Raw genomic sequence first — 72,089 nt, 5'->3', positions numbered from 1 at the left:
TCCTGTTGATGAAAACCTTTAGCCACAAGGCGGGCTTTGTACCTTTTAATGGTACCATTAGGTTTGTGCTTGACTTTGAAGACCCACTTGCAGCCTACAAGGTTGTAGATGGAATTATGAGGAACTAACTCCCAAGTGCCAGTGGACTGTAAAGCTTGAAACTCAGATTGCATAGCATCCATCCAATGAGAAGACTTAGAAGCTTGGAGAAAGGTGGAGGGAGTAGGAGGTAAAGTTGTAAGAGAATCAACCGTGGAAGGAAGAATGTGTTTGGTGGCAGTGAACACTTTGGGTTTATGGATACCTGCCTTTGCTCTTGTAAGCATAGAATGAGTGTTGACAGGAACTGGTGGTGGTTGTTGAGGTAGAGAACTAGGAGACTCTGCAGGACTGAAAGATTCTGGATGGGGAGGTATAGACTCGAGAACAGGAGAAGATAAAGTGTTTTGCTCAAGAGTTGGAAATATGGGTGAAGAAGGTGCATTGCTGCAGTGTGAGGCATCTGCAGGTGAGGGATGTTTCACAAGATGGGACATTGGCAAAGGCAGATTGAGTGATATAGGAGTGGGAGAATAAGGAGGCACACACGGGCTTGGAGATGAGGCTTGAGAAGACAAAAATTTGTAAGGAAAGCAAGATTCATCAAACACCACATGTCTGGAGATGTAGAGTCTATTAGAGATAGGATCCCAACACCTATAGCCACTGTGATTCAGACTATAGCCCAGAAACACGCACTGCTTGCTTTTGAAATCCAACTTGTCTCTTGAATATGGTTGCAACCATGGATAACAAGCACAACCAAACGTCTTCAGTGTATGATATTTAGGAGAAGCATGGAATAAGAGTTCCCAAGGACTGACTGTAGATGACTGTAAAGGTAACCGATTAATGAGATAGATAGCAGTCTGAAAAGCTTCAACCCAAAACTGTGCAGGTAGATCACTCTGAGATAACAAGGTTCTGCCCATTTCAACAACATGACGATGTTTTCTCTCTGCACACCCATTTTGCTCAAGAGTGTGGGGACAACTCAACTGATGAGTAATGCCTTGATCATTAAAAAAACTTTGGAGGGACTTATTCAGGAATTCACCCCTTGAATCAGACCGTAGACTTTGAACTTTGAGATCAAGCAGAGTCTGAATTTTTAAAATAAAAGTCTTGAGAGTAGAGAAGACATCAGACTTGAAATGTAAAGGATAGAGCCAACCATATTTGGTAAAATCATCCACTTTTATTATATAGAATCTGTAACCAGTACATGAAGGTGTGGGAGAGGGACCCCATACATCTGTGTGAAGCAATTGAAGTGGCCGAGAGGAAGTACAGGGTAAAGTGGAGAATGATAGTCGAGAAGCCTTCCCTAGTTGACAGGCAGTACATACTGAAAGACTATTAACAGAACCAATTACAGGGAGATGATTCTTATTCACAACAGAATGTAAAATCCCACCAGAAGGGTGTCCAAGCCTACAATGCCAAATGTGAATGTCAGCCTTAGCAATCATCAGTGCAGTTGGGGAGATTGCAATTCCAGAGACACCATTTGAAGCATTCCAGTAGAAGGGGTACAAGCCTCCTTCACTGGGGCCCTGGAAAAACATCTTCCCGGTGCTTAGATCCTTGACATAGAACCCAAACGGATCAAAGGTCAGAGAGCACCAGTTATCATGGACAAACTTGTAAACAGATAACAAGTTATGGGAAGCCTGAGGAACTAAAAGAACATCATTCAAACGAAAAGTAGCATGTTTGGTTCGAATGAGAGCAGAACCAGTATGAGAAATGCACAGACCTTTACCGTCACCAACAAAGAGCTGATCATTGCCAGAGTAGGGAATGGCAGAGTTGAGGGCAGAAGGATCAGGTGTGACATGATGAGATGCTCCGCTATCAGTGAGCCAATAGCTAGGGGATGCAGAAGAAGTCATGGCAGACATTGCAATAGGAGCTTGAGGTGGAGCAAACTGAGAGAGACGAGGACATGTAGAAGCCCAGTGACCAAACTGGAGACAAAGCTGACATGGAACTGAGCAACCAGAGGAAGATGAGGGACCAGAATGCTGGCGAGCAGGACTAGAACCAAGAATGCCACCTGAGGGATTGGTGTTCCAGTTGTTAGGATTGTTGCCACTAGAGGGATTGGTGTTCCAGTTGTTAGGATTGTGGCCCCCAAAATTTCGATTCTGAGTATACCGATTTCGGTTGTGAAAACGACCATGAGATTTGCCTCTGTTGAAATTACCAAAAGAAGTAGAAGGTTGAGCAGCATAGGCATGAAATGGTGCAGTGGAGGAAGAAGCAGCTCTGGTTTTGCGTTTTTGGAGTGAGATTTCTTTGCTCAGTAAAAGGCCATGGAGCTCATCATCAGTCACAGATTCATTTCGAGTCTCAATAGAGTCAACAAAGGACTCATACTCATCAGGAAGTCCAGATAAAATGTATGCAACAAGATCAGACTCAGACAATGGTTCACCAGCAGCAGCAAGCTTATCAGAGATATCTTTAATCAAATTAAGAAAATCGGTCATTGAAGAGTCACCTTTCTGAATTGTTTGAATCTTCGATCGAAGACTATGAACATGAGTACGGGAAGCGCCTGAGAAACGCCGCTCAAGAGATTGCCACAAAGAGCGAGAGTCAGCCATGGCAATCGTTAAAGGAAGAAGATCTTCAGAGAGCGTAGAGTTGATCCAGATCATCAAGATCTGATCTCGCTCACACCAGGTCTCAAAAGAAGCATTGAGAACACAAGTGCCAAAGGAATCACGAATAAATTGAGGAGGACACAGATCCTCACCATTGACGAGGCCAAGAAGCTTGAAGCGCTTCAGCACGGGAATGAAGAGACTACGCCAAGTGATGAAGTTCTGACGATTGAGTTTCGTCGGAACCATCCCAGCGACATTGGCAATAGAAATCATACCAATCGACATGATCGGAGAATTGGAGATGTCACTCTGAGGAGGAGTCGCTAGGGAATTAGGGTTTGGAGGAGGTGGAGGGATAGAAGTCGAGGAATCTGCTGCCGCCGACATATCAAGATTTGCTGAATTGATAGAGAAAAAGAAGAGATTAGGGAGGGAGCGATCTGTTTGGAAGATTAGAAAATGCAAGAACTGCAAGAAAATTGCTAGAAGAGGGAAGCGCCGGATCGGAGTCGGTTAGAAGATGGTGATGATACCATGTTGAACTTAAGAGCTCAGAGAGGAAAATTTAGTAAAGAGAGAGAAAGAGAATTGTAAAGAGAGAGTGAAAAATATATCAATGATTCTCATTAATTCAACAGAACAATACAATGGTATTTATACATAAATATCCTATCCCAACCTATGTGCCAGCTCAGCATAATGTATCTAACTAATCACAAACATTCCAAGCTTAACAACCAAGTAAATGAAACTAATCTGGTGATGGTTGTGATGTATTGCTGTTACTCTTAACAATCCTAACCCATTTTGCCACTTGCTTTCAAGTTATGAAATGCAGTGATACGCAAACTCTTTTTATGGTTCTAATCCATGAGCATAGTTGCACTCATGAGAACCACTTGAGTTAACCCGAAGAAGTCCAAAAACTCTGACTGTATGTAGGCTTCAAACTTATTAAGTTCAGGTCATCAGGGAGAGAGTCCATGCAAACATTCCTAATGATGTAAAAGCATTAAAGATTGATGGAAAACTATAAGACATCAATGACCGATCCGTCGAACAATATTGATGCAGTCCAAAAAGTTTGATAAATGACTCAGGATGTCTAACAAACTTAGAAACACATCTCTTATAGGTAAGTTTCTTTACCAATCACAGATGTAATTCAGTATTCATACATCTGCCTAATAAACTCCTTAACCCACTCAATAAGTTGTCAAAGAACTAGAAAAGAGATATTGTAGTAAACACTGAGAGAAGTGTTAAAGTATATTTTATATCTGATGGTACGAGAAGGTATACCTGTTCCAGCAATAAAAACATGAGTAAGTCCCAGACATACCTGATACACAAAAACCCCGTGAGCCTCAGTGCTTCCAGCTAAGAAGCTTCCCATCGTGACAATAGAAGCCCCAAGGACCAAAGCCTTGACAATGTGTCCAGAATTGGAAATTCCACCATCAGCAATCACAGGCACACCACTTTGTGAAGCAATAGATGCAACCTTGTAAACAGCAGTTGCCTGAAACATATAACCAAAACCAAAACAATTGTTTGTCGCGCAAATATTTAAAAATTCATTTTTTATTTAAAAACTGGACGCACGACAAAAAATAGAACACTGTCGTTGCGCAAACATATAAAAAATTGATTTTTTGGTGGAAATTGGGCGCTTTTTTTAAATTTATTTTAAAAACACTCTATCTCTCTCTCATTCTCTGTGTCACTCACTCTTCTCTCACTCTCTGGATTCTCTTCGAAGCTCACTCTCCTCTCTCTCTTCGATTCTCAGTCAATCTATCTCTCGCTTTCATCACTAACTATCTCAGTCTCTCCCTCTCTCCCTCTCTTGCTCTCTTTGTGTTTCTTTGCCTCTCTGTCACTCTCTCCTCCGTACCTGACATCTGCCACCGCACTCCAGCGCCACACCAGCTCACCGCCGCCGCACCATTACTAGGTAAGCACCCAATATCCCTTAATTCACTCTCCCTTAATTCAATTATTTATTAGTGCAATTTTTCATTTTTTCTAGTTGAATTGTTTTAATTAGAACTTAGGGATTTACGGTTCGAATTGGGAATCTTGGGTTAGGGTTTTCAAATTGGGATTCTTGGGTTAGGGTAATTAAGAATATTGGGTTATGGTTTTCGAATTGAGAATATTGGGTTATGGTTATAAACAAAACTGGGTATCAAATTGGGAATCAAATAGGGGTTTCAAATTGGGATTAGCTACTAGGAAGGAGAGGAAGTCCCAACAAATTCCATTAACAAAACTGGGTATTATGCATTAAGAAATTTGAAAATTTTACTTTGCATACTACTATCATAGGTCAAACTCATTAAGAAAATTGGGTATTTTTTACATTAACAAAATTGGGTATTTTTCACTATCATACATCAAATTCAGCAAAGATTCGTGGAATAGGTAGTAAAGAATAAGAAATAGGGTCTGCTTGATAATTGTTTTGTTTTTAATTAGAAAAATAAAGGGGAAAAGAAAGAGCCAAAGGAAACTGAGTAGCCAGATGATAGTGGTGACTAGTGAAACAATCAGAGAAGCTTGAATGCTATTTTTCGTTTGGGAATCTATACTATATATGTTGGTGTGTGTGTGTGTGTGTGTAGGTGGGTAGATACTATTGCTTTGAATTAATTTATATGCTATTTCTCATTCCCATTCCCCACCAATATATGGCTATAAATCATGCCACCAACACTCTAGATTATGCGGTGAAACCATGCTGCCTATAGCTAATACCCTTATTTTTGCTATTTTGCTATTTGTTTCCCTACACCAACCATATATGCTATTGTCTCAAATACTTTGCCCTAGCTGTATATTCAAATAATTTCACTAGATTTGGTGTTTTAGTTTGGTTTTGGATGTTTTTCCCAAAAAAAAACATAATAAACTTAGTTTATCTCTCTCTCTGCGTAGGATTCGTTGGTTATGTTTTTTTTTATAAATATTTGATAGCTTTTATATGCAAAACATAAACAAAAACATATTGGTGTTGGTGGATTATGTATATTATGCTCTATGTAATATACTCTAATAAATTGACTAAAAGTAGTGGAATGTAACTTTATTATTTATTATTTTTGTAGATGTCGAACTTAATTTCAAACGTCTGGGTAGCTAGTAGGGTCAGTCAGACACCTTTTCTAGCAGGTAATGCTGCTACCACCTCCTCACCTGATTTGGGCAAGAGGGGTGTGTCTCCAGTCCTGCCTTTCGGTCCAATGCCTTCTGACTCCTACTTCATTGACTTCTTCAGTGACGCATCCTCCACCAAGCGCCAGCAAACTCATCGCTGGCTCCGGAGTTCTGGGGAGGCTGAGCAGTCTGGTGAGGCTTCCTCTATCCATGGAGAGGGGTCCAGACAAGTAATGCATCTTTCTCATAGTATTTTCAATTTAACAATTTGGAATTTAGATTAAAGTCCGCAATTGGTATAAAGTGTTTGAATTGTTGGGTGGATGTGTTGTTTTTGTTGTTATATTGTTTGCAGGTTCTAGGAAATGTTATAGTTTTAGGGGAGGTTCTGCAAAATTTTCGGTAAAAAATAGAATTTATTTGATGTTTACTTTGTTTATTGTGTAGTTAAAAAAAAAAAAAAAAAAACTAGGGGCCCATGCAAACTTCAGAACACATCACAGACCACTCGCACCACAAACTAGAAGGTCACCATTACGTGGGATCCTTGACATCATGCGGCTGCAACAAAGGAGTAGTATAGTGCGTTGGCCAATGACATTGTCTCGGCTATCAAAAATCATTGCCTGCTCTTTTGCGGGTCTTGGAAAGCTGTCCCACATGAAGTCAAGCGTGACGTTCTTCATGAATTATTGGTAAGTATTGTCAACCTCAAATACTAAATTTTTATTAAAGTATACAAATATTATAAATTTTAACTACTATTTATTTTTGGAGTTTTGCAGCATCACTATGAGCTCACAAACCTCGATGACAATCAAGACCAGTACATCAACGAGCATTGCACCAACAGGTTCACTCAGTGGAAGAACGATCTCCATAAGCATTATGAGAAATATGACGGTCTGGAGGTCGTTCTAGCAGTTGTGTGCCCTATGGAGTTGGTGGACCACCAGGATGAAAGAGAGTGGCTCTGCGGCCATTTTCAGGACAAGAAATACCTCATAAGTATAATATATATTTCAATAGTATTTAATCAAAATTTTTATATTTATAAATATCTTAACTAACACATTTTTTTATTCAACAGAAAAAAGTGTAGGCAAACTCGATCAATCGGTTGAAGAAGAAACTTCTTCATTGCTCCAGCTCATGATGACACACCCCGAGCTGGAATGTCCACCTGGACTCCGAATCAAGCTATGCTAGCCGACACCTGAAGGGTGACGAAGCCATAAGTGTAGTGATGTGGAAAATGTGAATAAATTTAAACCTAAGATTGCCTAATTACAAGAGTGCGCATGTGAGTGTGAATGAACCCATTTCACACGTAATGTTAGAGCATAAGTAAAGTACAGTAAAGTAGGATAAGAGTTATACCATCGAAGGTAATCTCTAATACCAAAATTTACCAAGAATCCTGGAGGGACAAAAAACAAGGTGAGTGGGCCTGAAAATAAAGTTTTATAAAAATATTTCCGAAAAACATAATAGCCTCTCGCCGTAAAACAAGTATAGTTTCCAAAATATACATACTACGTATGGTAAGAAAATACTTACTGTAGCCTGCAAAATCTCAAGAACTCAATACGTCACAATATTTCGTAAGTAAGCACATGTCGTTCATAAACATATAGTCTCGCATAAGCAAACATATCATATCGAGTGCTCATCGACACATGCTGACACACGAGTTCATGCAGAGTTATTCTGACATGAACATGACTGGGTGTAACGATGATATACGTTCTAATACTACAATCACGTGAAGACTGACGTTATGTGTAGCACATATGAGTCCTAATCGCCTTTAGTAATCTAAGATAGGACTAGTACGTACAATGGATCCAAAGTGAGTGTATGGTGCGTTGTGCACATACACGTGAAAGACTGGCCTTGGCCGAATGAGTACTAACACCGATGTAGCAACCAATGAGCAAATAATATAAGTATAGTCATGCCACAATGATTCGATAATTCGCATCGACATAATAGTAATACTTAAGATATTAATCATGGTCGTAATTAAAATCCCATAAAGGTACGCATACATGTGCATCCCATAGGATTTATGATAATTTCGAAATTTTCCGTTATTTTGCTAATTCTTATAAGCATTATTCTAATCTAGGCATACGTAGGAAATTCTTTTTCAAATGTATAAGTGGAAACTAAATAAATATATAATATTTAAAAGCAAAGACCCACTCACAATTCATGTCTTCGAGTCGAACCCACCTTGTAACATCGAGAGTCCTTGCGATGCGTTTTTCCTAGAAACAAAACCATTTACATAAATATGTAACGTATTAATTATAAACGCGTTTTCGTACAAGGTACGACTAATAAATGAACTATTTTAGAATGGTCAAATTTCGGAAAACGGAGGGCGAATTCGGGTTCGCCACGTCGAGAAACCTAAGGAAGGACCTTGGGTTCCTCCACACGCCGCCACAAGTGGCTACATAGGAAGCCACGCGTCCCACGTGCTGAACACCCTCACGCGTCCACACGCGCCTACGCAAGGTAAGAAAAATTTGAATTTTCTTCTTCTTGAATTTTTGGGGAGCCTTGGGGTTTGAAAGATTGCCTCGGCGTGGGCCGAGGTGGTGTGAGTGACACATGGCATAGAAGTCGTGGGCTGCAGTGCATGGGGTTGGCTGGGGCAGGCCCTAGGGTGCAAAAAGGCCAGCTCAAGCCGGTCTTTTGGAGCTGCTTGGCACGGACCTGGGCTGGCTCACGGTAAGGGAGAGAGAGAGACTGGCTAGGGCCGGGTCTCTGCTGAAAGTTAAGTGGGCCGGTTTTGCTGGGTAGCTTGGTGCGTGAAGAAGGAGAAAGGGTGGAGGCATGAGTCTTCCTTTTCGCTGGGTAATGCGGCTTGGGTCGCATATGTAAGGTCCTAAGGCCTTGGAGTCGTGCTGCCATATATATATATTCATATATCCCTTTCTTTTTTTTTTAGCTGCCCTCTAAATATTTTTTCTTCATGCTTTTTGCAGAGACTCTGAGATGTCTTATTCTGATAGCAAAGCTGTCGAATATCCTCATCCTTTGTACTGCCAAGGTGGTTCTTCCAGCAAGGTAAGGTACTTCAAAGCTGCACATGTCAAGATTAATTTCGATAAGCTGTTTCAAGATTTTCTTAAGGCGTACAAGCATGCGATTTCGTCAAGGGTTCGCGTCAAGTGGGTGAAAGATGACAACGATCATGAGCCATGTGGCGAGGGTGCCACTAGTAGGAAGAGAGATATCAAATTCCATCCATACTATTTTGTGTTGGGATTCACTTTTCCCATGCTGCGTCTTTTCCAGAAGGTGATTTGCTCCATGAAATGTGCGTCTGCTCAATGCTCCCTAAATGTAGTTTGTGCGATGGTGGAATTCTCAAACTTGAGCAGGTTCTTTGATCTTGGCTTGACCATATATGAGTTCTGGTACTTCTTTGAGATTGGCTACAAGGAAAGTGTGAGGCAGTTAAGATCTCGCCATAAGCTGCTCGATGCTTTTAGTAAAGGTGACCCTGAGTGACCGAGAGATACCTTGGATGTGAGTAAAGAGTGGGAGTCTGACTCTTCTTCTAAGCTGCGTGTCCTGACTACCTTTTTCAGTGGTAGGTGAACTGCTTCATTCTTGTCCTGCTTGAATTTTTGTTGAGTTACTCCATGACTTTAATTTGTTAATTGTCTTTCTTACTTGGCATAGATTCGGAGTTTGGCTAAACTCCAAGGATTTAGGCATTCATGCTGAGTACCGTGAGTGGTGCTGGCTGTTCAGCCCTTTTCGTCAAGAGAAAGGTGGCCTGACTCTGAAGGAATAGATCAAATGGATAAAAGATGAAGTGTTGGCTCGCCTGATCGCTACTATAGAACCTGCTGCCAATGATGGTGGAAAGAAGAGGTCTTCCTTACCTACTTGTGAGCTTTCGGCCGAGAAGAAGCCAAAGACTTCTTTAGCTCCTTGTAGGACTTCGTCTATTGCCGAAAAGCTTGTCATTGATCTAACTTCCCCCGAGGAGGCGAAGAAAACTGTTGAGTCTGAGCCTTTGAAACTGCTATTTTGAAGGTGACCGCAACCATTGCTGAGAGGCTTGCCCAGCGGAAGGGTTCGGTGACACCTCCAGTGTCCGGGTGTGTATCAAAGCATCTGTCAAGAGCTAAGTCTAGATTGGCTTTTGAGAGGCTCGTCGCTTTGAAGAACGGGAAGGTAGATTCTGCTGCTAAGGTGGCGCCTGGGCTAGTTCTTCTTTTTGCCATGACTGACTTGTCTGCTGAGAAGGGGACACCTACTCGCACGGACAGTTGTGAGAGATCCACCAAGCCTGAGGCTAGAGGGTTTCCCGAGGTTTGTGCGTTACTGAAGGCTGACATGCTTGAGGATGTTAATACATGCACCAAGTTTGTTGACAGTGTTGGGAAAGTTGTCATCCGCTCAGATTCATTTGCAAAGCATCCTGCCTACTCGAAGAAGTCCTCCTTGATTGTTACAATGCATAAGACATAGATCTTGGAAGCTGAGTCTATGCGCGTTGATCATGATGCTTTCAAGTGTGCTAAAGAGGCCGAAGTCGCATTGGTGGCTCAACTTCGCTTGGCTGCTGAAAAAATCGAGAAGCTCAAATCTGAACTCATCGTTTTGAAGGGGTCCGGTGTCTCTACGCCCACTTCTTTGCAGTTGGAGATCGCTTATTTGAATGCTAGGCTTAGTGCGACTCAGGCGATGTCGGAAGCTGCTGAGAAGGCAGTCAGTCATGTTTCTCTGGTGGTTGAGGACCTTAAGTGTGTCAATTCGGAACTACGATCTGTGTGCTTTGCCAAGGACGATGAGCTTATCTACATGCATGCTGAAGTCTCTTCTCAAGGAGGTTGCCAGTAAGCTTGAGTCTAAAAAGATGGATATGTAAGGTGCGCTGTCTGCTAGCAAGAACCTGAAAAAGGAACTGGATAAGCTGCAGGTTGCTCACACTGGGCTTGTTGAGGAGAATGTGCAGTTGAAGAATGAGAAAGTTGGTCACGAAGTGGCACTTGCTTCTTGTCAGGCCGATTTCTACAAGCTTGGCTATGTAGACCATCTTCAGGGCAGGCTGTCAGATTATAAGATTTCCGAGATAGACTTCGAAATTTTTTCCATTTCTCTAGTTGATCTGCTTGATTTCTCGTTTGAGGCTACCTTTGGTGGAGCAGCTGAGGGTCAGGCACTCCAAGAAGGGACGACTGAGGTAGAGCTGATGGAAGCTTTGGCTGCTGAAGGCGTGGTAGTCGGGGAACCAGTGGTTGCGTAGGCTGCCAAAGAGTAGTGTTTTTGCTTAGACTTATGAGTTTTCTTCTTTTCCTTTTTGTTTTACTTCGCTTGAACTTTGTTGGCCTTTGAGCCGGTTTATCAATTTGCTAGAAATTTAATAAACAGCTTTCCTTGTTTTTTTTTTTATCCCTCTATTTTGCCATGTCTTTTGCGAAACTTTACCGTAGGATAGGCGGCTCAGTGAGTTGCTTCAACGAAGCAGTTGATCTCATGTCGTCACTTAGGTTTTAGTTTCGGCTTCGGGGCTTCGAGAACCTTGCCTACTTGAGGCATCTTGCAAAACTTTGTCGTAGAACGGGCAGTTGAGTTAGCTACTTTGATGGAGCAGTTGACTCACGCGGTTACTTTAGGCTTCAGTTTTGAATTTAGGGCTTCTAAAGTTTTACTTGCAAAAGGAAGAAATGCGAGATTTCCAACTTATAGAGCTGGCGGCCGAACTCGTTGCCTCCATAGAAGGTAGGTGAGTTTGCGTAGAAGAGTTCTTGTGGCCACTGTGGTTGTATTCTGGCTTTCGAGTGGCTTCTTAAACTTTGGCCCTCCCGGGGCATTTTGCGAGATTTTTAACTTATAGAGCTTTCGTCGGACTCGTGCTTCTCATAGAAAGTAAAGAAGGTCCACATAGTTGTTATAGTCGTGACACTCGATTTTGTGGCTTCTTGAGCTTTAGCCCTCTCGGGGCATGTTGCGAGATTTTTTACTTATAGAGCCATTGGCCGGACTCGTGCTTCTCATAAGAAGCAAAGGAAGTCCACGTAACTGCTATAGTCGTGGCATTCGACTTTGTGGTTTCTTAAGCTTTGGCCCTCTTGGGGCATGTTGTGAGATTTTTGACTTATAGAGTCGTCGGTCAGACTCGTACTTCTCGTAGAAAGTAGAGGTGGTCCGCGTAGCTGCTATAGTCGTGACACTTAACTTTATGGCTTCTTGAGCTTTGGCCCTCTAGGGCATGTTGCAAGATTTTTGACTTATATAACCATCAGATAGACTCGTGCTTCTTGTAGGAAGCGGATGAGGTCCGCGTAGCTGCTATAGTCATGACACTTAACTTTGCGGCTTGTTGAGCTTTGGCCCTCCTGGGCATGTTGCGAGATTTTTGACTTATAGAGCCGTTGGTCGGACTTGTGCTTCTCGTAGGAAGCAGAGAAAGTCCGCGTAGCTATTATAGTCGTGACACTCGACTTTATGGCTTCTTGAGCTTTGGCCCTCCCGAGGCATGTTACGAGATTTTTGACTTATAGAGCCATCGGCTAGACTCGTGCTTCTCGTAGAAAGTGGAGGAGGTTCGCGTAGCTGTTATAGTCATGACACTTGACTTTGTGGCTTCTTAAGCTTTAGCCTTCTTGGGGCATGTTGCGAGATTTTTGACTTATAGAGTCGTAGGCCGGACTCGTGCTTCTTGTAGGAAGCTGAGGAGGTCTGCTTAGCTGCTATAGTCGTGACATTCGAATTTGTGGCTTCTTGAGCTTTGGCCCTCTCGAGGTATGTTGTGAGATTTTTGACTTATAGAGCCGTCGGTCAGACTCGTGCTTCTCGTAGGAAGCAAAGAAGGTCTGTATAGCTGCTATAGTCATGACACTCGACTTTATCCTAGAAAAACTTAAACCATAGATCATCGGCCAGAAGTGCTGCTTGTAAATAAGTAGGCAAGTCCGCGTAGTCATGACAAGTGTAAGTTTCAGCTTACGGGCTGCCTTGGGCTTTTAGCCGTCGAGTTATCGGCTAGGTGTCTTACGTACAGAATCAAACAACCCGCATAACCACTTCAGGCATCATCCCTGGCTCCCAAAGGCTTTTTTTTGGCGTGGGGTGTAGGCAAAGTTGCTCATCCGAGGCCATATCTTTTTGAGTTGCAACTTTGATCCCGCGGGTCGCTTAACTAGTATTGCAACACTTTTAAATCAAGCCACTTCGTGAAAATTTACTGGTCGAGGACAGACCATCTTGTCACACGAACTCTTTCATGGACAAAGGTCCTGCACTTAACGTCTCTTCTAGTTAGAGACCCGGGATCCCGCGGAATTGAATCATTCAGTTGGCTAAGTCTATTCCAGTGGAAAGACTATTTTGGCCAATTCTGGGAGTCGTCTAGCTCAGGTAGTTGCTGACATCAGGGGAAACTGAGCAGTTGTACCACCTATCCACGTTTGGATATTCTAGATACGCCATGTTTGAAAGGCAGCGAGTGTCTTACACCATGTCTGCAAGACAGCGGGTGTTTTACACCATGTCTGCAGGGCAGCATGAGTCTTGTACCATGTCTGCCAGGTAGCAGGTATGTTCTGCTTATCGCAAGACTTGGCTAGTTTGTTTATGCATTTAGCCCAGGTTTGCGAATAATTCCTTTAATCTTCATTGAGAATAGAGGCTTTTATTAACTTTACTCATAGGCAGTAATGTCATAACAACTGATAATCCTTGGCATATGAGGTCTTGTTCGACGAGCTACTTGAGTCTTCAAATCCTTTATATATATATATATATATATATATATGTCTTGAACAAGGTCCAAGGAATGATAGGAGGTCACCCGTAGTACTTCCTCAGGTTGTAGTCATTCCACTGCTTGTCAATTTCTTTTTATCGCTTATAATGGTGAGGGTGTAGCTGCCTTTCCGCCTACTCGGCTGATTTTATACGAACCTTCCCATATGGGAGCCATATTTTTGGAGCCTTCCCATCAGGCGGTGATGAAGGCTTTTCTGAGGACTAAGTCTCCTGGTTGGAACTGTCGAATTTTTTCCCTTTTGCTGTAACTGGAGAAGAGATGTTACTGATAGGCCACAATGTGGGTGACAACCTTCTCACTCTTTCCTTCTACTAGGACTAAGTTGGTGGCCATCTCCTTCTTGTTTTGCTCGAAGTTCGGTAGTACAATGCTGACTATTGGCATTGCGACGTTGGGAGGAATGATCGCCTCTGAGCCATAAGCTAGGGAGAATGAAGTTTTGCCTGTTGCTCGTCTTTTGGTGGTGGGATATGTCCATAGAACACCGATGAGCTCCTCTGGCCACTTGTCTTTCTTGTCTGAGAGGGTCTTCTTGAGGCAATCGAGGATGGTCTTGTTGGACACCTCGGCCTGCTTGTTGCCATGTGGATATCGGGGCATGGACATGTGTTACTTAATTTCATATTTTTCGAAGAACTTCACCAAGTCTTTGCCCATGAACTGTGGACCATTGTCGGTGACGATGGAGTGTAGGATGCTAAAGCGGCAGATGATGCATGGTTGGCCAGTAATAGCCAGCGTAAAAAGTTTTTTGTGCCAGGGAGTGACTTCCAAAGTGGTTTCCACGGACGCATTCATGGATTGAGCTAACAATCTTTAGGTCGTTAGGAAGCTATAGGCAGCGGAGATGCGGTCTTGAGAATTATCTTGGAACGAGCATGCCATTCCACATGTAGTAACGTGTTGCCTTCATCTAGAGCATTCCATTGACTATGTAGTCAATGATGGGTTCTTGCCAACTCAGGATTGTGCTGATATGAGCCACATCAACTGCTGGTTCCTCATCTATGCTTGGCTTTTCCAAGTACTCGACTAGAATAGAGTGCCTGAGTTGATGGTTTAGCATAGAGCCTAGGCTTGCTAGTACGTCTGCGTGGGCATTTTCTGCTCGTGGAACCTGAGTGAGTATGTACGCCTGGAACATCGTTGGCTACTCTCGTACCTTTTCGAGGTATCAGGCCATCCTTGGATGCTTTACTGCGTACTCCCTTTAGGTATGGTTGGTGTTTTGCTATGTTTACCGTTAAGTCTTTTGCCAATCGGAAACATGCTAGTAGGGCTTCATACTCCGCTTCATTGTTTGATGCTTTGAAGTTTAGAGTGATCGCCTGCTCGAGCATCGAGCCGTCTAGGTTGTAAGAACTAGGCTTGCCTCTGATCTTCGATGGTTGGATGATCCATCGACTTGCAAATGCCAAAAATCTCCATCAGGTGGGGCTGGTATAGCTATGGAGAGCTCGTCTTCCTTCGGGGCCCCTTTCAGGCTGTGTTGCTGCATCCTTCAGGCTTGGGGTGAATTCTGCTATGAAGTCCGTCAATGCTTGGGCCTTTATCATCGTGCGGGGTTGGTATGCTAGACCATATTGACCAAGTTCCAACACCCACTTCATCACTCGTTGAGAAGCATTTGGACTGTGCAAAACTAGTCGCAGTGGGTACTGGGTCATGACAATGATCAGATGCCTTTGAAAGTAGAGTTTGAGCTTCCAAGCTGCAACAACAAGTGCCAAAATTAGATTTTCAATCTTTGGTTATCTGGTTTTTGCATCGATGAGAGCTTTGGATGTGTAGAATACAGGCAGTTAGGCCCCCATCTCTTTTCGTATGTAAGCAGAGCTTACTGCTACTTCCAATACCACTAGATAGATGTATAGGTTCTCCATTGTTTCTGGTTTGGATAGTAGTGGATGTGATGTTAGGTACCGCTTTAGGTCCCTAAATGCTTTCTCGCACTCATCGTCCCACTTGTCCTTCTGCGTCTTTTTGATTGCCTTGAAGAAGGGCTTAAATCGATCGGTGGATCGCTAAAAGAAACGATTGAGTGCGACTGCTCGCCCGGTCAGACTTTGGATCTCCTTCAGAGTTGTGGGCGATTTCATGTCCAAGATCACTTTGACCTGCCTTTGATGTGCCTCGATTCCTCGTTGGGTTACAAGGTACCCTAAGAATCGGCCTGAGGAGATGCCAAATATGCATTTGGCTGGGTTGAGCTTCATGTTGTATCCTTAGAGAATGACAAAAGTTTCTGCCAAGTTGCGAATGTGGTCTGACCGCTGTTTGCCTTTAGCCATGATGTTGTCGACGTAGACTTCTATGGTGACTTAGATCTGCTTCTTGAACATCGTGTTTACAAGTCGTTGGTAGGTTGCTCCTGCATTTTTGAGGCCAAATGGCCTGACCTTATAACAGTATGTGCCTCGCTCAATCACAAGTGCGGTATTTTCTTTGTCAGGTTTGTGCATGGTAATCTGATTGTAGCCTGAGTACACGTCCAAGAAGCTGAGCAATTGTTTCCCATATGTCGAGTCAACGAGTAGGTCGATTCGGGGAACCATGTAATTGTCTTTTAGGCATGCTTTATTGAGGTTGGTGTAATCCACGCAGATTCTCCATTTGCCCTTCTATTTTTGTCATCATTAGCACGACGTTGGCCAACCATGCTGAGTGTGTTGCTTCCTTAATGAATCCAGTCTTCAGCAACCTGTTGATTTCTGCCTCAATAATCGCTACTCGTTTGGGTGCGAAATGTCATCTTTTCTAGATCACTGGTTTGGTAGCCGAATTGACGTGCAGCTTGTGACAAGCTATCGCTAGATCAATACCGAGCATGCCAGCCAGGAGACAAACGTAAGGACCGGTCCCTAATAAAGGGAGGCACAGCGCCCAAGATGCACCAAGTTCTCAGTTCTAATCAGCCAAATCCCTAACGACCTCAAGGACAAGCCATGGTTTAAGCCGCCGCCACCTTTAAGGGGCGACACCTCTAAGATGGACCAGACTAAATACTGCGCAATCCACAGAAGTCCTAAACACACAACCAATGATTGCACCACATGGAAAAGGTACCTTGAGCAACTTGTGAAAGAAGGCAACTGCGACCAATATGTCAACAGACCAGCTGCCCATCCAAGGCAAGAAGCAGATGCCGATGCCAAACCCCCAGCTAAGACAATCTGAATCAATGCAATATTTGTCGAACCCGAGCATCTGGGAGCCACCAATAACTCCACAAAAATAAGATCTAGCAGGCGAAATTGGTCAATCAGGTTCAAGCCATAGATACTATACCTGGACCAATCGTCGGCTTCATCGAGCAGGACTCTGAGGGAGTAGACTTTCCCCATGACGACGCCCTGGTGATTTCTGTACAACTGGTCCACACCATCGTTGATAGAATCATGGCGGACAACGGCAACTCAGTCAACATCCTACAATTGTCAGTCATCCAAAAGATGGGCCTGGAAAGCCCGATCAAACGCAAAATAGAGGTCTTGACCGGATTCAATGGACTCACCTCAACTATGATTTGCACTATCACACTCGATGTAATCAGCCCATTGAATGTCTCATCGCAAACCTTCATGATTGTCAGCGACCCATCTCCTCACAACGGGATATTAGGCTGACCTGGCTAGTGAAGATTAGAGTTATGACACCAATTGAGTATCAGAAAATCCAATTTTGTCATCATATTCGGCAATTTTTGCCTTCTCTGCCTTGAATCTCTTAACCTAAGTGCAGAGTGACTCATTCGGGTCCTTATTCATGTTGAAGAGGTGGTCAAACTTTTTTTTAATTAAGCGGTAGGACGAATATTCTTTAGTGAAAATCAAGGAAAGTTTGCTGAAGTTCCAAATTGAACATGGCGGCAAGGTGTGGAACCGGTCTTGTGCCTCGTGTTGGAGCGGCATGGCAAAGATCTTGCACATGAGAGAGTCATTGTTGGCGTAGAGGGTCATGTCACTTCAGTAGTGCATCAAGTGCGTGTCCAGATCTTCATCTTCCCTAAACGGGGTGAAATATAGAGGGTTGAATTTTCATGGTGGCTCCGTCTGCTCGATCTAGTTTGTAAAGGGTGACTTGCCCAGGTTACCCATGTCTCTACAGAAGGCATCGTCGGTAGTGTCAATGCGCTAGAATTCGCGCAACTGCTCTTCTACGAGCCTTTGTACTTCCTTCTGGATTTTTTCCGGGTGGGGCAGTGGAGCCTCCAGCTGCCCCCGGTGTTGACCTGCTAGTCTACGTTGCTTTTCAGCATGTCCTGCTCGTCTATGCTGCCATTACAGTGTACGTGGTTCATGTTGTGCTACTCGCCGTCTCGCTTAGCAAGGGTTGCCAGTGGAACTCAAGCTGGATTGCTCTCGTGCTCTCTTTTGGTCGTCATACGGCTGCCTATTCCGTTGCCTCGTAGGAGGATTTCCTTGTGAGTACTCACCGAAGTGTGGACCTAACCTCGAATGTACACTAACTCATGAGCCTAGTTGGGAATGAATGATTCTCTGTGCATTTAGGCAGGATAAGACGTTTCCCCGAGGGCCCAAACGAGAGTGCACACTACCCAAATGCACGGTTTGTGGCGGGTTAAGCTGTTCGTTGCTAGGACGTCTCTGGAATGAGTGATGTTCTTTTGCCTTTGTCCTGCTTTGGGATACCTCATCTAAGCCACGTTATGTCTCAATACGCTCGAGGAGTTGGTTCACCAAGGTGGTCTGCAGCGTGAGGGCGTTCGTCAAGTTGGTGACCTGCTTGGGCAGCTGGTGCTCGCCATTTGGATTGGAAAAACTTGGATTATGGGTGTCTCCATGTGTGGCAGAATTATAGTGGACTGCAGGTACAAAGCTTGAGCCCAAAGCCGGCATTCCTGTAGAAAAGTGGGATGTAAGTAACCCTAAATCGATTGCGGGACCAATGGTCGGAATCTAGAACGCTGGAGGTGGCCTTGGTATGGATTGGGCCACAGGCTAGGTCGTCGGAGCGGGTCGTGGGGCGCGTGGGGCTAGTGTCTACTTTCCTTGAATCTGCATGGCCATGGGTCCTTATAGATGTTAGGCTACCACATCTCGGCCTGCTGGCTGTGTGGCTTGGGCTTGGGCCGGTTGAGCTACCTGGCTGCAGCAGCTGCCATGTTCTGGGCTCGAGTTTGGGCATGCTACGCCGTAAGGTCTACTACTGCAATGGGTTGTGCCTCTTGGCTTGGGCCTGGTATGGCAACTACCAAGTTTTGGGCCTCCTGCCCATGCGCTTGGAAATGGACCTGGGCTTCATGCCTAAGGTTTTGGTCCATGTGCTGCAAAGGCAGCAATGGTGGGAGTGGTGCCATGGCCTTGCGGCCTTGCTATGGCTGCTGAGTTACGGTGGTGGCGGTGGTGGTGCAGCCGCGGCGGTGAGGCTCCTCCTGTCGTTGTGTTTAGCATTGAGAACCTCTGTCATAGGGCTATGTCCTCGTCTCCACTCTCTGGTCCAAATCCTTGCACATAGGAGGTTCCGTTTGTCACAGTTTCTGAATTTCCTACCATTGTATCCTTTCTCTAGGGATTGATCAAGAAACTTTTCTTGGAAAAATTAATTGATACGATGTGTGAGAAATTCAATGTAACAAAAAAATTCAAGAAACAAATCCGAGAGGCTTCTTCGAGTATTTTGAATCAGCTCTCAATGAAAGCACTAATTTGTCAATGTAAATTTCTGTCGTCTTCAATCTTGATGAAAATGCACCTACAAAACAATCAACACCTTTGATTAGAGACCTAAGCTTCACACGCCCACGAGGTTGGGGGGGGGGGGGTTAGGTCAACGGATCTCCGATGCTTAAGTTAGTTTCTCTGAGAGAGTAAAGTGTTTAGGCTTTTTAGGGTTGCAAAAGCCCTCAAATTTAGGTAGAATATGTGGTATTTATAGGGTTAGGGCTGGACATATAGTGTTTAATGGAGTGATATTCTCTAAATATTCTCAAGATATTTAATAGGAAATAATATCTTGAGATAATGGAGTAATTATCCCTACTTTATTTAAATTAGGATTACTTACTTGATTGAAGTCAATCTTCAATTAGGAATGTATTAAAGATAGGATTTGGGTATTAATCCTTATCTTTAATTCCTTGGCAAGGGCAGGTGAGCTCTAGGCAGTTGTATTCAACTGCTGAGACCTCCAGGGGTGCGAGCTGTGTGTGGGAGAATTTGAGAAGTCTGCCCATTTATCGAGGGCAATCTTATCTTTCTTGAATAAAAGTCTACGTGTCGTCTCTAAAAGTTTTGGGATTATTTTAGGCTCTACAATTAAGATTACAAAGAGTGGAAATAAAGGTTTCCATCTATATCTGAAGTATACGATAATACATATCAACAATGATTGATTATAACTGAGAACAAATAGTTCTAATCTATATTGGACTCTTGTTTAACAGTTCTCGAGGATGAGTCGGGAGACTCGGTTGAATGATAGGAGAGGTTCGATATCTAGATTTGAAGAGATGTGAAGAGCAGCAAAAATGAAGCTCGTTAGGAGAAGAGTAGCCACAGTGCCATTGTTTATTTGCAAGTTAGAGTGGAGAGACTAAGGAGACAATGAGAGTTGAGAAAAACAGAAGACAAGAAGCATATATTGTTAAATAAAAATCAAATTTTTATTCTTATAGGGGAAATAGTAGGTTCCGCTTCTGTCACGTCATTATTTAACAGTCAATTGGACAGAAATTTTGACGGAAGTCTGACATTGCAACAAATTCATAAATTAGGGTATGACTTTGCAATATTTAAAACATGAGGTATAAAATTGTAGTTGGACTTATATTTAAATTAATTTTGTGTAATTTACCCAATGTCTTTCGTACGAACATACTTGATCAGAACTTCGGTAGTACTTTTTACACTGCACAAACTTATTTCTTTCGAAAGCATGAACTATTTGTTGTGATAGGAAGGAGGGTAGGTACAAAGTAATCAAATTGCTGGAAAAAAAAAAGTCCCCTCCAACTGATAGAAAACCAGATTTCTTTCCACCAAATAAAACACGAAGTAACCATACTTTATCCTTATTTTTTATACAATATAATTCTGTTAATATCAAAACTCATTGCATGTATTTTAATAATTAATTTTTTTTTCCCTTGCCTAGGCTGTTTTCTTGGCAATGAGAGTACTGCTGGGAAGTTTCTGGTGTTCCAGCAACAACTTTTGTCATGTTTTATCAATGTAAATGAAACAATATTCTCTAATATTTTTTGTACGTAAATAACCCCAACCTTTCGTAATCTTTTGTGTATCTCCATCTAATTTTTTTTTTTTGCATGTAGATAGAGAAAATGTAAGATCCCACATTGCCCAGGGGTGAGTATCCTGTAAGCCTTATATGTATATTCCTATATTCCTATCTCTACCTAGCACAAGACCTTTTGGAACTGGTTTCAGAGTTCATCGGAACTTTGAAGTTAAGCGAGTTCGGGCGAGAACAATCCCAGGATGGGTGACCCACTGGGAAGTTTTCGTGTGAGTTCCCAGAAACAAAATTGTGAGGGCGTGGTCGGGGCACAAAGCGGACAATATCATGCTACGATGGAGTCAAGCCAGGGATGTGGTGGGGGCCTGGGTCGGGATGTGACAATTTGGTATCAGAGCCAATCCCTGGTCGGAAGTGTGCCGACGAGGACGTCGGACCCCTAAGGGGGGTGGATTGTAAAATCCCACATCGCTCAGGGGTGAGGATCCTATAAACCTTATATGTATATTCTCATCTCTACCTAGCACGAGGTATTTTGGGAGCTCACTGGCCTTGGAGTTCATCGGAACTTTGAAGTTAAGCGAGTTCGGGCGAGAGCAATCCCAAGATGGGTGACCTACTGAGAAGTTCTCGTGTGAGTTCCCAGAAACAAAACTGTGAGGGCGTGGTCGAGGCTCAAAGCGAACAATATCGTGTTACAGTGGAGTCGAGCCCGGGATGTGGTAGGGGCCCAGGTCGGGATGTGACAAACTCAAAGCGAACAATATCGTGTTACAGTGTAGTCGAGCCCGGGATGTGGTAGGGGCCCAGGTCGGGATGTGACAAAAAATCTATGATCTTCTGTATGTAGAATGTATTGAACAAATCTTTTTTATGCAAAAATCTTCATAATGTTTTCAACATAAATAGTATTATCTGACACAGTTTTTTTTATTTTTTAATTATTATTATTATTTTTTATCTTTCAACGTAATCTTTCATATGTTTTTTAATCTTATAGCAATGAGCATGCAACATTTCTAGTAAATACTAAATAGGTTATTTTGTTCTAACCATTTAAGTGGTAATGTACATGTAGGATTCGCTGTTTAGCGAATCCAGCTAGCACTCCTTCCTTATTCTTAATTTACATGCAAATATAACAAATACATATATGATATATTTAAACAAGACGATCTGACTTTCGTGTTAACTCAAACAAAGTCAAACGCAATTTAAATCTTAATGAGTTGTTCAAGAGTGATGTTTGGTCCTCCAATGGAAGCTGCAGTTTGAAATGATAATGACTGAGAAACCATGTGCATTGTTGGCCTCGATTGCAGTTGCGAATGCCTGCATGCGATTTCAACCCTTGCAATGGTCGTCAATTCATCTTCAACTTCAAGTGTAGGTGTAGGAGGTGGAAGCCATTGGTCCAATACATCATTCAGCAATTTGTTTTCACACGCGGTTGGATACGAAAATGACGAGATTAAATCGCCTAGTCGCTTTCCCATGATTTCTTCCAGTGCGAGCACTCCAAAGCCATAACGTCACATTTCTCAGTTATCTTCATTATGTTGGCCAACTCTGCATAAAAATTAAGGGAGATCAAGCTATTAGTATACGTTCAACTTTATATCATCAAATTTCACATTATCTTTTTTAACTGTTTTACTTTACCGTACTACATATCTATATATGCATGCAAGGGAGCTCCAATTCGATGAATCTGGATTCAAAAGCTTAGCAATGTCGAAGTCTGAAACACTAGAGGCTTGTAGTCATAATCTAGCAAAATGTTGCTGCTTGATATGTCTCGGTGTACAATTGGCAGCACGCAATCGTGATGCATGTAGGACAGTGCATGAGCTACGCCTTTTACAATTCTCACCCTCCTATTCCAATCCAATTATTTTGCTTCATCTTCTTTGCTCAAGATTGAAGCCAGACTACCCTTTTCTAGATATTCATAGACCAGAAAGGAGTGCCATGAATTTGAACAAAAACCACAATGTTTCAATGTTGTAATTGATTAGTGCATTTATTTCATTGTAGAACTCCTTCTGTGATGTCTCCATGTCGTCAAGTTTTTGATGGAGTTTCTTCACTGCAACTATGTTGCCTAATAGTAGCTTTGCCTTGTAGACACTTCCAGATCCTCCTTTCCCAATGCAAAATATGGAGTCAAAACCATTGGTTGCTCTTATGATGTCCCAATGCATTTTTTTTTCCATCAAATAGAGAGTTTGAAAAAACTTCATCATGGATATCACTCTTTTCTGTTTCCAGCTCTTTCTTCTTGTTTTGATGAAGAAAATTGCAAGGAAAGCAAGTGAAACTGCTTCCAAGATAGGGAAAACGATTGCAAACATGAGTTTTCTATTGTTTTTTCTTTTTGAGATATGTTTATCGCAGGATTCTAGATCTCCAACATTTCCATACAATCTTTCATTCCCTTCAAAGCTGTGAGCATCTTAAAATGCTTTGCTGTTGGGGATGGGACCTACAAGTGATTGTAGAATACATCTATGTACAACAAGCCATGCATTCCATCAAACGTTGTTGGAATGAGACCGGAAAGATTAAGCCGCTCCAAGCTCTGCATGTTGCTAATTTCTGATGGTATCTTGCCATTAAGTGAGTTACTGCTTAAATCTAACTGTGACATGTGAAATAACTTCCCAAACTGAAATGGAATTTCTTGACTGAAATTTTTGTTGCTCAAATTCAAGTAGTTTAAACTGATCAATTCGCCAAAAGTGCTTGGAATTGAGCTGTTTAGCTTGTTGGTTGACACATCAAGATATTCGAGTTCAATGAATGCTCCAAATTCAGAGGGTATAGAACCCAAAAGTTGATTGCCATTCAACTTTAAATTCACCAGAAAAGTCAATCTCCCTAAATCCTTGGGAGCCATCCCAATTAGATGATTCGAAGAAAAATTGAGTTCTTGAATTTTAGTTGCATTGACAATCTCAGATGGTATGCTCCCAGTAAGGTTGTTGCCCACAATCCGTAGGGTTGTTAAGTTTGGACAGTCCCCAAATGTCTGAGATTTCGCCATATAAGTTGTTGTGGCTTAGGTCTACAAACAAAAGATTCGGATAGACACCAAAGTCTTCAGACATATTACTGCTTGTAAATTGGTTCCCTTCAATACGGACTCTGACTAAGCTCTTGCAACCTTTTGGACCTGTAAATTCGTTATTTTCTGCAGTAAACCTTTGTAGCAGTCCACCTCTACAAATATCTCGAGGCAAATAACCAGAAAATCGGTTAGTAGCCAAGTCAAGTATGGTCAACTTCATTAGATTCTCCATCTCTTGGGGGATTGATCCAGATAGCTGGTTGCTACGGGCGTATAGGTTTTCTAGGTTGCTCATGTTGTCGAATGTAGAGGGAACAGTTCCATTGAGCTGATTGTTGGCCAGGTTTAGAGTCACAACAAATTTCAAGTTTCCAATATCTTCAGTAATAGTGCCGGAAAGTTTATTATCGTAGAGAGAGAGAGAGAAACAAGGTTTGTCAAATTCCTCAAAGAAGTTGGGATCAAACCAGAAAAAGGTATTGTTGTACAAGAACATCATGGTTAGATTTTTCAAGTTTCCGAAACTTTGAGGGATGGGGCCTGATAAAAGTTGTCAAACAGGTAAAGTTCAACCAATTTCGAAAGGTTTCCTGTTTCGGAAGGGATATGACCGGAAAGTTGGTTTCTGAAGAGAATCAAAGAAGTTAATTGGCTCAAATTACCCACAGAAGGTGGAATTGAACCCTCTAAATTGTTTAAATTTAGAGCTAGCTCATAGACAAATTTAAGTTGGCCTATTTCTTGAGGAATTGAGCCATTGAACTTATTTGCATTTAGGTGGACGACTTGAAGATTTGTTAAAAGACCGATTTCGGGTGGGATTTTTCCAAACATTTGATTATAAGATACATCAAAGTAGATGAATTTGGCAAGGGAACCGTTCTTAGGTGGGATTTGATCAAAAAGTTCATTGAGGCTTAGATCAATATATGCAAGATTAGGCAAGGACATGAATGGAAATTCAAGTAGAGTACCTTGTATACCAGAATTGATGAGGTTTAATCTGTTGACACTTCCAGCAGAGTTGCATGAAACACAATCCAAGTATTGCGTGGGGCTTCATTTGTATTCATCTATGAGGTCAGGTTTATTGAGGAAATGAATATTTTTTTCATTAACTCCAAAGAATAATTTTACAGGGTATATATACTTACAAATTAATTAAAGTCTAAAGTTACCAAAGGGGAAAAGTAAGAATTATTACAGCATTAACTTTAACTAACTCTAACTTTTAACTCTTGTGAGTTATTTACATTTGTATTTACTCTATTATTCTCTTCACACCCCCTTAAGCTAAACGGAGAAGGTTGAAGTGAAAGCTTGGATCTCAGATCATGAAACCGTTGCCAAGGAAGTGATTTGGTGTGAATGTCAATGAGATTATCTTGACTACAGACAAATTGAACTATGAGAAGCTTGGCAAGAACAAGCTCCCGAATATAATGGTAGTCAATTTCGACATGTTTTGTACGAGTGTGGAACATCACACCAAATCTGAGGTAAAACAGGTAACTAAAATCCAATATCAATAAATAGTTGACATATCCAAGTGATCTCAGAGGTTGTGTAGGCTAAAGATTTGTATTCTGCTTCTGTGGATGAACGAGCAACAGTCTGTTGCTTCTTTGCACTTCAGCTAATGAGTAAAGGACCAAGAAAAATACAGAAACCCCTAGTTGATTGTCTGTCCCAGGAACAATCGGCCCAGTCAGCATTAGAAAAAGCTTTGAGTGTGAGAGAGGATGAAGATTTTGGAAACCATAAACCATGACCAAAAGAACCTTTGAGATATCTTAGTATACATTTTACAACTTGAAGATGTTGATCTCTTAGAGAATGCATGAGTTGACTTACAAGGTTAACAGCAAATGAGAGGTCAGGCCTTGGCTAAGTGAGATATTGAAGAGCCCCAACAATTGTTCTATATTCTGCAAGATCTTCAAGCAATGTACCAGTGTGATCAAGTTTGGCAGAACCTCGAGGAGTAACACATGGCTTTGCTTCATCCATTTTTGTCCTTTTGAGCAAGTCTAAAACATATTTAGACTGATGAATAAAAATTTGCGTTGAAGAACTTTGTACTTCTAAAACATGTTTAGTATAAAACATATTCACAAATAAACTGTGATCTGATTGATAGGCCTGAAATCCCATGGAAAGTAATACAGACTGTAGCTTCTCAAACCAAGCTCTTGGAGCTTGTTTCTATCCATAGAGAGACTTCTTTAAATGGAAAACATGATTAAGGTGATCTTGGTCAATGAAACCAGATGATTGAGTCATAAACACATTTTCCTTCAAATTGCCATGTAAGAAAGCTTTACTAACATCTAGTTGATGCAAAAATCAATTTGATTGAACTGCCAAAGTGAGTAATATTCTGATGGTGACTGGTTTTGCCACTGGACAAAAAGTATCACTGTAATATATTCCTTCCTATTGATTATATCCCTTGGCCACTAATCTGGCCTTGTACCTATCCACAAAACCATATGGCTTTCTCTTAATTCGAAATACCCATTTGCACCCAACTAGATTTTGAGAAGGTTTAGTTGGAACCAGTGTCTAAGTCCCAACACTTTGTAAGGCGTTGAACTCATTTTGCATGGTTGTCCTCCAATGGGGAAATTTGGAGGCTTGCAAGTAAATGGAAGGGACATACTCATGATTCAGGTAGATGGCAAGGGATGTTTTGTTATAGTGAATGTTGTAGGTTTATAAATCCAAGATTTGGATCTAGTTATCATAAGATGAATGGAGGTAATGGGAATTGGTTGATGTGGTGGTGAGGGTATTATAGGATTAGTACTAATGGTAGGGGAATGAATATGAGTGACTGCTATGGGTGGTATAAGTGAGGGTGCATGTGATGTTGCAGGTGAAGATGCAGATTGGGAGGATAATAGGGATAAGGCTGATGTTGGAGGGGAAGATAAAGGAAACTTGCAGGTTGATAAGGGATATAAATTGAGAAAGGTAAGAGAGAAGGGAGATGGTGGAGCGGTGTTTGTGGAAGGGGATATAGGCAATGACACAAAGGTAGATTGATGAAAAGGGAATGAGCTTTCATCAAAATAGACATGCCTAGAAATGTAAATTCTATTAGTTAAATGATCTAGACATCTATAGCCTTTGTTAACTAGACTATAACCAATGAACACACACAACTTGCTTTTTGCCTCAAGTTTAGAGTTGGTATAAGGTTTTAACCAAAGGTAGCATGTAAACCCAAAACCTTAAGGTGAGTGTAATCTATTGACTTTTTGAAGAGTTGTTCCCATGGTGAAGGCTTAGAGACAGGTGGTAGTCTATTAATTAGATAGACTACAGTAAGGAAGGCTTTCATCCAAAATTGATGAGGAACTTTTGATGCTATCAATAAGGTTTTAGCTGTTTCTACAGCATGTTTGTGCTTCCTTTCAACATAACCATTTTACTTAGGAGTTTAAGGACAACTAAGATGGTATTGAATACCATGTTGAGCAAGATGTCTTAAAAGAAGAAATGAGGAATTCACCACTTGAATCAGATATTAAAGTACCAATTTTGGTTCCACACAAGTTCTCAAAAAAAGCTTGAAACCGAACAAATGTATGAAACGCATCTGATTTATTTTTCACATGATACAACCAAGTGTATTTCATGAAATCATCAATGAAAATTATTTAGAATTGATAACCACTCACAGAGAGTAAGGGTATTAGTCCCCAAACATCAACATATACTAGTTCTAAGGTTCGAGAAGTAGTACAGAGAGAATCATGAAAAGGTAATTTGGCACATTTGCCCAAGATGCAATTTGAACAATGAAACTAACTAATATTACTAGTAATAGGCAAGGTAGACTTTGATACAACATATTGAAAAGTCTTGAACAAACGTTGATGTCAGATTTGAGCAGATGCTTTTATTGCAAGATTTGCAAAGAACCTTTTTACATGGGGAGAAGACACAAAGAAAGGATAGAGACCACTCCTTTAGGGTTAAGGAGCACCAATTATCCAAAAGGAACATATTTGCATAGAGAATATCATGTTTCAGATGAGGAACATGCAAAACATTGTTCAATTTAAAAGTAGTTGATGGTGTTTTAATAAACGAAGAACCTGAGTAAAGAATTGGCAAACCTTGGCCATCTTCAATGTAGACTTTGTCAGGACTAGTGTGTGAGGATTTTGCAGGTGTTGAACATTGTTTGTCATGTGAGAACTTGCACCAAAGTCAATCAACCATGGCGAGGAAGAATAAGTAGTGGTGTTGTCACATATTGCAAGCTTGGCAGGTGGAATGCGTCCTTAGAAATTAGGATTCACACAATTAGAGCAATCGATAGCTAGATGACCAGGATCCTTACAAATTTGATAAGGAACAGGTCTTCGAGAAGTATGATTGTTGTTGTAGTAATTTCCACCATGATTGCCACCACGATTTCCTCTGCGATTGTTGTTGTTGTAGTGATTGAATTTGGTGAGATTGGAATAATTGCGTTGGGAATTACTCCTCTGAAAATTTTCTGTTTGGCTGAGTTTGAGCAGTATAAGCTTGCACCTGAGGAACATTTAGTGTAGGCAGTAGTGGAGGTTGATTAGATGCCTGGATGGAATTGAAAGCTTGATATGGTTCATTGGAAGAAGAACCTTAATTTTGCTTCTTTCTTGAAATAGCCATTTCTTTACTGAGAAGAAATCCATGAAGATCATCAATTGTTGTATTAGCTAAACGGCATTGAACATAGTCCACAAACGAGTCATATTCATCAGGAAGACCACTAAGAATTATGAGGAGGAGATCATTGTCATCAACTGGTGCTCCAACAACGGCATGAGCATTTGTAACTTCCTTGAGCCTGCAAATATTCAGAGATTGAAAAGGATCATTTGGTCATGGATTGAAGATTGGAGCGAAGCTGATGAATGAGTGATTTAGAGACTCCACCAAATCGACATTCAAGATTCTGCCAAAGCTCGCGAGCAGATTGGACTCCAATAATGAACGGGATGAGATCTTTCGAGAGAGTGGAATTTATCCAGAGGATAATGTTTTGGTCATTCTCATACCACTGCTCAAAGGCTGGATTTGGAAAAGAGTGAGGTTGCCAGAATTATGAGCAAGAAATTGAGGCGGTGGTGGCTCAAATCCATCAACAATTCCTGTAAGCTTATAACGATGAAAGATCGGATCAAATAGAGATTTCTAGACAAGATAATTGTGATGTTGAAGCTTTGTTTGAACGATACTACCAATATTTTGGATAGTAATTGAGTTGATCGAAACCTGAAATGAAGAATTAGGGTTTGAGAGAAGCCGAGAAGAGGTCAGATTCACGATCGCAAAAGGAGATTGAGGAGGTGCGATCATCGGAGAAGATGACCTAGAAGAATTTACCGCTATTAAAGATCAGAGATGCAGACTTCTGATCAAGAATCGAGAAAGGGAAGCGGAAGCAAAGCTATTTGGTTGGTGAGAAAAATCTGTTTGGTAGGTGAGAAAAGTTTGGAAAGGATCGAGGTGGTTAGACTATGGCAAGAGATACCATATTGTTCAACATTATATTTAAGGGTAGTTTGGTATGGGATTCCAAATTGAAAATTTTTGGGATAGGAATTTTGAAGACCAATCCCGAACCGAAATTTCGGTATTCCTAATTTTCGGGATTCCTGAAATGTTTTATGGATTGATCAGGACTGGATTTTCGGTTTTGGGCTTTTGGGTTTTTGTGTTGAAATTTGAGATTTTTGGGTTATGGACTAAAATTTGAGCTTTTTGCCTAAAATTTGACCGTGAAGAATCAATTGATTTACTAATACAAGAAATTATAAGGCATGTGGATTGCTCTGGTACTTAAGGTCTTCATGCTAAACCCGTTGCATTCTATGTTCAAACGCTCTTATCTCCCCTTACTCTAGATTCGTGTTGAACATTGTTTGTAAATCAAAATATATATGTAGAGATAAAATAAAACAAAATAAGCTTATGAAAATGTAGATGGATTGAGGAACCAAAACCCAACAAAGAAACAGCCCAGGTAAAAACAATCAAACCCACGGGCGTTTCAATCTTGCGATGCAGCAACAATTAAACATATTAAATAAGAAGATGAGAACGCACGATTTTTCTTTTACGTGGTAAAACCTACACATTCGGAAAATTTCATGTGCACACTGCCAGTTAAAGAATCCACTAATGTCAAACAAACAAGTACAAAACTCGTACAAGACACAACTTTTTTTTTTATTATTTTATACACACACACGCACACACATACAAATGATAGCATTATTAGGTTAAATTGTTAGTTGTTAGGATAGAGGAGAATTGACAAAATCGAACTTACATCATAATGATAGACATGATTGTTTTCAACTATTGCAATAAAGCACCAGCTGTTGGACATAACTTACTAGACACCGACCGGAAGATTGTCTTGCCATCTTGTCTATATGATGGAGACTAGAGTGTTTGACTCAGATAACTCTCTAATCTAACTCTCAATTAAGCTCCACAACTTTGCTAGACGAAATTCACGCTCAAAACGTTGATGATGTAAAGCTGTAAAACTTGCTCACCATGCCGTTGATCATGGGTTTTTTTCACAATATCCCAATATTATATTGAATTTGATTTGGTTAAACCCAAGTTGACTTTTTGCCCACCAACGAACGGCCCTAAAAAGACTGAAGCCAAATCAAATTGATTTTCTTTCCTAAAAACTATGCACATATATTTTGATCTTACGTCGCCAAATTCTCATATATGATTTCCTGTAGGAATGCAACATGATACTTACCAATTGGAGTTTCACGAATCCTGCTCTTCATTAAGATGTCGTGCAACACTAGTTTTCAACAGCTAGACCTTTTTTTTTAATGATTTTTTTTTTTTTTTTTTACTATTATTAAGAGAGATGAGAGGGATCAGAACTATTCATCAATTTAAGAAAGAGATGAGTTTCGAACCTTAGACCATAGGTAGAAACCCAAATTCCTAACTACTAACTAGAATATTAGACCACATGCAACACCTAGACATAAAATTTAGGACTACACTGCTACAAAAGTGGCTATAACTTGCGGTTCAAAAACCAACAAGAAAACATATTTCTATTGGAGTTTTGGCAAAAATCTGATATCAAATCATGCAATGTCGGATAGGAGAACCGACACCACTGCTAGTGTCACGAAAAGGCTTTTGTTGTCAGTTAATCCCCTTAATCCGCCACCAAGAAGGAAAGCAATGTAAAATAAAAAAAGGATAGTAGTGTCGGTTAAAAGCGACATCGAAGATCACGTCGGATATAAGTGACATTAATTACTAAAAAGGTGGTGGTTAGTCCCCTTTTTCCATTGACGGTTAATACTTCTACTGCTTGAAGTTCTTCTTCTGCATTGCCCAACTGAAGCATCTTTGTTTGGTTTTCCAAAAGTAGATCTCAATGTAGAAAGTTCTTCAAGACGTTGTAAACTAGTCAACTGCCTTGGTGCACTACGATGCTCTCGCCGACCATTAAAAGTTGTGGTTTGCCTTCGAAACGTATGATTATCTGCAAGAAAGTGTCGATGCCCCAAATAACAAATCTTACGACTCGCCATCAAGTAAATAGATTATGTATCATGCTTGTAATATGGACAGGCTTTATAGCCCTGTGTACTCCATCCTGACAACATGCCATAAGCTGGAAAATCACTTATGGTCCACAAGACGGGAGCCTTCATCGTAAATTTTTGGTTGGAATATGCATCATAAGTGGGAGTGCCCACCTCCCACAATTCATTCAACTCGTCAATCAATGGACACATTTACACATCAAGCTCTTTACCAGGACTGTGAGGTCTTGGTATTAACAGAGACAACAACAAATTCGGTTGCTTCATACACATCCAAGGTGGTAAATTGTAAACATAAAGAACCATAGGCCATGTGCTATGGCCATGCCTTATTTTCCCAAAAAGATTAAATCCGTCATTGGCCAACCCTAATCGAACATTTCAAATTTCTAACACAAACTCCGGATATAAATTGTCCAAATGCTTCCATGCTGAAGAATCTGAAGGATGCCTCATAAACTCATCCTTAGGACATTCAGTTGCGTGCCACTTCATATGTTTAGCCGTATGCTTTGATATAAAAAAACTGGTACAATCGTGCTTGTAAAGGAAAATACCACATAACTTTAGCTGCGATTTTTTTCCTCGAGCTATCCTCTGCGTTGGTAATTTTATATCTTGATTTAACACAAACCGAGCACACGGTCAACTCCGAAGTATCTTTCTAATAGATCATGCAATCATTGGGACACGCATTAATCTTTACATACGTCAGACCCAAGTCATTTAAAAGTTTTTTTTTCCTTATAACAAGATTCAAGCAAACAATCCCATTCATACAACATTCTTTTAATTAACTCGAGTAATGTGGGGAAGATCTCGTTTGGCATTCCCGCTAAACACTTGATTTGATACAGTCTTACAACCGCTTCTAATTTCTTAAACTCCTTACAACCTAGCCATAAATCTTGATTTGCCTCTTCAAGCAACCTAAAAAAAGTCTCCACCTCTTATGGACACCCTTCCTCAATAGGGGGTTCAATACACATTTTTCTGTTAATTATGCATACCAGTCACCTTACTCCTATTTCTTCTTCTCCAATTGCCACATTTTGCTCTCCAATGTTGGGCTCACCATGATGTCGCCACCAAACGTTTTTATAATCTTTGTCCATATCATACAATACGAGATGTTCAACAATAGTATTCCTGACAAAAGTATATCGATTACAACATCTTTTGCAAGGACATCTAAACTTATTGGGGTCAACACCATTTGCAACCGCTTGATCCAAAAATAAATTAATTCCAACTGTATACGCTTCCAAATTTCGGGGTATCATCAACCAACTCTTGTCCATGTTTTACCACTTTATGAGGAAAAAATATTACTTTGACACTAAGATCCCTACAATCTTTCAATCCCAACCATGTAGGCATAACTATTAGAATTTTCAATTTTTATCTTTCAACCCTTGAACTCTATCACGATTGCAATCTTTTAATTTCCAACACCTATTATAGGAAAAACAAATTAAAATAACAACAAAAAGTTATCAAAATTATGCTCATTTAATCTTGATTGTTTGTTGGGCGTTTAATCTACCTAACCATTACAAGACCGAACTTAGCATATGTTGTGTATATCTTGAGCCAATTCATGGACAAGCCAAGGATACCACATCTGGAAGCAGCCCATAGAGTTTTGCATTACATTAAGCATTCGCCTGGTCAAGGTATATTTCTTTCAGCAACAAGCTTAATAGGGTTGAATGCTTTTTGTGATGCAAATTGGGCAAGGTGTCGAGACACTAGATGTTTTACCACTGGATATTGTATATTTCTTGGGAAGTCATTAGAGTCTTGGAAAACTAAGAAACAACCAACAGTGTCACAATCTTTAGCAGAAGCAGAATATCGGTCCATGGCTACAACATGTTATGAAATTACTTGGTTAAAATACATTTTGGCAGACTTGGGAATCAAGCATGCACATCTTGTCAAATTGTATTGTGACAATCAAGCTGCCCTACACATTGCTTCAAATCCAGTTTTTCATGAGAGAACAAAGCATATAGAAATTGATTGTCATTTGGTTCGAGAGAAGATTCAAGAAGGCTTGATCAAAACAGCACACATATCAACTTCACAACAACCAACTGATATTTTTACCAAAGCCTTGAGTTCTTCTCAATTTTTGACTTTACTCGGCAAGTTGGGAATCATTAACATACATTCCAACTTGAGGGGGATTGTTGAGAAAAAGGAGTAAAGTCAGCTAAAGATTTGATCTCTTATTCTTCGTGTATCATGCTTAATTGATTGTATAGATTATATTTCCTTTTGTAGCATTGTAAACTAGGCAACTACTTTTTCCTAGGCTTAGATATAGGATCGTGTTTTTCCTATTCCTGTATAAAAGAAACTCATGTATGAGTCTGTAAAGATTATCAAAGAATCATTTTTTAATAGAAACATCTTTCCAACAATGTAAATTTTGTTAAAAACAGAACTCTGGAGTGAGAGAAATCATGAGTTAGAAAACAGTAATTATGTGCACTGCACCAGAGTTTTACACGGGTTCAAAAGCACCATCTTTAACATGATTTTTTCATAAGAGGTGGTGGTAAATACTAAATTGGATATTTTGGTCTAACCGTTTAGGTGGTCATATATGTTGGACCCGCATTTGAGCGTACTCCTCTTGTTCTTTTTTTACCTGCAAATATAGCAGAATACCATATGGCTTCATATCAAGTAATAGTCAACTCAACTATGAAAAATAAATAATAGTCAACTCAAATCAGTTGATTTTGGCAAGTGACCCTCTATCACAGTGATGGAGAGGAGTGTTGTCTTTGCACCATGATGTGGGTTCGAACCACGTCGGCTTCCTAATCTAACACCTAAGCTAACAAATCTATCGCTTGACCCAAAAAAAAAAAAAAAAAAAAAAAAAACTCAGGCAAAAGATGAAGACTGTAATTAATCTTGGCTGAAGAATAATATATGTATATGATATATTTAAACAAGGTGATCTGACTTTCGTGCCAACTCAAACAATGTAAAACACAATTTAAATCTTCATGATTTGTTCAAGTGTGATGTCTAGCCCTCTAATGGAAGCTGCAGTTTGAAATGATAAGTACTGAGAAACCATGTGCATTGTTGGCCTCGATTGCGGTTGTGAATGCCTGCATGCGATTGGTACCCTTGCAATGGTTGTCAGTTCATATTCAACTTCAAGTGTAGGAGGTGGAAGCCGTTGGTCCAATAAATCCTTCAGCAATTTATTTTCACACACGGATGGTGACGAAAAGGATGAGATTAAATCGGCTAGTCACTTTCCCATGAGCACTTCCAATGACAACACTCCGAAGCTATACACGTCACATTTCTCAGTTACTTTTATTGTGTAGACCAACTTTGCATTACAATTAAGGGACAACAAGCCATTAGTATGTTTAACTTTATATCATCAAATGTAACATTATATTTTTTTAATTGTTTTATTTTACATGGTGCTACATATCCACATGTGCCAACAAGGGAGCTCCAATTTGATAAGTCTGGAGTCAAAAACTTAGCAGGGCCGAAGTCCGAAATACAAGGCTTATAGTCATAATCTAGCAAAATGTTTCTGCTTGATATGTCTCGATGTACAATTGGCAACACGCAATCATGATGCATGTAAGACAGTGCATGAGCTACGCCTTTACAATTCTCACCCTTGTACTCCATTCCAATTCTTTTACTTTGTCTTCTTTGCTCAAGATTAAAGCCAGACTACCTTTTTCTAGATACTCATAGACCAAAAAAGAGTGTTGTGAATTTGAACAAAAGCCACAAAGTTTCACAATGTTTCGATGTCGTATATTGATTAGTGCACTTATTTCATTGTGGAACTCCTTATGCAATGTCTCCTCGCCGTCATGTTTTTGTTAGAATCTCAAAGATTATGATCTTAGTTGTAAAGAATGAATCGAAAATGGTGATGAAGGTTTCTGGAAAAATCTCAGAAACTTGCAGAGAGAATGTTCTCAGAAGATGCTTGTATTCATTCACACCTCACACCAAACATGCATGTGTGTATATTACCGTTAGAGAGAGAGACTCTCTCTCTATATTACAAACTCAAATCCAACCATTCATGTAATCTACCCTATAAGATAGTTACATGTGTCAATACAATTCACTAACTCTAAGATTACATCTCAGCTGTCCAATTGGAATGTAATCCAATGGCTCACATTTAAGCTAAAATACTAAGGCTTAAGCTAATATTCTCTAGCACTAACACTTATATTCCAACACTCCCTTCTAAGTGTTGTGTTGAGATTACTCCAAACTCATTTCTCAGATATTCAAACCAATCTCTGGCCAATGCCTTGGTAAAAATGTTTGTAACTTGCTCCTCAATCTTATAGTACAGCAGATCAATCTCCCCATCTTGCAATGCATCTCGAATAAAGTGAAATCTTCTATTAATATGCCTTGTCTTATGATGATGGACATGATTCTTGGTTATGGCTATAGCAGATGTATTATCACATAGAATTGGTGTAGGCTCAACATGTTATTCGCCAAAATCTAAGAGAACAAATCTCAACCAGATTGCTTATGCAATGGCTTCTGCTGCACTGACATATTCAGCCTCTGCAGTGGATAGTGCAACACTACTTTGCTTGATTGATGCCCACGAAAATACACCTGAACCAAGGTTAAATGCATATCTAGATGTGCTTTTCATATCATCCTTACTCCCTAACCAATCACTATCACAGTAGCCAATAAGCATTGTTTCTTTCCCTTTCTCATATGTTATACCATAATCAAGTGTGCCTTGAATGTACCTAAGTACTCTCTTGGCATTCCCATGTGTTTTCTGGTAGGATCATGCATAAATCTAGCTAACAGACTTGCTGCAAACATGATCTCCGGCCTTGTTGCAGTCAAATATAGCAGACTTCCAACTATCTGTCTATATAAGCTTTCATCAACTTGTTCACTTCCATCTGTCTTACATAGCTTTTCATTCACTACAATAGGGGTAGCAACTGATTTACAATCTTTGAAACCAAACTTATCTAGTAGTGTCTTTGCATACATCTTCTGATGCAAGAAAATGCAAGAATCAATTTGTATCCCACCTAAACCCAAGAAGTGATGCAATAGCCCGAGATCAGTCATTTCATATCGTCTCATCATCTCAGTTTTAAACTCCATCATCAACTCTTGTGAACTCCCAGTGTAGATCATGTCATCCACATACAGAGAAACAATAAGTATTTCACTTTCAGCGGTCTTCACATATAGTATTGCTTCACTATGACATCTTTGAAAACCATCCTTAGTGAAATAAGAATTGATCTATTTAAACCAAGCTCTTGGAGGTTGCTTAAGACCATATAGTGCTTTCTTGAGTCTGTAAACTTCATCTCCCTTATTCTTAACCACAAATCCAGAGTGTTAATCAACATACACCTCTTCATGCAATACTCCATTCAAAAATACTGACTTCACATCTAATTGAAATAGTTTCCACCCTTTCTGTATAGCCAGTGCATCCAATGTTTTAATTGTGTCAAGCCTAGCAATTGGTGCAAAGGTTTCATTAAAATCTATTTCAAGCTTTTGAGAGTAGCCCTTTGCAACCAATCTAGCTTTGTTTATCTGCACTGAGCCATCAAGGTTTAACTTGGTTTTGTAAACCCATTTGACACCAATTACTGGTTTATCAAATGGTCTTCTAACCGACTCCCAAGTATTGTTCTTCTTTACCGTTGTAATTTCATTCTCCATTGCTTTCTGCCATGTTCCTTGACAACTTCTTCAAACGTTTTAGGCTCAATGATGGACAGATTGCATTTTTTATACACTTCTGCAATACTTTTATACTTGAGAGGAGTATGATCGAAATCTTGTAGACCTGAACTTCTACTTTGTCCCACAACATCAATTTCAACATGTGTTTCTTCAATATTCCCTGATGTCTCACCATCACCTTCTGATATCTTAGCTTGAGTTAAACTTGATCCACCAGTCTCCTTTTCTTTCTCAATAAGCATATCAGTAAGTGGAACTAAAATACTACATTCTTTTTGTGCACTCCAATCCCAACTTGTTTCTTCATTGAATACTACATCTCTGGAAATGATAACTTTTCCAAATTCAATGTTATACAATTTGCAGCCTTTCTCACAACTTCCATACTCCAGAAACACACATCTTGTGCTAGACAAATCAAGTTTTTGTCTCTATTGTTCTGGACATGAGCATAGCATAAAGAACCAAACACCCTCAAATGTTTAATTCTTGGCTTTCTTCCACTATAGGCTTCAAATGGAGTTTTCTTGTCTAAAGCTTTAGTTGGACACCATTTAAGACATACACTGCAATGTTAACTGCCTCGGCCTAAAACTCCAGTGGTATCTTCTTTTCAAACATCATACACTTAGCCATCTCCACAATGGTTCTATTCTTTCTTTCAGCCACTCCATTCTGCTGTGGTGAGTATGCCACAATGAGTTGTCATTCTATTCCCATTTCCTCACAAAATTGGTTGAACTCTATGCATGTATACTCTCATCCTCTGTCACTTCTTAGTTTCTTCAACTTATACCCATTTTGCAGTTCAACAGTAGCCTTAAACTTCTTAAAGACATTGAACACCTCAGATTTGCATCTCAGAAAGTAAACCCAACACATCCGAATACAATCAACTATAAAAGTGAGGAAGTACCTATTTCCAGCCTTTGTAACAGTTTGCATTGGTCCACAAACATCAGTGTGTACCAATTCCAGTGGAATAGTGGCCCTACTTATTGTCTCTCTTGGAAAGGAATCTTTGCACTGCTTCCCGAGAATACACCCCTTACACACTTCATTTGTGCACTTGATTTCTGGCAATCCAAACACCATTTCTTTCTCCTGAAGTAACCTCAAACTATTGACATTCAAGTGTCCCATTCTCCTGTGCCAGATTAAGGTTGACCTACTCACATTTGCCCTTAATGCAATGTGTAGGTATTTTTGAAGTTTCAAAGGAAAACTTCTGTTTCCTTTCATTGGCACCTTGGCAACCATATTAGAAAGAAATGAGTCATCATAAATTTCAGCCTTATTATCTCCAAAAATTAGAAAGTATCCATGGTCTATCATCTGCCCTACACTGAGTAAGTTCTCCTTTAGAACTGAGACAAGCATTACTCCTTTCATATACCTTATTCCCATCTTAGTGTCAACCACCAAACTTCCTTTTCCAATAACATCAACCAATTGTCCTGTCCCCATTTTGTAGTTATGCTTTTGTCAATATCAACTAGCACATCTTCTCTGCCAGTCATATGGTTACTACAACTGTTGTCCACATACCATACATCTTCAATAGACTTCTTATCAACTGCATTATTTGCATAGAACATGGTTGGTGTAAGAAGAACCTGAGTTGCAAAATTTAGCTGCTAAACACCTTGAGCAACTTTTTTATTATTGCAGTCTCTTGCAATGTGACCAATTTTCCCACAACAATGACACTTAGGTTTGCCTTTAAGAAAGCATTCACCATAGTGATACTTATCACAGTTCCTACAAGGATTTCTTCCACCTTCTGCAGCTGCAATTTGCTTCCCAGCTTGATAAGTAGGCTTTTGATCCCACTTTCTAAATTTTGGTTTCCAATTCTTCTGATATCGATTGCCTTGATTTCCAAAAGAATTAGAATGTTTGGGATTCAATTGAGACTTGCAAATGCTCTCTCAGTTTTGTTATCATTATGTCTCTCCAATCTCTGTGCAAAACGTTTTAATGAAGCTACTACTTCTTAAACCTCGATCACATTAATATCCCTTGAGTGTTCAATCACAGAGAATATAGAATCATACGCAGAGGGTAAACTAATCAACATTTTCTGCATAATTATCTCTCTAGACAATTCTTCTCCATAACTTCTCATTTGATATATCAAATCAAACAATCAAACAATTTTGTAAGATAAACAGACAAAGACTCATTATCTCTCATTCTGGTATATTCGAATTCTCTATGAAGACCTTGTAATTTAACACTTATATCCTGTTTATCGCCATGGAATTCTTGCATCAAGATATCCCAAGCTCCCTTAGAAGTTTTTTCATGAGAGATTCGAGGAAATATCTCATCGGAAACCGCTCCCTCAATCAACCCCAAACCCTTGGCATATTTTATGAGCTTTTCCGTCAGAGTTACAGCATCACTCGATTCCTTTTTCTCCTTCTTCTTTGCATTAGATTCATCAGCTTCCTTCGAATCTGAGCACTCTACTCATTTTTCAACGAACTCCCGTAATCCATGACACTTGAAGATAATCTTTATCCTTATACTCTAGAATTCATAATTCTCGCCATTGAAGATCGGCGCCCTCAACTCACCACTCCAAACCCTGCCATGTTAGACACAGATCTTGCTAGCAACTTCTTCAAATTTCATATTCTTTTCTTCACATATTCAATCGCCCAGTGTTAAGCGATTAAACCTGGCTCTAAATCCATGTTAGAATCTCAGAGACTATGATCTTAGTTGTAAAGAATGAATCGAAAATGGTGATAAAGGTTTCTGGAAAAATCTCATAAACTTGCAGAGAGAATGTTCTCATAGAAGATGCTTGTATTCATTCACACCTCACACCAAACATGCGTGTGTATATTACCGTTACAGAGAGAGAGAGAGAGAGAGAGAGAGAGAGAGAGATTATCTCCTTATATTACAAACTCAAATCCAACCATTCATGTAATATACCCTATAAGATAGTTACATGTGTATATACAATTCACTAACTCTAAGATTACACCTCAACTGTCCAATTGGAATGTAATCCAATGGCTTACATTTAAACTAAAATACTAAGGCTTAAGTTAATATTCTCTAGCACTAACACTTATATTCCAACAATTTTTTATGGAGTTTCTTCACTGCAACTATGTTGCCTGATGGTAGCTTTGCCTTGTAGACACTTCCAGATCCTCCCTTCCCAATGCAAAATATGGAGTCAAAACCATTGGTTGCTCTTATGATCTCGCAATACAATTTTTTTTCCATAAAAAAGAGAGATTGAAAAATTTTCATCCTGGATATCACTCTTTTCTGTTTCCGACTCTTTCTTTCTTGTTTTGATGAAGACAATTGCAAGGAAAGCATATAAAACTGCTCCCAAGATAGGGAAAACGATTGCAAACACAAGTTTTCTATTGTTTTTTCGTTCAGAGTTCACATACTCGCCACCATTATCACTCATGAGGACCTGTATTTGTGACTTATATTGCAGTTGCACCATTTTGTGAAATCGCTGAAACAAAGAAGGAACTTTACTTTTGGACTTCATCAAACAAACCCAAGTCATACGTGTGCAATCGTCAATAAAAGTAACGAACCAATAAGCACCACCCAATGTACCAATTTTAAAGGGTCCCCAAACATCAGAATGAATTATCATAAATGGAATTGAACTTTTACTCAAACTGGATGGAAACGAGGTACGATGACTTTTAGCCAATTCACAAACATCACATTTAAAGTGAGAAACATCATTTTGAACAAATAAGCTACGAAACAACCTCCGTAAGTAACTGAATGAAGCATATCCAAGTCGACGATGTCATAACCAAACCTCTATAGATTTATTCCTCTCATGTCCATAGCAAGAGCTTGAGTCAACATCTGGCTACTGTTCGACATCAGCTCCAAGTAGTAGAGCTTCCCCTTTCTAATACCATAACCAATCATCTTGCGAGTCCAAATGTCCTTAGAAACACAAAAATAAGGCCAAAAAATCACAATACAATGTTGGGCAATGGTTATCTGGGCAACAGATAATAAATTATAATCAAAAGGAACAACAAGTATGGTATCTAGATTAAGGGTATCAAAAAGGCAAATAGCTCATTCCCCAACAATAGGGGCATCATTACCATTGGCAACACTTACAACAGTTTTGGTGGATGGGTTTATGGCTTGTACTTGTCTAGAATCACAAGTCATATGTTCATTAGCACCAGAATCAATTATCCATGTATTATTCATAACAGATGTAGAAACCTTTAGGGCATTACCATCGTTACCTGTATCAGTGAGCAAGGTAGAAACTTTCTTAACTATATGTTCAGAATCAACCTTAGCATCGGCAAACAAGGTACGTGACTGATTACAACGAGAATCACAAGTCCGGTCCCAATTATCAAGATAGCCAATAAGTTCGAAACAATGATTTTTGGAATGTCCTCTCAAGCCACAATAAGGACACTTGTGGGGTGAACGATAGGAAGAACCACGGGTCCGATCAATAATGATTTCATAGCTAGCCATTTTGATTGTATCGTGTGGGCCACAACAAAAAAAAAAAAAAAAAAAAAGACGAACAGAAACTCAAAACAATGCTTTTCCTCTTTTTCTTTTTTTTTTTTTTTTGCCTTTTTCTTTTCTGCGTTTTCCCTTTTTTAATTGTTTCCTTTATCTAGACTTCATTCGCACAGATACCAAAGAATTACAGCAGATGGGATTTTTGCAAGCCAAAAAATAAAAAAATAAAAAAATAAAAAAAAACTTGCTGCAAATGGTTAATGGACTGGTGCGATGATGGGTGCGAGCAAGTTCAGCGGCGGATCAGACGTGGCTGGTTGATTCAGGCAAAGAGGTTCAGCAGCGGAATTGATTGTGAAGTTTAGATCTCGAATTGCAGCAGGCAACAGCCAACAGTGGCAGATGTGGGGGTCTGAGTTCTAGGCTTCAACACAATGCATATAGACTCCAGTGCGAGAAAGCAAACGAACATGAGGGTTCGGTCCAACAACGACGACATCGCTCGCTGGTTATATGACACATAGCACAACTGGCGGTGCAGCTGATGATCGGATGACGGGCTGCACAATCTGGCGGCGTGGCTGGTTGATATGTACTTTGCACACAACAGCGGATTTTTTTTTTCTTAACCTAGGCTCTGGTGCCAAGAAGAGAATGCTCTGTTGGAATTGTATTATGTCTCCTTTCATCTCTCCAGGAGGAATTTTGAAGATATTACAATCATATGAATAAGGAAAGAATTAATTTACATGAAATTATACTAAACCGGGAATCTTGAGATTATAGGAATATATACAAAAGTCAACAGTCTTTAGGTCGCTATCTTCCATAATCTCTATAAAGTTATAAAGTTGGGACCAAATCAATTTTATAACTTTAAGAAGGTTATTACTTAGTAACATTAGTTAAAAGATATTATTTATTGACTTATTTATACTAAATGAATGTTGTATTTCCAAATAGGGTTTCTTGGGAGCCATGTATTTTATTTTTTGCACAGAAAGTTCTAAAATGCATTAGGCGCTAGTCAGGCAGATGGCAGGGGTCTAGGCGGTTTTCTTAATTTCAATTACATTTATTATATAACATATTAATAAATGTATACTTATACTTTAAAAAAAAAAAAAACATAACATAAATTCCAAAATAGAATGACATAGTGAAGTATTAGAACATACAGAAAACATGGAGAACAAGCATATAATAAATGTTTATCCACATATTCAACAAATATCTTACAATTTATTGAAAAATAAAATGTTGAATGAAAGTTATCCATTCTCTATTTAAGTGAGAGTTGCGACCTAGGTGGGTGCCTGGGCAGGTCTAGATGGGTTAGGTCGCCTAGACAGGTCTAAGTGCCTTTTCTTAATTTCCAAATACCTAGGGATTAATCAAGGCGTTAGCCAACGGCCTACCGCCTAGGTGACGCTAGTCGCAGACTTTTAAAATAGTGCATGCACGTATGTACCTACAAGCTTAAAGATGTGGCATATACTCTTGAAACTAAAACATTGTTCCAAACAACTTTTATTTGTGATATTGTATACTTTTGTACTTGTTGACAATTATTACTATGTGGAAGGTTGTTTCCATAAGACGAGACCAAGAAAATTATTACAATGTGGAGTTTATTCCTATACGTAATTGGTCTCAAGTTGGGACCCAAATCTTTTTTACTTTAAGGAGGTTATTCATTTAGAGCATTTCAACCCATTTCGGTGGATTTGAATCAAGGAATAGACTTATGGGCAGTTACCACCACCCACTTAAATAGTAAACTACCATAGCTATTACTATTCACTATTCATCCATTGTGAATAGATCTGACATGGTTGTTACTGTTCACAAAGGTTTGCTTATTTTTAATGTATATACAATTATTTAGTAACTATTGAACGGATGAGATTAACTTAGAATAGGCGACTATGATTATCCTACGTGTCCATATCTATTAAAAATCTTGTTTAGACTTCCATAAATGAATTGTGGTACATCTTAAAAGCCTAATAATTACATGTAGCCGTTGAATTTTTTTTTTTTTAATTTTTATTTGATTATTTTTCTGATTTTTTCTTGATTTTTTTTCAAAATATTTTTGGATTTAAAAAAAAATTACGGAAAATAAAAAGAACTGTTGAATTAAAGTGAGAATATAATTTGAAATGGATGTCTTAGATTTGGCCACGTGTCGAGTACATGGGAAGTAGCCACCGTGGCTGGCTGACTTCAACACCATGGATTTAGATATCGACTTAGGATTGACATGGTTGGTGAGCCTTGATGACCTAAAAATGGGTGGATGTGTGTTTTGAGTTGGATTTGAAATCTAATCATGTTAATTTAACATTAAGTGTTACTTTACAGAGAATTTACTATATGTAGCATAGCTTCAGCTGCAACCAAAACCAAATACAAAATGTTCTCAACTCTCAAGCTCCAATGATTAATTATTTCATCTCGTGCTATCTTGTCATGTATAAAGTAACCAACTTTGTAACACAACAGAGTAACACGAGATTCGTGTCAAAGTCATGTAACCCATTTAAAACGAATCCCGTTTGTGATGTAATCATGTTGGGGGTGTTTACTCGTTTGTTTATAGACGGAAATTAAATATCACAAACTTAATTAATTTCATATATGAAATTTCAAGCTTGATGTTATGAAAAATAGTATATGAATTGTGTAAAAGTTATAACCATGGCATTAATTACCTAACCGTGCAAACTTGCATGTTGTTCAATATCCTAATGGATAAAGTGTTGGATTTCTACCACTGCATCCCTTGTTCGAAACACCCCCTAAATTATTGTAATAGTTTCGAAACCTCCTAACAAAATTTGAAAAAATAAATAAATAAATAAAAACCCGTGCAAACCCAAATGTGACTACTTACTAACTAGATCAACTTTTTTATGCTAGTCTATGAGTCTCACAATCGTGTTGGCCCTCGATCAAATATCACAAAGACGAATTGCCATCAATAAGACCATCTCCAATGGTGACCTAAAACCTAAAAATATTTAGCCTAGAAAATTTAGGTTTTAGCCTAGAAACAACTTTTTTGCTCTAACCCTTCTGATCTAAAATTTTAAGGGAGGTTTAACAAAACACTCCCAGTACGGTTCACTTTTAACAAAAAACCACATTCATACATTTCTCTGGTACTATTCACTATACCTTTAAAAATGGCTTTTTCATTAGAAGGAAGTTTTTTTGGACTTTTCGTTAGTTTTCCTAAATTTTAACCTAAGATTATCAAAGAATGAATTAAGGCTATTTTTTTTTTTAAATTAACTTTTTTTAAAAAAAAAATTATGTAGACTATCCTAAATTAATTATATGAACATTTTAACCTTAAAATATTTAAATTCCGATAAATTTTGAAAAATCACTAAATCAATACATAAAAATCATGATAAACCACATAAACTTAATACAAACGACATTTAATATACCACATAAATTTAATACAAATGGCAAATAAGCGACAATTAATAAACCACATAAACTTAAAAAAAAAAAAAAAAAAAAAAACAGAAGACAATTAATAAACCACATAAACTTAATATAATCGAAAACTCATAAACTTAATAATGGTATCCACCATCTTGACTTGGTGATGGACTTGGGTGATAGTCTTGAGATGAATCATCATCTTGAAATATACTTCTTGTGGCATTCATTCGTAAAATGTCCTTTTGCTTATCACGTAAGTATTTCTTCCTCTCTGGAGTGTATTTGTCGAGGTCCTCCATCATCAAATTAATTTTGAACCTTTCTTACTCCCTATCCCCTTGTTCCTTCATGGCCAAACGCATTTGGGCCGATTCTTCTTGCCGAGAGACATGGTTTTCATTCATTCTTACTTTTTCGCTAGCAAATTGTGCACATATCGGATCTTGGGGCCTTGCAAGAAGTTGGGGTCATTTGTTCGACACCTTCATTGTTAGAAAAATTCACACCTTCATTGACATCATTTGGGGGTGGGGCTTCACTATGAAATAATCTTCCCCATTGTTGGGCCGCATCGGTTCCCCACCTCGGACAATCCTTGAGGATGTTCCAAGCATGATGCAACTTAAAAGCTTGATTTTTTGGTGTAGCTCTTGTCTTGTAAATTGTCATTGCTTTGTCACCTTATGCAACAAATACATAAAAATAATTATTTGCAAAATACTATTATGTACATGAAAAATAAAATATCAACAAAAAAACTCACAATTTCTGAGGTACCCCTTCCACTAGGCATGTCAACCATGGCTATCTCCAAGCTCCCATTCCCCAAAGTGCACGCTTTGTTGATAATCTTCCACCGATTATAAACACCACCAGCTTCCCTTTAACCGGCATTGGAGTTTTCATAGAACTTATCAACGATTTTACCCCACAAAACCTTTCTATTTTGATTCGTGCCAACGGCACCATCTTCGCTAATAGAAATCCATGCCAAACATAAAGCAATATCTTCGTCAAAGGTCCAATTACGACCTCTAACATGCTCTTTTGCCATCTTGAAAAATTTGGAAATGAGAAGAAATGGTAGAAAGAAAAATTGGAAGAATTGTAGGAGAAAAGTGAGTTTTGTGTGGATGTTTGAACAAATACATAGGTATTTGTAGAGTTTGTGGTTGAATTTTGAGTTAAATAATTTTTTTAAATTATGTTAGTCGTTGGATTTTAATTTGGACCGTTAGATCTTTTTTTACCGTTAGATTTGATTATATTCGATCTAAGCCGTTGGATTCAATAATATATAAATATAAAAATAAAAAAAATAATTTGAATGTGGACCGCTGGATTAACCAATGGTCCAATTACCACCACCACCCAATGAAGAAAAGTAGCTATTGGCTACAAACAAAACTTGACAAACCGGGGACACACCCACGTGGGTGGGGCCCACCTCGGTTGAATGCAGGTTGAAGGCCTTGCGTGCTACTCGTGGAGCAAATGACAGAGGGCAATTGGGCTTCACAACCCAAGTTTCAGTCACAGAAACTGGGGTCCACTTCACTTTGTGGCCTAAACTTGGGCTAGTATTTGACCTCCATTTGGGTTTTAGGTTTTAGGTTAATTTTAGGTCGTGGGTTGGAGTGGATTTTTTTTTTCGGGAGGGGGGGTGGGATGGGGGGTGGGGTGGGAGGGGAATTATAGGTCTTAGCCCATTGTTGGAGTCGGTCTAATAATGCGAAAACGATTGAGCTATGTCCTTGACAATAAATTAAATCTTACTATTGTATATGATAGATTGTCTAGATGGATAGAGCATTTTGCTTCAACTCATTATGCTTTGTGTTCAAATCATCCTTCTTAGTATAGTTTAAAGTAGTAATTGCCAATATTCAATAATTTTATAATTTGTTGAGCTGTATTTGCTAAGGGTTTTTTTATTAACACTTCACATATTGTTGAATACACCCCGAATAAAAGTTTATTGTTAAGTGGCTTATATACCTAATATAAAATGACCATTTAGGCCTAATAAAATTTAAAAATGAAAATTATTTTCTAAATACATCCCAAGTTAATTTAGACGTGTATTCTAAGATTATTTTTCTTCAAGATCTCAAAGTCACTCACCTCCTTCATTGTATAACAAAACTCTAACCACTAGAAGCACAAAACATTGATGGAAAAAGATTATTTTTCATCCTCGTTCTGCAGATCTTCAATTTGATTGATTCTCTGATAAGAGAAATTTTGGAATTGAAAAGAGGAAAAGGAAACTGGTCAGTTTAACACCAGCAATACATTTTTTTACTTTGCAGGTGCAACCTAGAAGAACAAATTGATATAGCACTGAATAGTAGTGCATGTGAATTCATATATATTCGGACAGAGAAGGAACAATACAATGTTATCAACGAAAAGATTGGCGGAAGGTATGGCTATTTAACCCCATCGAATGACAATGTTATATATTGAATAGAGAATAGGGGAAATTTTTTGTTTCATACTTGATTCTAGTTTCGTTGTGAAGAAAACGAGTTTGTAGAACTTACGAAGAGTTTGATGTGGGGTTTGAGTAGAGCGTGGGGAGTGGGAGGGTAGCATTGGAAAACATGTGAGGTGTATTAAAATAAATTTTGATTTAAAAAATATATATGGGGTGTAGTCAACAAAACTTGGGGTGTGAATAAAACAACCCATTTGCTAATAAATTGTTAGATGTGTACATGTTGTCTTCCACAAGCTTAAAGGATTTACTAAATCTGATCTCATATCAGGTTTAAAATCTAGTTGGCTGATGTATATATATAAACTAGCAAGGTTGCCCACACGATGCTGCGGGTTTTAAAGTTGTATAAAACGTGTCAAAATCCTAAATGTAAACATATACTTGTAATGAGGAACAACATAGGTTTCCGGGGATGGAGTACTTTTTATAGAAATGTGAAAATTTATTTATAATCTTATTTACAATGAGGAACAAAATTGACCCAGGGTGGAGTAATATTTACATGAGTAACAAAATGTGTCCATGGGTAGGGTTCTGCATTAGGTAGAGCTTTCTCCTTTCTTCTCACATGTAGGTTTTGTTTTGTCTGTTACATAATTGGAAAATACAGAAAGTTGTTAATGTACGTGAATAACAGTCTTAGTGCAAATGAGAGAACAAATATGGTTGTGGTTTGAACAATAGATGATAACAATGAAAATAAGTTGGAATAGTATTGCCTTATTTAAGCAAAAAAGGCTCCTAAACTTTACAGCCTATATGAATCCAAGTTGCCACTCAAACTCAAACCAATCAGTTCAATCATGCTCAAACTGATTATGTGTAATACGTAAGAAAAAGTTATAAATTATGTTTAGCACACGTGTAAATCAACACTAATTATATAAGTTCAGAGGTTTTATGTGAGTGAGGAATATGCATTTGGTCGTTTCTTAGAAACACTGTACCTAATTCTTCTGTCCCCAATTCCTCGTCTACACCTCAAATCCAGTACTTGTATTCCTAAATTGTCCACAAAAAAGAAAGTTCAATACGCGCAAATAATGTCACAAACTCAACAGTTGATATATTCTTTGTTCACACAACTTATAATACCAACTCAAAGTGGTGAACCACTAGCTTCAGCACAATGACAGAGTAACAAAACTTAAACAAAGGAATAGTATATGCTATGAAGAGGCTGATAAAACTTGTAATAGTCAATCAATAACAACAACTTCTATTAATACGTAGTTTGTTGTAATAGGCACATGAACATATTCAAAAGAAAATTCTAGTTAAACCCAGAAAGTTTTGTATTGAGGATTGTGGGTTTATCAATAAAGCAGAAGATGGTGGGATAACTCGTATGCTTCCTCTCTGTCCTATTAAAATCTGATGAATAAATTGTAGCCTAATAATTACCAGAACTCCTCAATTAATCAAGACATGTTCAAATTCACACTAAAATAATAATTGGTTCTGGACCCACGATTCATCAAAATTCATGAATTATGACCCAGATTTTGAGATATTCATGTGAGGGTCTTCTTACATGCTTCTTTTTCTGAGTATGAAAACTAAAAGTCAAACACTGTCAGCAAAATGAACGCAAATTATACTAAAAAAAATGAGAAAAAACAGAAATTATATATATTTATATATAGAGAGAGAGAGAGAGAGAAAGAGAGATGGCAGAAGCAAAAAGCAACAATGATATTTGGTAGAGCGAATATACTATACATAACTCCTTTTCTTTTTCCCAATTTATATTTACTTTTCCCTTCTCCTCCTTCAAGGGTCTCTTTACTTTCATGGTTAACTTTTTACTGTAATTGTCTTTTATCCATGATGAAAAGTACTTCTAATGCTAATCTCCTTGTTGGCTCATACCATGTGGTATATTCAATCCTTTTAAGCATATCTACCATGGTCGTCTAAAATAAGGGATGAAGAAGGATGGTGGGAACAAGAAATAAAGAAGGAATGAAAACAACATAAATAAAATGTTTTTACCCTTCATTTTGTGCAGTCCTTCTATTACATTTCTTCTTCTAGATTTCTCCCATGTATTTCTACTTCATCTGGTAACGCAAAAATGAAAAATAAAAACTAAAGATATGAAATGCTTATAAAATAGGCCATACATTTTCATGTCCTAGATAAAGTTCCATGTTAATGGCATTACTGACCGTAATCTTTATGGGCATAATGGCCAACGTACTGGTGCGAGGATATGTTGGTTGGAACTCGAGGCATGCTCTGTTGGTTTTAGAGCCAGTTTTTCCCAAGGTACATGGATATACAGATCCTAACTGGAGACTTCATAGGAGGGATAATGCATTCAAAGACTTTAGTAATTCACTTTATAATGAGTTACATATTTGATATTTGTGTCAAAATCGTATGAGCAGTACTTCTAATTGTGTGTATGTGCGTTTGCGCGTAAATGTACTAAAATCAAATTCAGGTTCAAGAAGATATAGAATATACTGGAAGTCATTACCAACAGAATTTGCAGAGGATTCACTTTATGACCCGCCTAGTGCTGATGGAACCGCAACTGTGAACATCGTTAAAAGCAGCCTTCAGGTGAGTCTTATGAATTGTGGACTAAGCAATGAGATTTATGATGTATTCAGATATCTGAACAAATTCAGTTCAACAAAAATTATATTCCAACAGAAATAATATTGAAAACACAAATTTGAAAACCCAATTGCCATAACAATTAAACCTTGCAAGAGGAGAACAGGGTGAGTCTTGAAATCGGAGCAGCCTTCTCAACAACCTCATCTGGTAACTTGTTAATCCCTTCATCAGAATCAAACATTATCTAGTACCAACCAAACCAAACAATTAACTAAAAAAACCATCAACAACAACAACAACCAAGCTTTATCCACTTAGGGTCGGCTTAATTAAAAAATCCAAAACTTATAAAATTTAAACCCTAGCTATTGGGAATTTAGGTTGCAGGCAACCAACCTCTACTTGTTTTCTGCCCGTTTGCGTTCAAGTTGAAGACTTTAGTGGACGCCATCTTGATGGAAAGACTCGTTTGCGCTCATGACAAAAACAGTGCAGCAAAAACCTCTAAACATGCCCAAATAAACAAACATTACGTTTAGCAAGTGATTCATTGTTGAGGGCAACTGACAAATGCAACAAAGAAAAACTACAATCTGTGAAAAAAAATTAACAAAAACTAAACTTTCAAGCAAGAAAATTGATCTTTTTTCCTCCTGTAAGGGACCATACAAGTATCCGATTCAATCGAGGGTTTTTGTCTTTTTTTCGTTTTTTAAACTTCTGGGTTTTTCTGTTCGGATTCTAAGACGACCCACGATGGTGGTGTCCATAACCCTTCTGTGGATTGTTGTGATTGTTATTGGGGGTTTTGTTGGGTGGGCGTGGAAGCCCAAATGGGAGAGCTTGGTTGGCCGATAGCTGTGCAGACATCAAACGATATCGACGAGGATTTTCAAGATTCCGTATCTAAGGAAGAGAAAAGAAATCTACCTTTGGGGACGTCTGAGCGGTGGCGGTGGACGCTGGAAATGAGAGAGAACTGAAGAGATTTTTGGTTCTTGACAGAGAGAGCTGGAGAGATCGAGAGACCTGTACTGGAAGCAATAGCAAAGCTTACCGCGATGACCAACACGTGGCCTTACGCTTTCGAAAAGGGAGAACGACAGCTGGAACTCAAGGACCATTATACCCACACGTGTACAACAGGGATAAAACTGCCATTTTACTGTCAAGATTGAAAAATAAAAGGGCAAACAAACAGCAATACAGGGGCTAAAACGTAAAATCACTGTTAATGAACAGTGTTCATCAACTGAGTTTTAGTCAATATCGATGATATCAGAAATATCAGAAGTCCAAAAACACGGAAATTTCGATGGAAATATGGGGATATTATTGATATCGATAAAAATTGAATAAAAACCACGGAAATTGTAAGAAAAACTTGGAAATTTTTATTGAAACTTTGCAGGATGTTTATTTAGTCAATTATCTATTAGTTTATCACAAAAAATTGGAAGAAAATGCATTGCATGATGGATTCAACTGATTTTAAGTTAATTATATAGCGAGCTGGCAAACATTGTGAGTGTAGAAAATATGTAGTAATTAATGAAAGAAGTTTAAACACACCATAATCATTTGTATATAATGAATTAGTACAATATTTTACACTTTATACATTGCATGGTAAGATACATGAGTGACTTAGTGCCGCATATAGTTCCTATGAGGTTCAAAATTTTCACTATCTTCATCATCTCTATGTGTAGAGCAAGTGTATTGTGAAGAGTAGTCATCAAATGATAAATCCCCAAAATAGTTTTGCATGTAATTGTTAACATGCCACTTATATGGATCCGAGATTGGATGACGTTGTCCATAAGCAAAATCATTCCATCCCAACAGGAATGGGATATGAAGGGTGGGGAAATGGTTGGTTATGAGTATAAGCATAGTTACTACTTCCCACTCCAACAGAGTCCGAAGTTATAGATAACGAGTCATCTTCTTGACTTGACAAAGTCCTCTTGCCTCTTTCTCTACGAGTATAGTCCTTCCCTATGGCACCAATTCCTGGTCTTGCCCGCCTACTGCCATGGTCATCATCCTGTGTTGCACGTGTGAAGTTTGCCTCACCAGTGAAGGGGCTCATAAATCCGGGAGGTGGTTCAACATAGTTTCCATATCCACCACTACCTTCAACTCCACTATATCCTTCATCATTCCCACCTCCGGTGGTAGGTAAGTCTCCTGATCTTGCACTAGAGCTATCATTAGTATCAGCAGGATCTTGTGGTTGTGTAGGATTGGAAGAAGGTGGAATTCCAGTGTTTCTTGGTCTTGGGCGCAAAAGTTCTTCCAAAGATTCAGCGCTGCTAGATTCCACCTCCTCCTCTAATACTTTTTCTACATTTATCCCTTCATTACGTGCTTCTTCAGCAACTCTTAGAGCTAGGTTGCCTTCGTCATCATCTAAATGAAAAGGTCTAATCCATTGATAAAGTTGGTTACCCTCTGTATCATCATCTTCAGCAACAATATCAAACACATCTAGTGGGTCACCACGGTCGACATGATCTATTTCTGCTTCCTTATCTCGGATTTGAAGCTTCATGTTGTAGTAGCAATAAACTAATTTTTCCAACCTACTATAAGCCAACCTATTTCTTTGCTTTGTGTGTATGAGTGCAAATGTACTCCAATTTCTTTCACAAACAGATGAGGAAGCTATTTGTGATAATACTTTGATTGCTAACTTTCTCACAGTTGGTGCATCAGTCCCATATTGTGACAGCCCGTCCCGGACTTTTCGAACCGTATGGATGAAATGACGATTTTGCCCCTATCATGTTTGTTTCGTTGTGTGGTTGTTTTTGGATTTTGTTTGGCTGGTTTTGGACCACACACACTCTCTCACACCCCCCCCCTCACCCTTTTCCCTGTCCCTTTCCCTCTCTCTCTTATTTCTATTCCCATATGTACGGACACACCCAAAAACCATTAAAACCTTCACAGATCGAGGAAACAAATTACATATTCGTGCTCGTGAGGTCCGTAGGAGTTCAACCATACCCATTTCAGGTAAGGATACCTTCGTTTTCACGTCGAACTCGGGATACCCCGATTTGGTCACTGTTCATGCACACGTTAATTCTTGTGTTTTTTGGAATTTCAAGCTTGTAGGAAGCTTGGTGAGGTCCTTTGGAGGCTCGGGGTGGTTCGTTTGAAGGTTTTGGACGTCGGGATTGTGAGTTACAAGCTTGGCCGGAGTTGGTGGTGTTTTCCCGGCGAGATTCCATGGGTTTTAGTGCTTGAAAGTGGTATGGATTTGTTCCTCTTATTGTAAGCTTCATTTTGGTACCAATTTTGTGAAATTTGGTTGAAAAACAAAGAAGATACAAGGTTTTAAAGTTTTCCCGATTTTCTGGCGTCGGTGACGGCGCCGGAGTTTGGCCGGAAAAGATGACAGAATATTCCGTCTGTTTGGACGGAATATTCCTAACGGCGTTAACGGCATCAGTTAGATTTAACGGAATATTCCTGACGGCGTTAACTGACGCCGTCAGTGTGCCAGGCACGTGCATGCGGGAGGGCGGCGCGTGTGGCAGTGCCTTGGCCGGCGCGTGGGGGCGCGTGCGGTGTCGGAAAATTTTTCTAAAAATATGGGGATGTTCCTAAGGTTGAGTAGATCATGTTGGTGTATTGATACACCCCATTTGAGCATTGTATGAGAAGTTATTTCGTGATATTGGTTATGTGTTTTAAAATTAACGTTTTTATAGTTGTTTCGCATATAGGTGAGATCTATCCCGAAGACGAGCGCGGTCACTCGAGGCAAGGGGGTTACGACCCTTCTACATACCAGTGAGTGGGCTTTTGGTTTTTTGTATATACCTATATACTTACGTTTTTCCCAGAAAGTGAATGGAAACGTTTATACATTTATATGCCATGCATTATGTTTGCCGTTTGTTTATATATTATTAGTAGCATATATATGTTTGTATGTTGGTGATGCGAGCGCACAGGTAAGTGCCAATTGAGTATGATTTATGCTTATGTTCAGTAGTGATTTGAGATGCATAGAGAGCTCATAACCTGCACCCCCGGTGTTAGTGCTCCCGCCTAGAGTTGGGCACAGTCCTTCACGTGATGTTCACCACCTGCACCACACGCTCATCTTGGATCCAATTTAGGTGCACAGTCCTGTCGTACAGACCACTTTAGGTGGTTTCGACTCGTAGGTGACTCGCGATTATTCGCCCAGCCTTCACGTGATCGTAGCACTTGAGCGTACTTATTATACACCCAGTCATGTCATACGGACCACTTTAGGTGGTTCCGACTCGTGTGCAGGTACAGTTAGTGAGATGGAGATTTGAGCTCTAGATTCAGCCGTACAGGTCACGTTATGTGACTCCAGCTGACAAATTACATGGCATTGATTTGACATTTCCTGAGCACTTGCATTCTATTTAGAGACCTTTGACATGGCATATTTCCGAGCATGATTTATATATATGTATATATCCTATTTTTCTGAGAAGTATACAAGTTTTACGGCGAGGGGTTAGAACTTTGTTTATGAAATGGTTTTTGAAAAACTTTGTTTTTGCCCACTCACACTTTCTGTTTTGTGCCCCTCCAGGTTCTAGTTGGCTAGCACTTTTGGTGCCTCCCCAGAGGATTTTCCCGGCATATCTGACAGATTATCACCAATGTAGGACCACCTTTGGGTGTGTTTTTGTATCGTTGTTTCTCCCGGACTACATTAGGTCTTCGTGCTCTGAACTTTGTTTTCACACTTACGCTTGCACATGTATGTTCTTACGTTGTGTATAGCTGGTTTTTATTTATTCATACTTTTATTATTATTTTATTAGCTTCCGCACTGTGCACATGGTTACGTCACTTCCACGTGACGGCCAGCATGCCCTGATCTCGGTCGGGGTGTGTCACATACATGATCTACCATTCAACTATAATGAAAAACAATGTTGATAAGCCTAATAACTCCAACAAATTCTATTATAAACTGATAGTGAAATATGTTTACACTCACTAAGAGATGAGACATTTTTGTTCGAGCAGCAACTGATGTTGGTTCTCCAAAAGTTCTTCTTGCATATTTAAACCAAGTTAGCTGAATTCAATAAATCGTGTTAGTTTAATCCAACAATGTAATTATTATAATTTAAGTAATTGTGTACCTCATTTCCAAATTGGCCAACTACTGGTGATGCAGGGTCTAATTTAAAGTATACATTATGTACAGCACGTATAAGGGTACCATCATCTCCAACACCGGGTCTGTATTGGTATCGAGGATTCAAATAATATGATAATCAAAGAAACACATACTCTAATAAGAGAAATAATACTTATGCAACTAAAGAAATGAATTGCAAATTATGACATAATTTATACCTGCTGCATGCAAATCGTGGTATAATGTTTTATACCGTCGGTCATCAATTATCTTTATGACCCACCTTGCACCATGTTTTCTTTCCCAGTCCTCCTTCACTACACGCATCAACTCATATATTGCCCCCATAGTAGGATACATTTATGTGTCAACGATCTGTAAAACTTTGTAAAGAGGTTCAAACACTTGGCACACATGTTCTGATTGAGTCCAAAAAGCATGATCAAGCACTATACTTTCCACCATACGACCTGCATTTGAGCGGTTGAAATTGTGGTTGGCCCAATCGTCACTAGTGAATAGTTGTTTCAACCCTGCTTTCTTCTTAAGTAGGCTGTCTAATGCAATATAGTTGGTGGCGAATCGAGTGGTAGCTGGAAGAATAATTTCTCCTTTGCAAAATTCACGCATCTTTGCCAACAACCAACTGTGATTGTAAATATAATTTGTGATCGTTCTAGCTCTTTTTATGACATTAGCAATATTCTCTCTCTTCCCCATTGCCTCAAACATGGGATCAATACAATGTGCTGCACATGATGTCCAAAACACATTATGATGCTTCATTAACTTTTTTCTAGCTTTGACAAATGCAGAACCGTTGTCGGTCGCGACTTAGACAACATTATGCTCTCCCACCTCCATGATTACATCCCTCAATAATTTGTAAATATACTTGTAGTTCTTTATATGGTATGAAGCATCAACGGACTTCAAAAAAATTGTCTTTCCCTTGGAGTATACCATGAAGTTTATGATAGACAATCTGGTCGGGCCAGTCCATCTGTCACACATGATTGTGCAACCATTAGTTTCCCACTTTGACCTTAACTTGTTAACATACTCGCCAATGTCTTTATACTCCATTTTCCAAATATTTGTTTCTTACCTCATAGGGAATGGGAGGTTGTACTCTAACACCAGCTTGTTGACATCCCAATACCATATTTTTTTAAATGATGTGATGATGCCTTCTCAGCAAGGACATTTTCATAGATAAAGAACTTGCTAATTAGACGCCCCATTCCCTCATTCACATTACCTCCAGTGAAATAACTCCAAACACTCTTTTGACGTGCTTTGGATGACTTATATAAACTTGGGGCTATTGGTGGTGTTGGTTGTGATTCTCTAAAACTTGCTCCCCGTCTCATTTGTGCACCATCACTTGTCCCGGAACCTTGTGCTCTATTAGGAATTTTATGAAGGTGTTCTCTTTCCCATGCTGACTGTTTGGAGGCACGTAATGCTTGTTTGAAATTGTGTGGTTATTCAGGTCCTATGTCATCATCACATTCATCCTCATCGTCATCATCATCATTGTCAACCGCTTGGCCAATGACTTCTCCTCGTAGCCCAGCTCGAATATTTTCCATTCCATGTGTTTTCTTTTCCTTCTGGTGTTTTTTATTTTTTAATAATGTGGTGATGAATGCCTTTACTTCTAGGGGGACATTATCACATCGTTGGACATTATTTCCTGGATCTAATCCACTAAGATGGTACTTAAGTCTTGTCACTCCGCCACTCTTCATTACCCGACCACAATATTTGCAAATTGTGCCATGTTTGTTTCTGTGTATTGGGTCTCCGTGTTCCCAAGCTGGATCACATTTAGTAACTCAACTAGACATCTTAAACGTACCTATATTTATTTTTCATGGAAATTAGGCAATTATTTTTTGGCCAAAAAATATAGTTGTGACGGTTATATAAGAGAACCTAAATAATAAAGTTATTCTACAGAAGAATTAAATAGGAAGTAAAGAAAATGATTGTAAGAATTTAAGTAATTATAAAAATAATATGGAATAATAAAACCTAATATTAATGAATAATAATCCAATTTGATAATAAAATAATAAATAACATTAAACATATTAAAATTACCCTAGGGAATAATTATACAACATTACTTAATTACTTCAAAAAATTAACATGCAAGTATTATTTGGTTCTTAGATCACATGCACGGGTCCACACAAATTTTTTTGTTGTTATATAAATTACAATAATATAAATATAAGTTTGTAAACTTACCTTAAATATGGAACCCTTTGTGTAAAGGCCAAATAGAATTTGCGTGGACTAACAATAAAATAATAATTACACAAATGTAACAAAATGTGATGAAAACATATAAAGTCTTTAATAATGAATTAAGAGACAATAAACACACATGTAAGTGACCAAATAAAAAATAGAAAAATTAAAAACCACATGCCATTGACTAAGTAATTAATTGACACAATTTAAAATATAATACCACCAAAAATTTGGAATAGATAATAACAAACATGCAAATTAAATAACATTAATGAATGAGAATAACTTACTATAGTTCAATTTTTTTTTTTTAACTTGGGGGGGAATTAAGGTTGATAGATGTTGAGAATAACATGAGCATTATGTTTTGTTTTGGAGAGATGTTGAGAATAAGGGACGGCAAGGGACCATTTGATTTTATTTGTATATATAGAAATAGAACTACCTAACCATATATATAGAAATATGACTACAACTAATTAGTTAGGTGAGTGAACGTGGTGACTGGTGAGTAGTTGAAAAGTAGATACTTGAAAAGAAATTGTCAAAGATTCATTGTCATGTGCAAATATGTTCCTTGCAAAAAGAATTGAAAACAAAACCATATATATAAGTATTTTAGCATATTTTCACAAAAACATAAGTGAAATGGTGGTCAAAGTGTTGAAGGAGTAAAATGGGAAGGGTTCGAATCCCCTTGGTGTTCTTTAAATATAGAAATTTATCCTAAATAATAAAATGAGCTTTGCAGACATCTTAACAACCATATAAATATTACAGGCTGAATATATGATCACAAACACATCTATAGCGAGTTGGATAAGGCCTAGTTGACAAAGAGAGGGGTTCGAATCCCTCTATACTCAAGTTAAGATTTTTTAGCATTTTCAAGTATTTTTGGGTTTCATATCGCGATATATTGCCCAAATATATGCATTAAATTGCTGAAAATATCATCCTCTAAAAAAAAGAATATATCGCTGATAATATCGATATATTGACGATAATTAAGTGAATAAGTATGAAAATAATATCGCCGATAATATCGATATTTAAATCACTGGTTTTAGTAAATATAATTTGTATGGACTGGACTAACTCACCAGCATAATAGGCAGCCCATGAATCATGTGCTATGGGCGTATAAATAGTTGGTATCAAATAATTCAAATTTGCTTGTTTGCAACTACTCCTTAACTTGGCTACGTCTTTGAAATTTCAACTCGTCTTTCTCACTTCTCACGTATGAATTTCTTTCAGTAACTTCAAAAGTGGAAACCAAATATGTTTTGATGAAGTTAAAGTATTGTTCACTATGTTAGACCTAAATGATTATAACTAATAGAGCAGGCGTAACGTACCTGGAGTGGTCATTCTCGAGAACTTTGGTTGCTTAAACGACAAGAAAGCTTCTACACACGCCCTTGTGCACTCGACTCAGAGATGAGTTTTAAGATTTTGTTGCGTATGCTGTATGTGCAGGGATCCCTTGGACTTATAGTGGCTCGAGTCATCACAGAATTTCATCCATAAAAGAACACTACAACCCAACTGACAGCCAATTGCTTGATCCTCAGGCCAACATAGAGTTCTGGACTCTTTGAACCCCTTCAGCCTCTGAATATACAATTCGACACTGCTCATGAGACTACCAGTGTTAGTCTAATCCGATCCCTAAATACTAATTAAGTCTTGTAGTCCCGCAATGACTATGAGACCAAACCTTAGATGGAAACATGTATCGAGATAAACTCTTAACAGAGTATTCTAAAAGTGTTCGATCCTTAGCATCTCAGGTCAAACGAATGCCTTTAGTTTCCCTTGATTCGAACCAAGACTTCCCTAAGTACTTCATAAGAAAAATAAACTTGAATAATTTTTTGATTTTTCAATAACTTCAAACTCAATTCGTGCATAAAGAGCTCGTTCTTACACACATTTTAACACAAAACACACTAAAACGTTAGATGGAGGTTTCTGGAACATAATTAAACTGTCATCACAAATATAAACAAGTTAACAGATATATTGCTTAAAACTCAGACAAGCTCTCCGCATCATCTTCCACCACAGAGGCCAAGTAGTTAGCATTATCCAAATTCCTGACCGAGCAATCTGCACGAATTTCACCCTTGGAGCCAGTCAACACGCTAAGTTGCCCCATCTTGATCATGGACTTGACAAACTGCTCAAAGAACAACGTCTGGTTACCGGCAAAGCTTTTCACAATTTCCTTAGTCCTCTTATCGGTGTACAAATCTTGGTCCGACGTGAATAAACCTTGGCGGTTCATGAGATCAACATAGTACTTGTTGTCGAATATGTCAGGGGTACGGATATCTAGCGGGACGGTAGCGTTAGTATTGTTTGCAGGGCAAACTGTTTTGAGGTCATTTGCAAAAGTTTTGTCCATGGTAGCGTCTTGCGTCGGGTAGAGCCTGCCGGTGAAGGAGGAACAATGGCTGAGGCCAATGGTGTGACCTCCAGACAGGGCTACAACATCAGTGGCATCTAAGTTTTTCTTGGCAAGATCTGTTAGAAGCTTGGTTGTGTTACTGGTTGGTGGAGGAAGGTTTGCTAGGGTTGCATTTTGTGTGGCAAAGTTTAGTCCATCCTTTCTTCCCAAGGGCACATGATAGTCCGGGCCACCTGACTGCATCAACAATATTCAAAACAAACACTTATATAACAAAAAGTTACGAGTGACGTTTCAGTACTCTGGAGTATTAAATTCTTGTCCTTTAAAGCCCTTAGATAATTCAATCTATTGTCCCATTTTCTTTGACATCGATTGGATTGGATCGAAATGCTCCAAGTGGCGGAATATTAGAGATTTAATTAGTGCTAAAATTACGTGTACACGCCAAAGAGAAAGCCTTGGTCATTGTTTAAGATTTAACAATTTCTACTTGTTCCTAATCGTGGGCATCTTCAGTGGTTCGTACATTAATATGAAAAAGTAACACCATTCCAACTACTACATTAATTAAAGCTACGAACTACTTGTTAAGTAAAACAATAACATGTGCTAGAGGAAAATATAAAAACGAAAAATATGCAATAGATTATCATATGCGCCTTGATTCTCTTATATTTCTATATTGTTGTGATATAATTTAAGGTTCTACCAACTCCACAAACGGGAACACTTTTTAATTTAAATTATAACACATGGATTAGGGATATGGAAATGAATTAACTAGTTCATTTAGATGTCCCACGAGATGAGATTCATGAAGGTAAATCGTTTAAAATGTTTATATCAAAGCATAAGATAAGTAACACTTGGAAGAAATCTACTAGGCAATGATATCACATTTATCATCTAGAGTTCAACAAGCGTATAAACTATTGTGGTATCACAAACCAATATGTCACACTAGTGTACATGACTGTGATTAAGTTTTTCTGCATGGGATGTATAAATGTCCAGAAAATTGCTAACATGCAGATATTGATTATCATTTATCCACTTACATCCAACAATATTGAACCGTGTGGAGTAATAGTTCCCTGGATCTATGGTAAGGTACTTTAAATATTGAATACAGTTGGTTGTTCGATAAGGACAACAGGGAAGGTATCCGCTTCTGCGACGTCAAAAACATCTGCACCACACAAATTCTTGCTTGTGTTTCCCGGAAACATGCTTGTACCCTCATTTATAATAATAGGCTATTATCTCTGCCGTACGAACTTTATTATCGAATATTTTACATTTTTATGACTATCTAAAAATCCTATCAGTAAAATATTATTTAATTTAAAGATCGATTAATCATTCATATGCATCAATTAGTAGACGGATTTTGTAACAACTAATATCCTTATGATGAGTTATCTATTTGTTTCATGCACATAAATAACTAATTTTTATAAATATAATTTTTTAATAATGATAGGGAGAATGAATGATTTCATTTATATTGTTCATACGATTAAAAGATGCTAATCATAGAGGAGAAACAAATACGAGATAAACTCTTAACAGAGTATTCTAAGAGTGTTCGATCCTTAGCATCTCAGGTCAAACGAATGCCTTTAGTTTCGCTTGATTCGAATCAAGACTTCCCTAAGTACTTCATAAGAAAAATAAACTTGAATAATTTTTTGATTTTTCAGTAACTTCAAACTCAATTCGTGCATAAAGAGCTCGTTATTACACACATTTTAACACAAAACACACTAAAACGTTAGATGGAGGTTTCTGGAACATAATTAAACTGTCATCACAAATATAAACAAGTTAACAGATATCTTGCTTAAAACTCAGACAAGCTCTCCTCGTCATCTTCCACCACAGAGGCCAAGTAGTTAGCATTATCCGAATTCCTGACCGAGCAATCTGCACGAATTTCACCCTTGGAGCCAGTCAACACGCTAAGTTGCCCCATCTTGATCATGGACTTGACAAACTGCTCAAAGAACAACGTCTGGTTAACGGCAAAGCTTTTCACAATTTCCTTAGTCCTCTTATCGGTGTACAAATCTTGGTCCGACGTGAATAAACCTTGGCGGTTCATAAGATCAACATAGTACTTGTTGTCGAATATGTCAGGGGTACGAATATCGAGCGGGACGGTAGCGTTAGTATTGTTTGCAGGGCAAACTGTTTTGAGGTCATTTGCAAAAGTTTTGTCCATGGTAGCGTCTTGCGTCGGGTAGAGCCTGCCGGTGAAGGAGGAACAATGGCTGAGGCCAATGGTGTGACCTCCAGACAGGGCTACAACATCAGTGGCATCTAAGTTTTTCTTGGCAAGATCTGTTAGAAGCTTGGTTGTGTTACTGGTTGGTGGGGGAAGGTTTGCTTGGGTTGCATTTTGTGTGGCAAAGTTTAGTCCATCCTTTCTTCCCAAGGGCACATCATAGTCCGGGCCACCTGACTGCAACAACAATATTCAAAACAAACAAACACTTATTCATATAACAAAAAGTTACATTTAGTACTCTAGAGTATTAAATTCTTGTCATTTAAAGCCCTTAGATAATTCAATCGATTGTCCTATTTTATTTAACATCAATTGGATTGGATCGAAATGCTCTAAGTGGCGGAATATTAGAGATTTAATTAGTACTACAATTATAAGTGTACGCGCCAAAGATAAAAGTCTTGGCCATTGTTTACGATTTAACAATTTCCATTTGTTCCCAATCGTGGGCATCTTCAGTGGCTCGTACATTACTATGAAAAAGTAACACCATTCCAACAACTACATTAATTAACTAAAGCTACTAAGATTTGTTAGTTACTTGTTAGGTGAAACAATTAAAAAACAGATAGTCATGTGCTAGAGGAAAATATAAAAATGAAAAATATGCAATATATTGTCATATGACTAGGGATATGGAAATGAATTAACTAGTTCATTTAGATGTCACATGAGATGAGATCGATGAAGTTAAATCACTTAAAATGTTTACATCAAAGCATAAGATAAGTAACACTCGAAGGAGTCTAACTAGGCAATGATATCACATTTATCATCTAGAGGTAAACAAGCGTATAAACTATTGTGGTATTACAAATCAATAACGTCATATTATTAGTTTAAAATGTTACAGTAACGTACATAATTATGTCTATGATTAAATCCTTCTTTCTCTTATGAAAAATAATTTATATGAAACAAATTTACCACCAACGTCAAATTCCGTTTCATAAAACAATGACATACAAATTTGATCAAGACACCCGTGATGGAATCCGTTGTATCTAAGTTTTTAGACCTCTTATGGGATGGGATGTATAAAAGTCCAGAAAATTGCTACCATGCAGATATTGATTATCATTTATCCACTTACATCCAACTATATTGAACCATGTGGAGTAATAGTTCCCTGGGATCTATGGTGCTAAGATATTTTAAAATAGAAGTGTGATATCCGCACATCATTTTTTATTTCTCACATATTTTTTTAATTTTCAACCGTCGAATCGGATAAATTAAAGAAGATCAAATAACAGAAATTCATAAAAAATGTGTAAGAAGTAAAATGAGATGTGTAAATAGTAAATCTTTTAAAAATATTGAATGCAGTTGCTTGTTCCATAAGGACAACAGGGAAGGCATCCGCTTCTGCGATGTCAAAAACATCTGCACCACACAAATTCATGCTTGTTTCCCGGATACACACTTGTACCCTCATTTATAATGAAATTATCATTGCCGTACGAGATTCATAATTGAATATTTCATATTTTTTATGATCATATAAAGAGCATACCAGAAAATGTTATTCAATTTAAAAATCGGTTAATCATTCATATGCATTAACAATCAGACGAATTACATTTATATGATGAATTATTTATTTGTTTGATCCATATAAATGACTAATTCTTATAAATATAATTTTTTATTGATGATAAAAAGAATGAAGGATTTTATGTATGTTGTTCGTACGATTAAAAACATTAATCATAAATATAATACAAGCATTATCCTTTCTCATATCAATAGGTATGGTTGGAACGCCTTTAATTTAAAAATGAAAAGGAAAATCCAAAAGCACTCTTTTAATTTAAAGAAGAAAAAACAAAAGAGTGAAAAGTCATCAACGAAATTTGCTCTGTAAAAGCAAGTATTCCAGTGGAACGAAATTTCCACATCCATCACTATAGTCAAAGTTGTTGAATCATATTTTAGTTTAGTCAAAAGCTTTGAAAAATAGGGTTTATTGCCGTGCAATTTCAGCTTTAGCAAAAGATAATTAAAGCCGTGGTGAAAATTAACTAATATTTAGGCAATCAATAAATATAAAAATTACCAGGAAAACAGAATCCCTAGCAGCGAGGGCGAGGATATCAGAACAGGAGACGACCCTTCCACACTTGTTGTGAACGCGGTCGCGGAGGTCATTGATGATCTCAAAGGCCTTCGCCCTCAAGCTCAGGTTGGGAGGTGCATCCTGCTCACTTGGTCCGCTGGCTGATCCCTCAAGCAACACAGATCCATCACAACCCTGCATTAATCATTTTCTCAATTTAATTAGTCGATCTTATATTTTCTGTGACCGCTTCTAAAATGGTTATAAGTATTTTCTAACTATCAAAAGCGCTTCCAACTACCTTTACAAGAGAGAACATTTACGAATCATAAAAAGTGTTTTTGGACAAACGCATATGCTCTTCAGAAAGCACCTATGAATATTTTCGATTTTTTAAAAATAATTTAAATTACTCCCATTAAGCTTACCAAATGACATTGTACTATATAATAATTTAATTATCTCTAAAAGTAGAATATCATAGTATAAAAAAACTTGGATAAACTTTAAGGAATAAAACCTTAGTGATCGCTAAAGACAATAAAACAGCTGACACGAAGCAATCGAGAAACTAAAAACTGTATAATCTTTGCTAAATGTTACCTGAACAAAACAATCGTGGAAATGGAGACGCAGCAAGCCCGCAGCTTGGCCAACGTCCGCTTTGAAGACTTTCTTAAGCTGCTTTCGGACTATGTCGTCAACCTTAGGGCAGCTAGAGTCATAGAAGTTCCATGAAAGTCCTTGAACTACGGGGGCAGAGGACTGTGCCTCCGAGACACAAAAGAAGGAAGAAAGGAAAAGAGAAGAAACCAAAAGGAGAGAGGTCGATGAAGCCATGGTTTTGTGTTTCTGTGTGTTTTGAGGGACAGAGACCCTTCTCTTTATAGGCATATTCCAGGGCGTGGGGCTGCTGTCCCCGATTACGTGTCTCATTTCTAGTTTCGTGACACATGTCCTTTGCTTAAGTTCAAACTTCACACCGTTACTTTGCATAAAATTTAATTAAAATTAAAAAAAAAAACTGGAAAAAAAAAACGAAACGACAGTTACGCCTACCAGCAGCCTCCCCCAATCTTTTTGCAAATCTCCCTGCAATCCTTCAAAGAAACCCTTAACCCTCATCATCCTGCATCCATTAAATTGCAGGGTCTCAAACTTCCCTTCAATTTCAAAATTGGAACCTCTCCCGCAAGTCAAAAGTTGCAAGCTTCATCCCTCCTTCCTTCTCTGATCCAACCGCGAGGCAAAATCAGGTGAGTATTCTCTTTCTCTCTCTCCATTGGTATTCTTTGATTATTTCCTATACCCACTTCACAGGTATTGACGAGATCAATCGATCACCGGGAATTTGAAGAGAGAGGAAAGGAAATAAATCTTAGCCAATTGTGAGGAGCAGCGATGACGGCAATGGGGTGGTGTCACTGGTGTGGTTGCAGTGGTTGGCGGCGATTGGGTTGTCTGGTTGTGGTGGTCGGCGGCGATGGGTTGTGTAGTTGCAGTCGGTGGTTATCCAGTCATGGTTTTTATTTTTTAGTTTTTTAATTAATTTATGAAAAGTTAACAGCGTTAAGTCTGGTGTTAAGTTACTAGACAAGTGTCAAATAATTAAGAAAGAGACACAAATAAGTCATCGAATTGGGAAGAGCAGACCCTGGCCCATATTCCATGGTTTAAGCTTTTTGAATTTGAATCGGAAATTACTCATTACTTTCACGAGATTTTTTATAGAGATATGATATCCACACGTTTTATTTTACTTTTAATATATTTTTTTAATTTTAAATTGTTAAATCGAATGAATTAAAAAAAATTAATAGACAAAAATTATCAAAAAAATATATGAGAAATAATATGAAATATGGATATCACATCCTTCTTTTATGTATGGATAAGATAAACAAATATATTATGATCACGAAGTAGATCAGTTTATCATAACATGTAATATATTAAAAAAAATTATAATTACTACTTTGCCTCGAAGAATTAAAAAAAAAAAGACTTTTGATAAATAGCCACGTGGTAACCACATCTCGAGACTCCAACCTTTCATATTATTGCACCTTGTGCTGCAGCCGCTGCACACTGTTGTGGAAAAGTCATTGGATATCTTATCCCCCAGAACAAACGGAAGTATAAGATAAAGAAGGTGGGTGAAAAATCCAATCTTTTTGCCAAGCGTAATCAAACTTGGCACCTAAGAATATAAGCTTGTAATGATTCTTTGATTCCATGTGTCGATAGTCAAATGAGTGAATTTGTCAAAAGTAGCAATTTCACCTAGGTGATTAGGTCCCCTACATGGTGAGAACTATTTGCTTAACTTTTGCTAATTAATAAGCTAATTAATTCTTTAACTCATCTAACACACATAAGAGAAATGTTAAGGAACTGTCTCAAAAGGAAGATTATTTATGAACTTTCTGTTATTTCATGTTTTTTTCCACAATGAGTTTATGAAGAATCTCACTTTTGAGAAAATCTTCTTAACATTTTTCCACTCCGCGTATAATGTAAGTTTTTGTGTTAATCACATTATCCTCAAATTTGAACGTAATTATTGTTCCTACAAAAATTCTCAAAGATTACTATAAATACCCAAATGAGGATCCTCGTCGGATCCTTTAATCACATCTGTTTATCGTACATTGTGCAGCCAGTTTTCATTAGTTACTGTTTATATTCAATTTTAAATAAAAAATTACAATGATTTCTGACCGCACGATATACAACGAACGGATGTGATCGAAAGATTTCTGGAATCCTCACAAAGAGGATCCGGCAAGAATCCTCTATCAAATTCCCAAGTTTGGGGTTTCGCCACACACATATTTCTATCTTGTCGATCACTTTACATCACACACTCTTCTTAGAACTGTACGTGGTTTGAATTTCCTATCGGGACACATGTAGGCAATACTTTCGGATTCAATCACACCCTCAAACAACTCCCAGTTCACCAACTCTCAGGCATTGATGGAAGCAAGCCTAGCCCTGAAGGTGTGCGAGGTGTGCAACCGCGTGGGTCCCCTGATAATTTTTTTTTTTAGGGCTTCTGAACTTTAAAAAACTCGAACATAATAAGCAAAGTAGTTTTAGTAGAGTTGTCAAGCACTGCTTTCTCATTTAATTGTGCACTGGTTCGACTCCGTACCTACTTTTTTTTTTTTCTTTTGGATAAATGTTAAGAGAAATCTCTCAAAGTGAGATTCTCTATAAATTATCTGTCATATCATGTTTTCGCACAATGTTTATAATATTGGTACGGAAATAAACGTTAAATTATAAAGTGTAGAAAATCCCTGGAGAAAAAAAAATTCATTGTGCCCTGAACACAGATGGTATATCAGGTGTCATTGTACAAGTGGATAGAGATTTTAATTTTTAAGTTTGTTAATTTTTTTTAACACAATTATCCTACCACATTGTATAGTAACACATGGGACACTACCCTGTATTCCGACACAATAAAAAATCTCTCAATAAAAAGTGGGGAGTGCTATTCACACATTCCCTTTTACTTCCAACACACTCTTGTTAATTTTTGTCCATTGATCTTCTTCAGTTCTTTCGATCTGACGACCGGAAATTGAAAGAGATGTATGAGGGGTAAAAGTTGATGTGTGGATAGCACCACCCTCAAAATTTCACTTTTTCAAAAATCACCTTAGCATTCCTATTTTTTTTTTTTTCAGCTGTACTACTGCTATTAGGGTTTCTTTCGTAATGGGTATGTGCAGACAGAGTACTCATTTTGGCCCTTTTGAGCTAGACTATTTTTACTTCTTTATTATATCTGTAGTTTAATTTATTTCATTATAAAAAAATAACGTTTGCTAATAAATCTATAATTAAGAATATTATAATAAATTAAAATAGTTAAAAGTGTAAGAATATAATCTCTAAAAGCCATCCCTTACATGACATCATTCCATCGACTTCATGTAATGATTAAAATCGTTCATTCTTTTTGGTAATTGTTTAATGATCATCCAATTTTCGTTCAATTTAGAGATCATTTAGTCATTTATAAATAAAAAAATTAACAGTTCATCATCAGGATGCTAATATTATCATAAACAGTGATTTGTTTGTACAAAAAGATTGTCTCTGGTTTATATTCGGTAGTTGGGAAAGTAAAGGGAAACAAAAAGTTTCATTTTTCTTACAAGAAAATTGGATTTCACATGAATTAATGAAATTCTCCACCACCACCACTCCCTCTCACACCTCAAATACCATGGAAAAAAAAAAATTTGAGAGTACAAAATATAATTAATAGTAAGCTTGTGTATAATATTGTAATGTTTTAAACTTAAGATATAATTAACCGTAAATTTTTCATTTGAAAAATGCTAAATAGACTTGCACTAAGTTTTTTTATTTTCTTTAATTTTTATAAATCATATGCGTCACCTAAGTTGAACTTGCATAAAGGGCAACAAGAAGTTATGAATATGTGTGAAAACTTGTAAAGATATTGGAATTAAAATTAAGGAAAACGATGCGAACCATTCAAAGTAGCTATCGTGAATTTAAAACACTAGGCATTGGTGATGTTAGGCATTTTAATTGTCAACGTGTTGGCTCGATCTATACTCAATCCACTAGTAAACTGAATTGTAGCACATCATGATCCAATTGGCGCAATTTTGCTTGCTTTTTGTGATGCCGTGTTTGAGGAGTCGTTTTTACCATTTTTAATGTAGGGTCATTTTTTAAAAAAAAATTATTTATTTATTTATATATATATAGGGGTTTTTTAACTTTAATCCTTCAAGAAGATTGAAATTTAAAATAAACATGGTGTTAGATTACATATTGATTATAATCTCTTGATGTGTCCTTAATTCAAAATAATTAATGTACATTTTATTTAATGTCTCCCATTAAATATTTTAGTTTATTAACATACAAATTTTAATTTATTTTTGACCAAAAAAGAGTTGTTTAATTTATTAATCTCTACTAATTAATAAAACACTCATTGTTAACCAAAATCCTATGAAATTACCAGTTTAACCCTCTAATTAAAACATAACATGAATAAGAAATATGGGGTAGAAATGTAATTTCACACAACCAAATTTTACCTTTTTTTTCAAAACATCACCTACATGTAGTCCTAACATATCTCTAATTAAAAATATATAAATAAATAAACCTTCCCACTCCCACATTTTGTATCAATCTCTTCCTCTCTTCTTTTCTTCTTCTATTTCAAAAACAAAAATAAAACATTTTCTCACACTTTGTGTGTACCCATATGCTAATTTTATTTAACATTCTTCAAACTTGAAAGACTCAATTAATGTACCTAAATGTTAGTACCGAAATGTATTATATTGAACTAATGTATTTAAATGTTAGTATCGAAATGTATGTAATGAAATATATGCACCGAAATTTATTATATTAAATTAATGTATCTAAATGTGTGTACCGAAATATATGCACTAAAATGTATTATATTGAATTAATGTACCTAATATTTGTACCGAAATGTGTGTATGTGACGCCCCATCCCGAAATATTTAATTTCGGGAAATAATTCCAATGATAGGCCCAATTTAATACTCTTATTTATTTTACTACCAACCTCCATGATTCCTTAATTAAATTTCTTAATTCCACACAAAATCTATAACCATGATTCACTTTTCAGCACATACTATTATATTTTCGATTTATTACTAATTCCTTCTCTTAGAGCAAAATTCTAACTAAAGATTTATTTTAAATTAATTAACCTCATTTATTTTATGGCTGCATCTCACTTCTCGTTAGACGGACTACGTACCCTAAATAGGGATCAAGCCATTCGTAGTTCACCAGTTCAAATTCAATCAAATTCTGAAATTCATACAAGTGACTAACAATCACCAACTAGCTTCAAACAAGTGAATCACACCAAGTGCTTATCAAATTTGGTTTCAGAATATCAAAATTAGACTAAAAAGATGGCATTGGCTCATTGGCCAAGCGTCGCCGCAGGTGGCGGTCAGCCGCCTCGGCTCGCCGGAAAATTTCATTATTTCTAAAAGCTCTCAAATTTTACAAAAATGTAGAGCAAGTTAAGAGGAACAACTTTTTTACCTGTGTCAAAGTCTAATTCGGCCAGTAAAAGCCCCCATTTCACTCAAACCCATCGGAAAACCTAGAATTTTGGTGGTTCAATCCGTCGCCACCTGTGTTCTGCCGCCCTAACCAAGGCTTGGGACATGTACCTGGGTTCACTAGGAGTGCATTGATAGTGGTGGTGGTCGGAGTTACCTTCAAATTTGGTGTATCACCACCACAAACCCGTCGCACCCACCGTGAAGGATTTCTTATTTTCAAAGCTAATTTCACTCGATTTTTGGGTTGTAATAGGTAGAGGGAGGGTTGTGGAGTATTTCTTAGGAGGTGTCACAGCTTAGTTCGCCGGAATTTGGGTAGAGGAAGCCTCGAAAATCAACATTTCCATCGGGTCGGGTCACCAAAAGAGGAACGGGTCGAGGGGGACCCGGGGTTCCCTCCTCATCTCTTCTCTCATTTTCCTCCTTTCCCCCTCCCCGGATTGGTCCGAGTCTCTCCCTTTTCTCTCATTCCCTTTCCATCACAACCACACACATGGCACTCCTTTTGCTCCAGATTTTCTGGAGCCTTCCAACTTAATGTCAAAATGACTATTTTGCCCTTAACCTCTATCGTTAATAATTTCTTCATTATAACTTCGTTTCAAGAACTATTTTCGCCTACGCGCTCGTAGGATCATCCTCTATCCAAATATGATAAAATATATAAGGATAAAATACGTCCTCGTATAATTACATTAAGCTAGCTAGGAGCATTTTCGTCTTTTCTACTTAACGATAAATTTCACAACATAATTTATAATAATTTCCCGAAACAAAACTTTAAAATTTCTCAATTCAATTTTTCATACCCATAAATCGATTTATTTTTTATTTTTCTCCACATATTCATATATTTAAATTTTCAAGGTTTAACAGTGTACATAAATGTATGTACCGAAATGTATTATAATGAATTTAATGTATCTAAATGAAGAAGGCAACGTACATTGAAATATATTGTATAACAAAAATTTATTTATCTAAATGTTTACAAAAAAATATATTACAATAAATGAAATGAAAATGAAAACTATAATGAAACCAAAAATCTCATTCTACACTTCTCACAAGTGTATTTTTCTTTCCTAATATAAAAAGTTTGGAGTGTAGAATGAGATTTTTAGAGTGCTAATAACAATTCCCAAAATCAATACATTAAGAATTTGGAAGAAAAAGAGAAATAATTAATAAATCAAAATATAATTAATAAATGAGGTTATTAATGTATCAATGGACTAAAATTAGATTTTGATATTACTTGTGGTTTTAATCTAAAAGTCATCTTTGCCAATGATTAAAATGAAGTTTTCTATTTTATTTTTCAAGAACGTAGAGTCTTTTTTTTTTTAAACAAAATATATTATCTACGCTAATGAGAGATGGTGCGTTTTGACACACCCCAACCAAAATCAAGGCGTGCTGGCCGTCACACCTTGATTTTGGTCGGGGTGTGTCAGTTTGGTAT

At 38.1% G+C, this 72,089-nt stretch overlaps 2 protein-coding genes, 2 long non-coding RNA genes and 5 pseudogenes across 8 annotated transcripts in view; 1 reads left to right on the top strand and 8 right to left on the bottom strand.

Moving 5' to 3' along the window:
- The window catches only part of LOC137726813 (inosine-5'-monophosphate dehydrogenase 2-like), a 7,262-nt pseudogene extending 3,064 nt beyond the window's left edge, over positions 1-4,198 (bottom strand). The window contains exon 1 of the transcript XR_015952006.1: positions 3,997-4,198. The product of XR_015952006.1 is annotated as an inosine-5'-monophosphate dehydrogenase 2-like (transcript). The remainder of the gene's footprint in view (positions 1-3,996) is intronic.
- Positions 4,199-13,878: 9,680 nt separating this feature from the next.
- On the bottom strand, positions 13,879-14,223 carry LOC137727624 (uncharacterized). The gene has a single exon (XM_068466448.2). It carries the CDS (start codon positions 14,221-14,223, stop codon positions 13,879-13,881), a length of 345 nt encoding a protein of 114 aa, XP_068322549.2.
- Positions 14,224-22,049: 7,826 nt separating this feature from the next.
- On the bottom strand, positions 22,050-25,915 carry LOC137727622 (uncharacterized; annotated as a pseudogene).
- Positions 25,916-28,543: 2,628 nt separating this feature from the next.
- Positions 28,544-40,551, bottom strand: LOC148693357 (MDIS1-interacting receptor like kinase 2-like; annotated as a pseudogene).
- Positions 40,552-48,149: 7,598 nt separating this feature from the next.
- On the bottom strand, positions 48,150-51,379 carry LOC137729435 (uncharacterized). 3 transcript variants are annotated; one of them, XR_015952793.1, is made up of 8 exons: positions 51,248-51,379; positions 50,714-50,821; positions 50,463-50,561; positions 50,232-50,371; positions 49,918-50,047; positions 49,742-49,809; positions 48,694-48,748; positions 48,150-48,332 (listed from the first exon to the last, which is right to left on the bottom strand). It is a non-coding gene; the product is annotated as an uncharacterized LOC137729435 (long non-coding RNA). The 3 variants fall into 3 exon arrangements; XR_015952794.1 differs by having other exon boundaries at positions 50,232-50,338; XR_015952795.1 differs by having other exon boundaries at positions 50,232-50,288; positions 50,463-50,539.
- An 886-nt stretch (positions 51,380-52,265) lies between these two features.
- Positions 52,266-53,261, bottom strand: LOC148693356 (uncharacterized; annotated as a pseudogene).
- Positions 53,262-55,649: 2,388 nt separating this feature from the next.
- On the bottom strand, positions 55,650-57,322 carry LOC148693355 (uncharacterized; annotated as a pseudogene).
- Positions 57,323-59,602: 2,280 nt separating this feature from the next.
- On the bottom strand, positions 59,603-65,377 carry LOC137728738 (Peroxidase superfamily protein). Of its 2 annotated transcripts, none has more exons than XM_088677898.1 (3): positions 65,106-65,377; positions 64,503-64,697; positions 59,603-60,387 (listed from the first exon to the last, which is right to left on the bottom strand). In XM_088677898.1, the coding sequence occupies exons 1-3, from the start codon at positions 65,340-65,342 to the stop codon at positions 59,767-59,769; spliced, it is 1,053 nt and encodes a 350-aa protein (XP_088534024.1). In that variant the 5' UTR covers positions 65,343-65,377; the 3' UTR covers positions 59,603-59,766. The 2 variants fall into 2 exon arrangements, with proteins under 2 accessions (XP_088534024.1, XP_068323592.2); XM_068467491.2 differs by lacking the exon at positions 59,603-60,387 and adding an exon at positions 61,828-62,617 and having other exon boundaries at positions 65,106-65,376.
- Positions 65,378-65,514: 137 nt separating this feature from the next.
- Positions 65,515-66,261, top strand: LOC148693354 (uncharacterized). The gene is made up of 2 exons (XR_015952327.1): positions 65,515-65,758; positions 65,823-66,261. It is a non-coding gene; the product is annotated as an uncharacterized LOC148693354 (long non-coding RNA).
- Positions 66,262-72,089: the final 5,828 nt, after the last annotated feature.

This window comes from Pyrus communis, chromosome 10 (genome assembly GCF_041283825.1).
Source record: "Pyrus communis isolate YQ-2024b chromosome 10, ASM4128382v1, whole genome shotgun sequence".
Taxonomy (NCBI): Eukaryota; Viridiplantae; Streptophyta; class Magnoliopsida; order Rosales; family Rosaceae; genus Pyrus; species Pyrus communis.
The sequence above is the reverse complement of the archived record's forward strand: the minus strand, read 5'-3'. Positions and strand labels throughout refer to the sequence as shown.

Excerpts from the sequence above, each read along its gene's own strand:
- LOC137727624 (XM_068466448.2), bottom strand. The coding sequence starts at position 14,223 with ATGTCCATGCCCCGATATCCACATGGCAACAAGCAGGCCGAGGTGTCC.
- LOC137728738 (XM_088677898.1), bottom strand. The coding sequence starts at position 65,342 with ATGGCTTCATCGACCTCTCTCCTTTTGGTTTCTTCTCTTTTCCTTTCT. Across the intron at positions 64,698-65,105 it reads TCCACGATTGTTTTGTTCAG|GGTTGTGATGGATCTGTGTT; the intron begins GTAACATTTAGC and ends TGATTAATGCAG. Across the intron at positions 60,388-64,502 it reads CTAGGGATTCTGTTTTCCTG|TCAGGTGGCCCGGACTATCA; the intron begins GTAATTTTTATA and ends TTGTTGATGCAG.